The 72,089-nt window shown below is 28.6% G+C and overlaps 3 protein-coding genes and 1 long non-coding RNA gene across 5 annotated transcripts; 3 read left to right on the top strand and 1 right to left on the bottom strand.

Moving 5' to 3' along the window:
- Nucleotides 1–18,905: 18,905 nt before the first annotated feature.
- LOC107445722 (post-GPI attachment to proteins factor 2-like) lies at nt 18,906–43,304 on the bottom strand. Of its 2 annotated transcripts, none has more exons than XM_016060191.5 (7): nt 43,091–43,267; nt 40,553–40,610; nt 33,308–33,494; nt 29,462–29,726; nt 24,487–24,593; nt 23,676–23,784; nt 18,906–22,395 (listed from the first exon to the last, which is right to left on the bottom strand). In XM_016060191.5, exons 3-7 carry the CDS (start codon nt 33,467–33,469, stop codon nt 22,235–22,237), a joined length of 804 nt encoding a protein of 267 aa, XP_015915677.1. In that variant the 5' UTR covers nt 33,470–33,494; nt 40,553–40,610; nt 43,091–43,267; the 3' UTR covers nt 18,906–22,234. The 2 variants fall into 2 exon arrangements, with proteins under 2 accessions (XP_015915677.1, XP_015915678.1); XM_016060192.5 differs by having other exon boundaries at nt 19,449–22,395; nt 43,167–43,304.
- Nucleotides 35,793–36,362, top strand: LOC147801796 (uncharacterized). The gene has a single exon (XM_087154487.1). It carries the CDS (start codon nt 35,793–35,795, stop codon nt 36,360–36,362), a length of 570 nt encoding a protein of 189 aa, XP_087010613.1.
- Nucleotides 43,305–43,596: 292 nt separating the features above from the next.
- LOC147801794 (uncharacterized) lies at nt 43,597–57,153 on the top strand. The gene is made up of 3 exons (XR_015430504.1): nt 43,597–43,756; nt 52,275–52,441; nt 56,912–57,153. It is a non-coding gene; the product is annotated as an uncharacterized LOC147801794 (long non-coding RNA).
- On the top strand, nt 45,655–46,858 carry LOC147801795 (uncharacterized). The gene has a single exon (XM_087155000.1). It carries the CDS (start codon nt 45,842–45,844, stop codon nt 46,790–46,792), a length of 951 nt encoding a protein of 316 aa, XP_087011126.1. The 5' UTR covers nt 45,655–45,841; the 3' UTR covers nt 46,793–46,858.
- Nucleotides 57,154–72,089: the final 14,936 nt, after the last annotated feature.

Below are 72,089 nucleotides of genomic sequence, written 5' to 3'. Positions count from 1 at the left end.
GTAATTTTTTTTTATTGCCTAGCACAGATAGTCATAACCCAAAAGATGTTTTTAAAGATATCAAACAAGTATATTTTTATTTTTTCGATCTGACAGTCATTTCTCAAGATACCTCTATTGTAATCTCTTAATGGTAGCATAGTTTTAAAGAAAACGGTCAAAAAAGTGTATATATTTTTATTCAAGAAAACTGTATAAAACTAAATGCATATGGAGTAGATGTATTCTTTTTTAATTCTTGGTAAATCTCAAATATACAAGGTTGATGAGTGCTGACATCTAGTTTAAAAAAAAAAAACTATCTCTCAGCACATTACAAATAATTTTGTACTGACATCTGGTGCATAAATTGAGAAATAAACTTGATTCTGGGCATAAGAAAAGGATTATTATAATATTTTTGAGTCATTTCTTTTGAACACTTCAGCCCGGAAATATCACGGACACGGGAAATAGAGGGTGAAACTTCACGCCGTCATTTTGTCGAGAGCAAAGAAGGATATTTATTCACTAAGCGATCTTCACGATTTTTAACTAAGCGAGTTTTACGTCAATTACATTTTGTAATTACAACGTCACCTATAAACCAAATAACAACAATTTGCAAGTTAAATCAGATTACTTTTTTCTGAAAAATCTAAGTCTGAAAAATAAATAAATAAGATTTTAAATTTAAAATTTAGGAGTTGCTCTCATACTACAATCTGCGATTAAATTTGCTGATCGGGATCGAGTTCGATATCCTTGATTGCATATTCTGAAATTTTTCGCATGTATATTTTTAATTTCAAATTTCCGATCCGATGTGTGGAAGCATGTAACAGAAAGAGAAGCATTGTTTCGCAGTCTAATTGAACCAAATATTTTGATATTAAAAAAAAAATTTTATTGAAAATGAGCTTATCTTTCAAACTCAATTTCATAGAAACCAATTAGAAAACATTGAGTTAAATAAGAAAAAGTCATAATAAAAGAAATTTGCGAAATACTACGCGAGCAAAAAGTATATTTCTTGAATGAAAAGAAAAGACCAGTGTTAAATTCAATTCGCTTAAGAAACAGAATCCTACAATAGATCTCTTTTTTCGGCAACACAGCAATCGATGCTATCTATAAGGCTTTTCTCGGCGTTTAGGGATTTAAGAAAAACAGTTTCTTTTTGCATTTGCTTTTATCTACAGTGTGATAAGCCCTCATTACTTCCAAAAAAGTAAATTGTATAGCACAAAGAAAGAAATAGTGCAAAATTTCTTCATATTATTTCTGTTAAAACCTGAGGAAATACTAACCAACTCAAGAACGTTACAAAAGGATCTGAAATTTACTCATTTTAAAATTTTCTATTTTTGGACTAAAACTTAAAAACCTTAAAAGTTTTTCCCTAGACAACTTAGATTTTAATTTCCTATAGTAAAAAAGGACTCAAATTCTGGATATAAGTGCAAGATGTTGATTAATTTACTTTATTCCTGTTGTTCTCTGGTCACCTCCATTAATAACCGTGGATATATTGTCAAAAGTAAAAGGAAAGCATTCCCGCAACAGCCCGTTGTAGGCCAGGAATCCATGGAAGGAGGTTAAAGCTCCACATTTCGTGACCAACGACATGATTATGACAATGTGGAACAAATTTATAGGGGAGGTAGGGGACATCACAAGGATTCAGATTTGCAAAGTTACCCATGGTCGGAAACGTCTTCGTTCTCGTCTAGGTGTTGTTGTTCACAAGAACATTGAAAGAAACAGGCCTGCATTACCGCAGTCATTTGAGCTGTCATAGTCCACAGAAGAGTATGCAATGTTTCATGAGCGCCGAACTGGCAGGTATACACCATATGGCAAACCATACATCATACGTATGGTTTGCCATGACAAATGCACGAGAAGCAAAAAGATTGTATTGCGATAGGTAAACACAGAGAAATGCAATGGGCCATCGAATGTTAATTAATTGTCATCTCAATATGATCACTACAGGGTTATAGACGCAGCGAGAGTGCGCTACGAGTGAGTCGAACTCCCAGCATGGAACAAAATATGTTGGATACCGTCCAAAGGAATCCGAGTACCAAGGTATGAACCGTCGCAGGCGGATCTCATGGTGTTTAGTAGTGCTTCATGGTGTGCATAGTAGTGCTCATGGTGTTTTGCAACGTGAAGGCACACACCCATACCATCTTCAAAGAGCACCGTTACTACTCCCCAGAGATCATCCGATCGGCCGAAGGGGCGGGCAATCACCCGAAGTGCTAAGGGTACGGAGACACCGAACGGGACCCAGATTTAAAGTTTTTTAAATTATTGATTCCCTCCTTTTTTCAAAAATTGTTTGTTTGGAATATATTTTTATAATTTTTTATTTTTAAATTCTTAAATTAATTTACTTTTAGGTCAAAAGTTCTCTGTGCAAAAGTTTTATTTAAGCTGCACGCCAATACTACCAAGCAGTTAATGCAAGACAAAATTAAAGACGGAGTGACTTTAGGGAATAACCATGTAGACTTAAGTCTCTTTCCCTTTAATCCTAGATTCATTCGTTTCAGTTAAGTGTGTTATTTCATGTTAGTTTGTTGAAAATAGGTCGTATTTTTTTAATGAAACATTACTGTGGAATATAGGTAAGCAATCAAAACATTTTTTTTTTCACTTTAATTTATTTTTTAAAAAAAATTGTAAACGAATGATTTGTAAGAGCTTAGTTTCGATATGTCATTCATTATTTTACAAGATTCGGCCATTTCTCTTTTCTTTTTTACCTATAATTCTGGAAAGATTTTCTCAGAAATCGAATTTTAAAAAAGTATTCTAAAACTTGATTTCGAAAAAAACTATTCAACTAATTTCATTCCGATTTCGTTTTTTGGAATACATTCCTTAAAATTTTATAAACGTGTATGCCTCACAGTTCAAAATTGTTTTGACTATTATTAAATAAACCAAAGAAAAAATAGGTATTAATTTTTTTTTCCTTGCACTGTACGTGTGAACCTGTATCAATTTGTCTCTTAATATAATGTCGATTTGTTGATATAAACCTTAATATTTTATGTAGAAAATACTCCTATTTTGTCTCAAATTGTGATTTTAATTTAAATTTTACATCCAAATTTCAGTGGGTTTTTTGAAGAAGCTATTTAAAAACAAGACGGAAAGGTTAATTTTAAAGATAATTAGTAAAGATTAGACAATTACCAAAGTCATAATAAATTTGATGTTAACAACGAGAAACATCGATTCATTCTTAAAATATTTCATATATGTTTTTTTTTTATATATATTTGAAATGTCAAACCCCGCTGTAGTGAACACGGTTTGTAGTGAACTCCCGGATATAGTGAACGAAATGTTCAGTCCCGTGCCTTGGTATACACGGATAATGTCATTTTTTGTGGATATAGTGAACCAAAAAAGCGAGGAAGTTGGATATAATGAACTTTTTTCAGTCTTCAACTGATTTTTTTTTTTTTAGTAATTTTGAAATTTCTACTTCAAAAAAAAAATACATAGACCGATTTTCAAAACCATCTAAAGAGGAGAATGTAGCGATAAGCTTTTTTTCTTGTTTGCTTCTTTCTTCCTTCCCCATCCCTAAACAAAGCAGATGTTTCCAACCCAGGCAGATGATGCCCTGTAAAGTGTCAGTCGGATCAATATGCATTTTCTGTCAGAGGGAATGAGCAATTATTCATTATTGTTCAAAGGGTTGGACACTAATATGTGTTGATAAGGCCCTCATTTCAACTCCCTTTTGCTCTCAGTTCAGTTTTAAAAATCCTGCAAAGAAGTGTCTCAAATTTAACTATGGCGAGCAGTAAACGTAAAACGTTCTCCATTGTTGATAAAATAGGCATAATCAGAAAAATTGAAAATGGATGCAATCAAGCTAATATTTGCAGGGAATATAAACTATGCAAATCTGCAGTTTGTAACATATGGAAAAAATAAGCACTTAATAATTTCTGCTCATGAAAAATATTTAGATAGCAGAAAAAAGTTGAGAAAAGCAGATCACAAGGATGTTGAAGAAGCATTACTAAAGTGGTTCGCCAATCGAAGTATCTGGACAAATGTCGATGAATTTGCTAAGCGATTTTATGAGACTTTTATTTATTTCAAATGGCAGAGGTAATTGACATGAAAAAGCAAAAACATAGGAACAAAACAAGAAAGTAAAAAGTCATTTCCTTAGGAGCGCTCTTGCTTCCCAATATCGCTCGGTAGACGACGACCCGCGGAGGGCCCTGCAGCACAGGATGTGGCTGCCATCCAAAACAGCTTGGCTCATGCATAGAGAACAATAGGGATCAGGTGCCAGCCCTAAACGAAACAGGTGCGCGGCAAGGCAGTCATGTCCGGTATGTAGTCGAAACAGAGCCACCGCTTCACGGCGCGGCCAGTCTGGAATGGTGTTCTGTCGAAGATCTCTCCACACTTTGGTTTTTACCCTTTCTGACAATTGTTGGTGGAAATCCCCATGGATTTTTGATCTAATAATCCTTTTTAAAGCTGAAAAGGGGACTGGGCTACTAAGAGCCTGGAGAATTCTTATGCCTCTCTTTGCCAAAACATCAGCCCTCTCATTTCCTGCAATATCACAATACCCGGGAATCCATTGTAGGGCTACAGTTTTGCCAAAATGGTGGAGTTTGCGTATCGCATCCTGACATTTTAGAACGTCGCAATTGGAAGGGCAATGCATAGATTCAATCGAGCAAAGCGCCGCCTTCGAGTCTGAAAGGATAACCACATTTGAAAAAGACTCAATAAAATAAAAAAGCTGTTCAAGAGCAATACGGATTGCAACAACTTCCCCGTCAAAAGCAGATCTATTGGCACCCACTGGAGCACCAAAGGAGAAGAGATTACAAGAGATACCAGCTCCAGCATTTAGTTGATCCGGATGGAAAGAGCCATCCGTGAAAACTCTCAGCCAGAGCGGTTCCGGGTAACGGATTCCCATTGTCTCCAGCGCAAGAAGGTGGAGAGCAGCGGTAGATGTTTCACTTTTAACAATGTCCTGTTCAAGAGAGAGCCTGACATTAATTTTTTGGTAGTCAAGAGGGCTCACAAGTATTTTATGAGACTACTTTTATGCTCTCGAATGGCAGGTTAGACAGGTTTAAAAAGCGGAATAGCAGAAATTCAGGAAAAATTATCTAAGAGTCGGGAAGTTTTGACATGTCTGATGTTAAGGATTGCTCATCAGCTAAAGATTACTAATTTTTTTTTTGTACGCAAGACAAAGAGTAATGAAAAGTAACACATTTTTTGCTGCTACATAATATTTTTCAGTCATTTATTTGAATAATGTGTAATAAAAGGGAGGAGTTTGGGAACCATTCGTTAAATTGCCTGCGTAACGGATATAGTGAACTCCCGGCTATAGTGAACAGAAATTTCGGTCCCTTGAAGGTTCACTATAGCGGGGTTTGACTGTAGTTATTAAAAGATTTTGTGGAAAACTGAAGTAAGACTTCTTTTTCTAACAAGTATTTGCGGGGCCGATAACTTCTTAATTCATTTAAATTGTCTAAACGCTTATTATTGTTGTAATTTACGTTGCACTTAGGTTTTTATTTATGTCTAACCTCTCTCAAACCACCTAAACCAGCTGTCACTATGAACCATTCATAACTGCAGAGACATCTCTTAAAAACGGACTGAACTAATTTGTACTCCTAATATTTGAGCAAGTCCGTCAATCCATGGTTGATGGACTGTGTAACAAATCTATCGTTAACAATGGTGGAAACTTTAATAATCTTTTGTGACATTTTCACTTATTTACCACACCATATGTAACCAATAAATATTTCAAATGATACGTGTTGTGTCTTTTTGTTTCTCGTACCTCGTCATACTACTTTCTCTCATGTCATTTACAATCACAGGCAATGCAATTATGAATACTTGTCCCAATAATCCTGGGACACCCTGTATATATATATATATATATATATATATATATATATATATATATATATATATATATATAGGGGAAGAGCGGGCAAGATGGACCGCTTAAGGAAACTTGGTTTAAAAAATAATAAACTAGAGCAATTTTATCTATTTTGTATTGTAAACATATAGTGGGAACATTGCTCTTACATATCTCATACACAAAATAAATAATTAAGTTTAGTAATAATAACCTAACATAAACAAAAATAGAACATTGGCCCATCTTGGCAGGGCTACCCGGGCAAGATGGGACACATAATTATATTTCAAAAATCACAGAAATTAATGTCAAAATAAAGGAATAATCGACAAAAAAAACGTTCTTAAACATCACAGTTACTGCATAAGATGCGGATAAAACCGGAATAAGCACTGCACACTTCATGAACCCATTCTAAGCAATCTGAATATAGTCTGTCAATTAATTAATTATAATTTTTTTTAAATAATTTGTTAAGTTATATTTGCTAGTTCATATTTTTTTGTTAATATTACCTTATTTTTTATGCTTTTTGCCAAATCCGGAGAGTTTAATTTTTACATTACACTTTTATTCTACTTTGGCTGTCCCATCTTGCCCGGATAGTACATTTTTTTTAAAAAATATCTGCAAATTTGTTTAAACAAATAAATTTTAATTTACACTACTCATTATGTTTCTACAATAATAGCACTACGGGGCAACACAAATCTGAAACATTTATTGCAATGTATTAAACAAATAATATCAGCATACAAACCTGGAAAAATATTTTAACATGATGTAAGAAAAACAAAACAATGCTTGCATTTCGGTAACACCTTGTGAACTGATGAAAAAACTTGTGCGTATTGAGAACAATAATTTCTTCTTTCCGGTAACGCACTTTAGATGTCGCTACCGTGAATGTGCATAGAAAAAAAGCGATGTCCCGTCTCGCCCGGTGGTCCCATCTTGCCCGACCTTCCCCTATTATATATATATATATATATATATATATATATACACTATTGGCATCCCAAACGTCAAAGGAATCACAATCGCATGAATCTTTCAGCAGATACTACTTCGCTAATTACCCAAAAATGCTGGTGAGCTGAAAATAACAATTTAACAAAAAGAAAAAAATTCTCAAATGATGTTCAAAAAGTGGTGTATCAAACAGTAAATTCAGCAATGCCTGAAATAACGGAGTTACTTTTATCTCCTTGCACCCGGGTAAACTGGCAAAACTTTTCTCATAAGTCTTTTACTGGCAATGAAAGTGAGACAAGCTAGACAAATTATTGCTTCGTCTGGCATAGCAGTCACTTGTTTGGAGGAAGAAAACTGCTAATTCCGCCTTTAAATCTTACAACATTGAGACATCCTTTTGTAATATCTCAAAACAAAGTAATATGGCTCCAGTTCTGCGAGATTACAAGTTCAAAGTTTGGGAGGAAATTAATTGCGTCCAACAAAGGAGCAGTTGAGGCTCTAGACAGAAAATTACGAGATCTCAGAAGTAACGACATGCTATTGGGTGGGGCAACTGTTTTCCTCGAAGGAAACTTGAAATAGACTTTACCAGTGGCATCTCGGCCTGAAATCAAGGCTTGTTTGAAATCCTCTTAAAAGTGAATGAGCACTTGAAAGGGGATATCAAGACAGAATCGATTTCGCTGAATTTTACCAAATATTGGTAATGGGGACATGATTAAGAAACATTCAAAATTAATCATTCCAAATAATTTATCGTTAGCAGTATCAGATTTAAGAAACGTTTTGGAATTACTTTATATTAATCCTATGAATATCTGGGGAAAAGATATATCGATTCTAAGACCGGAAAACGACAGAGCAGTTGAAATTAACAACTTACTTTTGAAACAGTTACCCAACCAAATTGAATCACACATAAATCGACTCTAAAATTGAATTAGATAATGCTGTAAATTACCCTTTCGAATTTCTCAGAACTCTTAATCCACCTGGTTTGCCATCACATCTGACTCAGAAAATTTATGCTCTCATCATTATGTTACGAAATTCACATCCTCAATAACTTTGCAATGGCATTAGACTTCAAATTAAGTTTCTCAAAGAAAAAAAAACATAATTGAAGGTGTGATAATAACCGGTTGTGGAAGAGGAGAAACAGTTTCTGTTCCTAGAATTAATTTTCTTATGACAAACTTCCCATTTCAGTTTGAAAAACTAGTTTTCAGTAAGGTTATGCTCGCTACAATTAACAATGCTCAAGAACAGTCTCTTCAGAGTGCAACTGAGAGATTCTCCAATGAAGAGTTATTTTTAGCTTATTTCAGGGTGAGATCAGCGGACAATTTAATAATTTTGCAAACGGATGGTCGTACGACAAATGTAGTTAATCAGAAAGTGAAGAGAAAATATCCCTCAATTCACTGAAATGCTAATTAATAAAATAGAAATCTCAATATCAAGACTAGGTACGGAAGTTTTTACTAAGACAAAAATCTCAAATTTGGACCATGCGTTTTTAATTAATTGAATAAAAATGCTAAAGAAGTTTTACTCCGATATTTGCAATTATCAGAGTAATTAGCCTAATTGACAGTAATGTTAAATAACACGTTTTTACCAAGATACAAGTATCAAATTTTATCCATACGCTTCTTATCAGAAAAAAAAGAGATAAATTAAAATAAGTTTATTTCAATATTTTGCAATTTTCGGGGTTGCTAAATACCCCATTCCCACCAAGTGTTTGTCACATTATACCTCATTCCGGCTATTGTGCTAATAAGCGCAAAGAGGTGAGTATGTATAAATAGGCTATTACGTGGAACCGCGAAGCGGCCAGTTTGTGTATGTGGAAGAATTGAAAAGTTCCATTTCGACATTTGTAAATATCGGGTCAATTAGCCTGATTATCAGCAATGCTAAATATGAAATTTTTACGAAGATTGTAGTATGATATTTAAATCATGTGTTACATTTCGATATTTTGTAATGATCAGGATACTTTGTAATCTGAGTAATTAGGGATAATTAGCCTAATCGACAGCAATGCTTAAATAACGTTTTTATCAAGATATAAGTCTGAAATTTAGACCATGTGTTCTTTTTGAGATAATAAAAAAAAACTATAAAAAGAGATCCATTAAGGTATTTTGTAATTATCGGGGTAATAAGCCTAATTAACAGTAATGCTAAATAACATCCCATGAATTACCACCATGTATGTATTACCACTGAATGAAGAATAATGCGGAGCAGCAAGAATTAGAAACCTTCAACATTAGATTAATATTTTTTGGATCTTCTTTATCATGGATAATGACCAGTTTTCAAAAGAGCACCTATTCTACAAATTTCTGGAGTAAATTTGTGTTCAGAGAATACCATGCATCGGCTGCACTGATTTAAAGATCCTATAAATTAGATGGAACTATAGATAGCTGTTGAATGTGTCTTTCCAATATGTCCGGGATAAGATAGGTTAAGATCTGGATTTTTGCAGTGGCCAAGCGAAGTGTTGGCTGTCAGACTGATGTTCTTTGAAGCAATTTCGTGCCCTTCTGGCACGATATACAGGTGCATTATTGTCCATGAAGTATCCGTCACCTTCGGAGTAAAAATTTTACATTCCAGGATGAATTTGATTTGCCAATGTGCCCAGGTGTTGCATGACTTTTTGTTTACCTTTGAAAAACACGAAGGCACCACTACCACTCCATCAGATTATGTCTCACATCATGATACTCCTACCAGACCCTGTTGCATAGTGCGAACAAGGCAAAAGAATTCATTTCGAATTCATAGGCCAGAGTGTGTAGAAAAAGCTATCTAAAACGGGATAAAATTTAACCCTACTTGGATAAATTACTTTTACAAACTCACTAATTCAATAAAAGAAACAGCGCACTATTCGTTGTAAAACATTATTTAATTATAGGTGTGTGATATGACATCGTTCAGACACAATTTAAGACTGAAAATTTTATCACCTTTTATAAGCCAATAAGTCAGATAAAAAATGCGATCAGATGAAAGAAGTATTGCATAACATTTACTATTCAAGCATAAAAGTGATTATTCTCCCTTCAAATTTAAAATTGCTACAAAAACGGTGTAAGCTTAATGGTACTAACAATCAGATTAAATAGTGAAAGCTAACTTGATAGGGGAAGCTAAAGTATTCTGTTAATATATCTAATGATTTGCCACCCTTTTATTTCGATGAGAGTAAATAAACAATTTATTGTGGGAGACGTATGAACTTAATCTTCAATGGACGAAGGGCAAAAAACTCCAGTCACAATTCTAATTACGACAAATCGCACGATCACTCGTCGATTTTTATTTTTCACGAATATGTATTTTTCTATTAAAGGAATATATCGACGTCATATTATAAATCTTGTCTGGGAGTACAGTTCATCTCATTAGATACGTCGTGGCGTCACCGCTGATTGTATCTCCCTTTAATAGAAGAGACATCTAGAATTGGTACATAAATTATAAAAGCCTTATCTAGCTAAGAAAGAACAAGTAATTGAACAATTCTCTCGCATCTTGTTTATTCCGAATTACCTAAGCAGCCTTAGAGACATGCCTTTGGTAGCAGTAGCACATAGCTTAGGCAAATTTTAAAAAATGCTAAAATTTTAGATAGAAAAACCTTGATGAATATTGAAATAGTGAATTGAGAGATATTAAGGAATCTGCGTTTCTTATTTCATTAAAAAGTGCAAAGTAATAGCAACACGACGATTGGGTTTATCGCGAGAAACCTTTCAGAGTTAGGGATGAGTGACTGAATGGTAAAAATTGATACCTATTCAACAGTTACATGCAAATGATATCAGCAAGTGTTACTTTTAAAATTAATGGCGCTAAACATAAAATCGTCACAAAGCATATGTAAAAGACAATGATTCTAAATTCCAGATTTATGGGAGATCCACATCACAGAGCTTTTATTGGAACCTGTTTTAAAATCGAACAATAAATTCTGCCTAATCAATAGAAGTTCATCTACTGGTCACGTTGATTCCAAGGCGCAGTTGTCATCCTATCATTGATCTGTTCCATTTGAAATTTATTTCTTTGAATGAAAACGGCAGAACAATCAATCATAAAATTATTTAATTAATAAGTTTAGAATAGAAACATTAGCATAAAAAATAGAGTGAAATTATGACGTCTTTTTTCTCAGAGGTTCTTTGTGATTTCTATTAGAATATCAGAAAAGAAAAGCGTTGCCACTAGATTTTCACTCAGTTCTCATGCTTTTAAGCACTACTTTTAAATAAACATATTATAAATTTCAATGAGCCTAAAGAGACAGTCACATAACTCTCAGATAACCCATAACTCCCTGAATGAGAATAATTTACATTCTAAGATCAAAGGCACCAAGAGAGCATGATAAACAGGCATAAGTTCATAAGTTGATAAAAAGCATTTTTTATTGAAACAAGTTGAGAAACAGACTACAGAGCATTTAGTTTGCATAGTTAAACATTACAAGGAAATAAAAATTATCACTGTCTGAAAATGCCTTAATACATTTGCAAATTCAAAATTCTCCAATTCACAATAATATAACAACTTTCAAAATAGTGATATACATTTTATAGCAATATTGTAAAATAAGTAATAAGCCTACAAAATATCATTACAAACATAGGCATAAAAAAGTTTGTAAAAGAAAAACACAAAACGGTAGAGATGTTAGCAAAGAACAGAAAAATGCAAATAACTAGCAAGGACAACAGCTCTACCTCAATTTGGACAACAGCTTGTTTTGCTAATAGACGGAATACTACACATAAATACTGATAAACATTAACCCTAGATAAACTAAATCTAAAAGCAATGTTTTTTTGTGACTGATTCATACCAAAAAAGAAATAAGCTAAATTTATATGTAAGTTAACTAAGTATGTTTCACATACGCATATTATTTATATATATATTTAATACTTGTAAGTTGAGAAACAACTCGATTTACATATTTTACAACCTTGTTTTTAACATTTGTTTAAAAAGAATTTAACTTGAATAAGCAGAGAATTAGTGTGTAATTAATTAGAAAAAGTTTTTAATTTGCAATTTCAATCTTGATAAAATGTATATGAGTAAAGATTTCTGTTCTATAGACAAAAAATATTTTTTTAAAAATCACAATTATACATCACTCATTATAATTTTTTTTTTGTCTTTTTATAATAATTAGTAGTCCAATAAGACATAGTCAGCCTAAGGTGAACAATGCAACAATAAGATTATAACCAGTTTCCCAAGATAATCAGCAACGTTCAAAAAAATATGTGGCGTAAACGTTTGGAAACGAACACATATGAAGTAGCTGAATCTGTTTTTGAAAATTAATCCACAAAATGGGAATTATAAAACTTGTTCAAACTTTGTGTAATAAAACTTTATCAATAAACAAATTATTGAACAATTATTTTAGCTGTTATTTTTAAAACATGAGGTGTATAAATGCAAGATGTTTCTCTACAGTTACAAACAAAACCTTTAAATTGAAAATAATAAGCTTCTTTGAATTAATTTTCAAAATTTTTTACATATTTAGTTAAAATTTTGTGACTAAAAATAACATGAAGCGAAAAATTTTATTACTTATAGTTACATGTTTTACCATTAAAGAATTAAATAATAATAAATAACTTTTTATATTTGAAATTAAACTAGAGCAAACTAGATTTAAAATTGCACACAAAAAATTTTCAAGTTGAACAATTAGTTCTGGATATATGAATAAAAACAAAACTGCTAAAAGGGTCCCATTTTTCAAAATTTTTCTATCATTAAAGGTCAAAAATCTGAGTCAATTAGAAAAAGATAGTTATTTTCATTTTGAGAAAGCAACTTTGTGCTTGGTTTTGCAGGTGGCATTACCTAGTTAGCGTACTTTAGGTTTGCAGCTTAGATGGTAAATTAGTATTGAAAATATTGATCTGTATTAACATATACCTTATATTTTTCAAACAGATGTGCACACCAAAACCAGGCCTTGCTGTTAGCGCTTTCCAATCGATTAAATACCTAGAATGTTTAAAATGAAGGTAAGAAGTAAAAAAACAGTAATGAATAAAAAGTTACAGGAATATTGAAACTTGTTTATCTAAATTGATGTGTACTGGTAATAAAATTTAGATATGAAAAATCCAGTCTATTAAACTTTGGTGGTACTGTGGATACAGTGCAATTTGCTGCAGTATATGAAAAACAGGTAGTTAGTTAAAACAAATATTTAGTTATCTAGGGTTAAACAGAAAATATAATCACATTCATAAGAGAAATAAAAATAAGTACATATGGCACATATTAAAATTTTATAAGTTCCCATAATAAAAAAAAAAATGCTTCTATGTTATAAGCACTTTTTTAGAACTGTTTTTAGCATTTTGAAACTAAATAATTATTTGAGAAGAATAAATTACTTTAAAATACCAATACACAGAACTTTAATGAAAATTCATATTCCTAAGCGCAACTTCATAACAAGAGACTTAAATAAAATTAAAATAAAAAGACTCAAAAAATTTCTGTTGTCTTATTTTTAAAAATCAAAAAAAACCTATTTTCAATTATAATAGCAAAGTTATAAGATGAAAAAAATAAATTTTTTGCAAGTATAGAAGAAAAAAATTTTCTGGCATTAATAGAGAATAAGAGCAAAAACTAAGTTTGTTTTTTCTTTTGTATTTGTATTTCTTTTGTTTTCTTTTTCTATTGTTTAAGCTTCCCAAAAAATGTCATAATATTAGTATTTCACACACATCTCAAAGATTACAACACATATTGGCAACAAACATTTTCTTTTAAGAAAGAGATACTAAAATAGTCAGCCACTTATAAAAAGTGTTTAACAAAACAATAAATCTGACTAGATAAAATTGAATTAAAAGGAATAATCTTTGTAAAAAAAAAGACTAACAAGCCGGTAATTTATGCACTTAATTAGCTTTTATAAGTAATTGCACCAAATTCTTCTAGTTTGTTTATTATTATTTTCTGCAAATTTGAACAAAAATAAAGCTTCACTTCTTTTAATGACAGCTTTAAAATTATTCTGCGTGATTTTAAAAGCAAGCTATTTTTAAAATTGCATGAATGTCAATAAATAAAAATATTACATGTATTCAATTTTAAGAGAAATTAAAAAATGACATGATCTAAAAGAAACTTATACAGCTTTGCGTGGCACAATGAGTTCTTATTTTAAGTTGGCATCGTACCACGAAATATTATTAAATGTCTGATTACAATAAAAATTAATTCCTAAAATATGAAATTCAAAGGAAAAACTAACGCACAAAATGTAAATTAAAGGAGTTCCTTATTTTTGTTGATAAGATAATACAAATATTAGCCCAGTAAACACGCATTAGAAAAATTATGTATGTAAAAAACTGAGGAAATAACACATAGGAGCAAATATCACAGATTAGAATATATTGTGCACAAAAATGAAACAATGTTTGAGTAATGAAAAACTTATATGACACGCACTAACTTTGCAATTTTTAAAGCATGGAAATAAGCCACATTTAATACTCATATTTCATGACTAAGGAAAATATTTATATCTTCCTGAAACTATATAATAAACCAGTTACAAATATATAATTACTATCAGGAAACTCTAAAGTAAAAATGACAGGTTACCAAAGCAGTTTCATTTAACAAATTATACTCATGCAATTAATTGCTTAGTAAAAGAACAAAAATACTTTGAGAAGAACCGGCCTCAGTTTTATTTGCATTCCTCTACTTTTTACGAACAATAACTAAACATTAATCTGTGATGCATTCACAAAAATATATATAAGAAAATTATTATAATTAATACTTTTTTTCAAACAAGTTTTAATATTTATTTTAAGTGTCTCATTGCTATTTATAATACTTTTATTTAGCTAATACTTTGTTCTTATTTAACTTGTAAAGTTACAAAAAGAAATTGCTTTCAATTATAAGAATTAGGCAATGAAACACAGTTTAGTAGTTGGTTTATTTGCACTAGATTTAAACACCTGCTTTTAAGAAAAAAACTTGTTACCCATGCCTCCAAGAGTTGCAAAATAATGAATTTCATGTCTAAAAATATTTTTTAAATTGTTCTCATGAACTGAATATTTTTTAACCTTGAATTCATGTTATAAGAGAAATTGCTTCATCAAGTTTACTACGCATAACTTGCATCTTGTCTATAACATCTCTCCAGGTTAAACCAAAATTAAGAGAGAATAGAAAAGATCTGAAACATGCCAAATGATAAACAATAACCAGTATAAATTTTAAGAGTGTTTGAACAACAATAACTCAATAATCTGTGTATTGGCTAATTGCAACAAAGAGAAGAATTATTTTTATTTTGACTGGACCTGTTACATTTTAATTCATTGGAAACAAATTGTAATTTTTTTTAAAACAAAAAATTAATTTTTGATACTAATTTTTCATTGAAATTCATTTTTGATATTTTTTGTTTCAGATAGTTTGTCTAAAACTTAAGTCAATTATTAATTTATCTAAAATTTGAAGGATTAAATTGTACAATTCCAAATACCAAACATGAAATGCAAACACAATATACTCATATTTTTTAGAAAAAAATTATGTACTATACTTTTAAGGTACTTAAAAACATCTAGCTAATATATGATTTTACAAGTCCTTATTTTTAATCATCACACTGACTGTAAACATCCATAAACACATTTTTTATTTTCACACACAGTAGAAAACAAAGGACCAATTGTATACAAGTCATGCTTCACAGATATTTCCTTCATCCCTAATTTTCAGGTTAATTTTTACAATAATGCATTTTAGAAAGCAAAACTTCTAAAATTCAGAGAACAATGAAAATATAACTTGCATGCAATGCTGATTTGTAGAGCTAAAATTTTTTGTTACATTGCTTACGACAAACTACTTTACTTTCATGAAAGCTTAACATGGTTATTCTTAAACAAATATTTTAATTCAAAGCACAAATTAGATTTAAAACTGGTTAAATTCTTATCCTTAATAAAATAACTAATTCTTCAATATCACCAACCACACAGAAGAAAATCCTTTTAATCAAAACTGAACAAGCAGAATTCCATAAATCTGATTTGATAGTCAAGTTTTTCAAATATTCATAAAATAAAATGTTAAAACAAAAAAAAATATTCTTAAATAAGTTGGAACAACATATTAAATTGTTTGAATGTAGGGCTGAACAAAACTAAATTCAAATGGAGAACACGGCATCAAAAAAGAACATAAGAAAAAACAAGTGAGCCACTTATTAATACAATTATGTCAAGATGATGTGGTTTCGTATAATATATTGAAAATTATAAAACAAATCTAATAAATACTAATTATAAAATAAATCTTATAATAAATGAATGTGATATATTATAAATTTTCATTAAACATAATTCCATATCTATCTTTAAATATGGAATAACCTTTATATTTAGCAAATTCTGCATCATATTTAGATTTAAATTTAATACAATCAAATGCAACTAGTTACAATAATTTTGCAGAAAAGGTTTGTAATCTATGGCCTGAATATCATAAAAGAAAATTTTATTTCAATTTCAACAAAAAAAATTTAAACATATTTTTATAAAACAAATTACTTACAAGATTAAATGTAAAAAGTTAGCCACATAAATACTAAACTCAATCATATATTTAAAAAGAAAATCAGATCTAAATGTAATCAAATGTCTGATAATAATTATTGAGATTATAGTCTTTCAAAATGTCTTGTTTAGATATGACTATGACTGCAATTTGCTTTTTATTAACTTTATAAGGTCAACTAGAACAATAAACGTCATTGATTGGAGAAAAAAAATCTAATGTAAGTAAATCAGGTTTCATAAATGAAGTTAAATAAGGCAGTTTCATTAAATTTCTCATGCGTTTATGAGCAAAAGCAGCAGTATAGAAACAAAGTATAATATCACAAAATGCTCATTTCTAAAATTCATTTTAAAAAACCAATACTAAATTATTAGTATGAAAAAAATAACTAGAGTTTGCACCAAAAATAAGGCAAAAGTGAAAGCTAGTCAGTTCCAAATGGATTTAATGATATCACCAACAGAAACCATGCACTACAATCTTACAAGTATTTAAAAAAAATAATTTGCTCCCATATTTCCATAATTACTCAAATAATTTATTTAATTGTTGGTATCTACAACACATAAGCTCTTTATAATTTATACTAAACAATTTTAAATAATCATAAAATAAAATAGCTTAATAGTGACTAATAAGTACTGTCACTTTGAAGTTTTTCAAATTTCATTGGCAAAAATATAGCACTTACAGCATCAAATCAAGCCTCAAACTGAAAACTAGTTTGAACCAGCATAAGGAACTTTGAAATACTCGCCAATAAAGTATATACTAAGCAAGAGGAAAATATTTTTGTTTAAAGTTGAATAACAAATAAAAGTTATGGAAAAATAAATGAATTCGTTTTCTTACTCCTTACTTTTAATTATTCCATAATTATAAAATGCAAAACTCTTATAATTTTCATCAATTAAGGAAGTAACTGGCTTAAAAATATTTTTTGTGAAATGGAAACACACTACAACAGAAGTCAATAAAGAAATTGTAAGTACACTACGTGTCCATGCAAAATTTAAGGTGGCCCATAGTGTATGCACAGTTATAGGTAGTTCATATGTTTGGCACAACACTGAATTCACCTATACTGAAAAGCCAGCCATTAGTGTCAATAAAAAAAAAATTTGTAAGCACCCCAAGTTTTAAAAGGCTAATATACATAAATTTGAGAAAAAAAATTACATTCCATATTAAAAAAAAATATTTTTTTGCAAATTAATGATATTTATTGTACTTATTGAATAACCAAGAAAAGTTCAACATTTTAATATGCTAATCAATAAAAAAATAAGTAAATAAATCCTATTGTATTAAGTATGATCTTAACTATAACATAGTAAATTATATTTAAATATTGTACAAACACAACTAAATATATAGAAATACATATACATAAATATTTATATATGCATATATAAATATATACTTTTATGTCTACAGACACATGCACATATCAATTTATAAATTAAAAACGAAATTCAACTCTTTCTCTTTAAGTTTAAGGATTACAACTCGCATAATTAAGTACCCAGCAAGATGGATGGTTTTGTTCTTTTTATTCACTCACTCATCTTATAGAGTGTCATTTCATCTAAATTTATGCTTAATATGAATACATAATATGAATTTATGCTTAGATGAATACATACACGCACAAATATGCTGCGGTCTTATTGCAGACTTTAGAAAGAGGTAAGCTTAATAGAGTATAAATGTCGCACATTTTACCTCTTTTTGGATGGAGACATAACTTTTTTGTTTCACATTAGGTTATGTCTTCATACATGTAAAATTAACTTCTAATCAAGTAATACAAAGCTTGTTTATTTATACATATTTATTTTGAGTCAATCCCAAATAGCAGTGTCAGGTTGATTTTAATGTCTACAACAACCTTTATCATGAAGTCCAACAAGGTTTAAAAATGATTAGTAAATAAACCAGGAAAGATTAAAACAATGTTCAATTTAACTATGTGCTATAAACTGCCCTTTTATAACCGCATTAAATCTACCATTAAAATCAGGGTTAGAAAAACCTAAAATCAAGGATGGATCATCATTTTCAAATCAAGGGTTGAAAGCGTTTTCTAACGTAGGATCAATTCACCTTCTTAAAGTTTGAGATTTTATGACCTCACAGAAACAAAGTTAGTTTACACATGCTTTTATATACTTTCTTCAACACTTTAAATGTGACTGATGGTGTGATCATTAAGTATTCAATGCAAACTAAATGTTGCATTTGAGAATCTGGACAAAGATAGAATGAAAAAAAGGCAAAAACAATGTTTACATTAAAGCTAAAAAATGATATATTTTTTGTTGAAGTTTTTTTCATGCCTTTATTCAATCTTCAAGAAAACAAGCTCGGTATACTAATATTTCTACTAAGTTTAAAAGAGGAATAATTAGTCAACCTTTCTATGCCAACCAAATAAAAATAAAACATTTGCCGCAAGGTTGCCTGCTATTTGAGAACATACTTTAACTTACATTGCTGTATCAAACCAGTATATTCATACCTCATAAATATTCAAAACCATCTATATTGTTGAATAAGGCTCTTTACATATAATGAATTTAAATGGCTGAGCTTTCCAAAAAATTCTTCAAATAAGAACCTTTTCTTTACCTATTTAAAAACTTTTTAAAGGTCATCCATAATAAATAAAAACCATTTGATAAGGTTTGCTTATAATATTTTATGGAGGTAAAATATGGTCTAGACATTGAATAAAGAAGAAAACAATTCCTTATTGCATTCAAATATTTTGAGATATCATGAGAATTGTTCACACTATCTAATTAATATACTCCATTAAGCATTTTTCTCAACATTCATAATTGTCAGAAATTGGTGGGAAATTCAACGCAAATATGCCTACATTAATTTGAGATCTGCTTAGAAAAAACAACATAATGAAAGTTTTCAAGGAAAAAATACAAACTTCTAGAACCAAACTACAAAAGGACATAAATCAGAATAGTTTCAAAAAGAAAACAAATTAGATTTATTGTTTACATTTGCCAAAATACAAAGAAAATAGTTGAGATTATGCACCTTAAATCAGTTATAAATTTCTTTTTTATGTTGATTCTAAGATTTTTAAAAAATCTGTTAAGATGCTTTTTCAGCTGGATAGCTTGCTTCCAAATGGTTTCATCTTATCCATTTTTAATAAATCTAGGAATTTCATTTTTAGAGACTATTTTCAAGTGCAAAAAGTAAACTTATTTGATCTAAACAACAAAAAATCTTATTAATACAAAAATATGTTAAGTTTTGCTTACATCAGAAATTACTCACATTATATTGTTAACACAAATTGGCCAGGGTTTGAAAACGAACAAACAGGGTAAAAATGTGGCAGACCTTTCTTGATAACATTTGACCTAAGAGCATATAGTTTAATCCGTAATGTAACAAAGATTTCTACCTTTTATGAATAAAAAGTATTTGGAAAATTATTTCCTTCTTAAAAGGAAAAACTTGTAAATGAGAAATATCAGTTTTTTTTCTATCTTTGATATCATAAATGAAAAAAGATTAATTATACCAAAAAATAAGATATTGCATAGTTTTGGTATTATTAAAAGTCAAATTTTAAAATGACAATTAAGTAATTATACTCTTAAGGAAGACTTTTACCATAAATAGAAATTTATAATTCAAATATACTGCAAGCGACTTAGATAAATGCACAGACAAATGAATTAAGATTCTAATATAAACTAAATCACTTATAATATGAAGCAATATTTCTTTTAAGTTTTAAAGTATTTATAAAGTTTTTCTATAAGATTTAAAGCGCAAATAGTATAAATTGAAATATACTTCTACTGTGACAAAAAAGGTGCACCTACATTTTAAGAGAGAGATGCCAGAGAGAGAAATTTTAAACTCTACTCAATGACTAAAACATGGCCTAAAATGTGATAATAGTTTTCATGAAAAATTATTTTAAAAGCATTAAAATTCGATTAAAAAAATAAAATCAATAAAATGCACACATTAAAAGTTCACTATCTCATTCAAGACATACACAAACACATTACATTTAAAATACATACTTCCAATCTTTTTACTCAATTATATAATTACACACATCTCAAATTTAAATAAAAATAGAATAAGCAATGAACTTTTAAATTAGCAACGGAATAAAAACTAGCAATTTACAGATATTGTGACGTGTTTCGCAAATAAAAACATTAAAAATACAATAGAGCAAGAAACAAAAATTTTACTACTGACAGTGACCCTTAGATGATAAATCTTAATAAAATCAAATTAGTAGTGTGGCTCTTAGTAAAATCAATTCCAATTCCTAAAAATTATAGCAGAAAACGTAACTTATATATTAGTAAACAGGTATGTACAAGAAAACAATGAAATAAAAAATATAAGATAATAAAGAAAACAAAAAAATAAAATAAAATTGATAAAAAAGCAATGTAAAAAATATGGCAACACTTGTAAAGGAACTCAATTATCAGTATACTGAAATTATTACATACTTAATGTTGATTTTATTGCTATAAGTATGCAATAGCACACTAAGTGCATGAAAAAACCCTTTAAAACAAGGCATCAAAAAAAAACATTTTAGAGAAAATGTCACATAACATATGAAGATAATGCATTATGAATGATTTCTAAAATTAATTCTACACAAGATATTTCTTTTAGATAGATTTTTAATATGAAGCCAATAAAATAGCTAATGAAAATTGAGATTCTTTTGTATATGTATGGCAGGATTACTTTTTTAAGAATAGTTTTAAAAAAATCTTTCATAAGCTTAAAACTTAAAAAGCAAAAATAGCCACCAATGATTAAAACATTTTTCTCAACCAAAACACAAAATCAGAACTAAATAAAAAAAATATTTTGAGCAAGGTAAATTAATTTAATAACAATTAATGACTTCAGTTTTCAAGAAATAATTTAATAATTTATTTATGAAGTCAATTTATTTGAAAGGTTGTATCAGATAGCGTATGTGATACAAAACCCTGATAAAAATGCAACAGGGTAATTATAATAAAATGGTGGGATTTTCACTGGTACCATACTAACAAATATAACAATAAAAATACAAATAACAAAATAAGTAAAATGCCTAAATCATGCTTCCTGTTATATAAATATTTTTTGGATATATAATTATGCATGAACACAAAGGATGTAGATACATGATTGTAATTAAGGAAAATTCTAAGGCAAATACTTATAATTATCCAAAACTAAAGTGTATTTCAAAACTTTTTACATATTTGATATGACATGCACATTATTAAACTAGGTTTTTAGTTTCCAGGCAAAGGAAAACTAGAAAAATCATACCTTTTAAATGATGAAAAAACAATAGAATGTTCTAAAATTAATCTAAAACTGTAAACTAGCATATTAAAAAAATCTTTTTATGATTAATAGCTTAATTTTAACACATTTATGTGAAAAACTAAGATTGCAGAATAGACTTAAAAAAGAGAAAATCATTATTGAAAATTGCATAGTCTAGCTTTCAAAAAATACGCTTGCATCTACAATGATTGCAGTCTTCAAATTAAAAGTGTTCAGGTGAAAAAGTTCTATTTACAATTTTACAGAATTAAGTATAGGACACTCTACAAGACAATATTAATCATTCTTTTTTGTCAAATCATGGCAATTTGGTGAATTGTGGGAGTGTGGAAGGCAAATCACCATCTCTTCATCTGGCATGTCCCATATTATTGTTGCATGAAAGGCCATGTTGGCAAAACATATGACATATTCACATAAGGCAAACCAACTGAATGCTGAAAAATTTCAAAAATTTTATAATTTACAAGCAATTTACATAATTTACATAAATGTAAAACATTTAAAGTTACCCCAAATTGTTATTTTTAATGTAAATGCACATAAGGATACATACAATGGCCATTGCAGTCTTGTCACAGATTTTCATGAAAATTTTTGTTAAAAGTTCTTTATGAAAATTTGCTAAAAAATTTTTTTTCAGAATTTAGATCAAAATTAGGGTTAAGGTGCACTTTGAAATCTGACTCATTTTAACAAAGTAGCATTACCAGGGAAAGTAATTAATATGTTTGCAAACTCGATAACTTTTTTATTTATTAATCAATTTTTTTTCTAGTATCGTTAGAAAGTTAAAAATACTAGTTTGTTAAAACTATCAAAACAATAAATCTATAGTAACTAATGTTTTAAAATTTACATTTAAAAATTTTTTGGGGAAGTTTTTGGCAAATTTCAAGATTTTCCTTACAGAGAAAAAACTTTTACAAATTTAAATTTTTTTTCATGATGATTAATAACACTTTTTATCATAAAAAAATCGAGGGTTTCTCATTTTTAGTCTTACAAAAATTAACAGTGAAAAATCTAAACTATGAATTTTGCAATAGATTTGCAAAGAAAATTAAAATTAATAATCAAATGACAGTGTTTTATTGATAGAAGCATAATACTATGGTTTTGATATTGATAACACTTAATTTTCAGTGCTTGGCTGAAAATTTTCAAATTGAAAAGCAACCAAAGAATGAAACATTTTTAATTATCATTTAAATAAAATACCTAAGATAACTAGGAGTAAAAAAACCAACAGGACAGTATTATTTAATCAATGCAAGAAATAAATCATTTAAATACCATCAAGAGATAGCTAAAAAGAGTTAAAATTTAAAAAACATGCATTTATACATTTGTTACAAATATTTCAGAAAATTTGGATGAATAATTCCATCTCTATTATGAAATGTTTTAATCTGATTATTATGAACATCTCATTTCAACTCTGATGATATAACTAAATAATGCTTCTTTTCACTGTATGCCTTTTAAATTTCAAAATTAAATGTAAGGGAAAGATGAAAATCAAAAAAGGCGATTGGAGAAATGTGAATTTTTCTTGCTAGCTTATTTTCAAGTTTCATGCTTATGCTACTTAGGTGGGGAAAGAAAAAGGAAGTTGATGTAAAATAACTCTTAAAATGTTTGATTAAAAGAAATTAGTTTAAACCATTAAGAAAAATGCAAATTCACTAAAAAATTACTTTATCAGGAAACTTACCAAGTTCTACACAATACACTCGATGTTTATAAAAGAAATACACCATTCCTAATGATGTAAGAGCAATGATTATGCACAGGAAAAGTTTTGTTCTGTAAGACAGCTTTTCCTAAAACCAATAAAATTAACTAAAATACTAATAATCTAAACGAAACTTATAAAGATTAATATAAAATAGTGTAAAGAACATTTTTTAAATAAGTCTATTAAGAATAAATAACCTTAATGATAGCAGTAAAGTAATAATAATATAGAAATGCATAAAGTAACTTTATACAGTAGATACTAACAATCTCTAATGTATCCATGATAATATTTATTTCCAAAAAAGTAATACAATAAAAAGTTTTTGGAATGAAGATTTTTGTTTCTATATTTTTCAAACTAACAGATTCAATAGTTTTTTTAAATATAGTAAACATTCAAAAGAGTATTTTTATTTTTTTAAAAAAATATTTATAGATTATATGCATATACAGTCAATAAAAAAGACATAAAACAACGAAAACTCAAAAATTTATCAAAGTAAACTGATAACAACTTTTAGAAGAACTAAATGAGGTAAAATTATCTTAACATTGGATATTAATTTTTAAATCTTCTACTTTTCCCCGCAATTAATTCTCAATTATAAAGGTGGCTAAGAAACTTCCAACAATTAAAAGATAGTACTTATAACTACACCAATTTTAATGGATTATAGAGCTATAAAATTCTGTGATTTATGCTAAAGTTAAGTAGTAAAACAAATGTAAAATGGAAGAATAATTTTACTACAAAATATTTAAACAAACTTTTAATTAAAACTTACCAAATATGTTGGATTTGAAGACTGGCTCATATGACTCAAAGCACAAGAGCTTAACATATAAGAAATGGAAGCAGCCATAAAGGTGATAAATATTTTTTCGTGGACAGCTGAAAAATGAAAATTATTCTTTTAAATCTTAAAATCAAATTAACATAGATTGAATGGCAGAAAAAGGTAGTTCAGTAGTCATCGCTTAATGTAATCACTTTGGGACACAATAATTTTGATAATATTAGCCAATTGATAAAAATAAGCAAATCACAAAATTAGATAGATGTAAAAATTTACCAACATTTTCTTATTTCTTCCAATGCTGCAACCAGCCATTTGTTACAACAAAATCTTTTGATCCATTTGAGCAGCTAAATTTTCTTTCTGTAGCATAAGCGGTCTATTGACTGGAACATCATGGTATTGGACAGTTTCAAACCAGTCTTAGAATTTTTGCAACTTGCTTATATTTACCTACTCTATTTCTTTTGTACTTTGTGTTTTTTCTCTTTTAATAAGATATTTATTTTTCTCCAATAAGATATTTGTTTGTAACATTTCTCTGCTGAGAGATGTTCAACTCTATTGCAGCATTATGTTAACTCACTTTTGGTAAGCTGTCATAACAATTTAAAGTAGTGATCTATTGTTTTAATGTTAAACCTATTGGCTTTCTGCAATTCATGTCATCAAAGCGAATAGGGCATAGTATGTTGACATTCTCATTCTTAGTTCAGATAAGATCTTGCTCTTTTGAGACATGAAGAAAATTAACACATGGCATTAGCAGCCAATCACTATACTTTTGTTCATCTATAGTTGAATTCTAGAAAATTTAATAGAGCAAGAAAAAAACAGAACAGGTTCCTTCTGAATAAAAATATTAAATAATATAATGATCAGAAAGCAATAATTTTAATATACAAACAAATAGAAAAACTCCAGACCATGTGATTTTTATGACAATAAGCAATTAATAACATTAATAGTGATCACATTAATCAAAGGCTACTGAATTTGTAATTGACTTGTAACCATATCTTGTCTTGATGACTAACAAGAATATAACCACAAAAGTTTTGTCCTTAAAACAAAAATTAAGCAATCATGTATAAATACATTGAAAAATTGTACACAACAGACAAGAAAAACATCCTTTAAATTAGAGACTTGTATAGTTTGTGATAATCAAATTTCTTGAAGTCTGGAAATGTGAAAATATTTTACTACTTTTTATTATTGATCCCACATGGTAATGCAATATTACATGCATATCTATTGCATTACCATCTGTGATAATGCAATAGACAAATTACTAAGGTGTATTATTGGTGCAATAAAGAAACAATAATTCAGTATTACATATTGCATAAATACATGTGCTCTAGTGATAATAAATACTATAAAGCTTACCTAATTTTGAATATCCAAGTGCAAATACTATTCAATACTATTAGTATGGAAAGTAAGGCACCAAATTTCAGTATTATAATTTGATGGGTGCAAAACTTTGACATTAAAGTGGAACAGATGTGATAATTTTGAGAACCTCTGAATTTTTCATCGAAAAAAAAATTACATTCTTTCTGACAGGGTCAGACTGGCCATAGACCTTTCCAATTACCTTCTGGGCCCCTGCTACTATAATGTGCCCTCCTTAAAGATGAGGCTCCGGTATGCAACATTCAATTAAATTGAAAAGCATAAAGAAGAAATTTAACATAGCATTATAACATATTTTATTGTGCTTTCTTTCCACCTTATCACTATGAATAAATCATTTTTATGCACTTTTTTTAATACCTCTGGGGGTACTGGATTGGAGATTGATAGTTCTCTGATTCAGGTCAAAATTACGATCTGTGGATGAATGGGATGGGTTCGCCCTATAAACGGGTGGGACGAATGGTGTGGCAGAAGTCGAATTCTTGGCCATAGGTGGCACCACTGGAAAACAAGAACAATCGCACCCCTTCTGCCTAAACAGGCATACAACAACAATGCACTTTTTTATAATGAATCTGACTAACAACATGAAAATAAGTCACAATCCAAATAATTATACAAAATAACATCACAGCCCATTGCAAATGTAATAGTAAAGATTAAATTCTGACTCCTATCCATGAATATTTAAGTCCAGTCTTTAAAAAATGAAGGAAAGAAAAAGAGAAAAATATTTTAACCCTTTGTACTCTGAGAACTTTGATATGGTGTTTAAACTAATTTAAACATTAAATTACTTAAACTACAGAGTACAATATTTTTAAATAATTTCTAAAACTCATAAAGTAATGAGGTTACTTATTATTAAGTTAAAAAAATATCAGTTTTAGAAAGGTCACTTTTGATGTCTACTTAGAGGTAATATTGAAGTGGAAAAGGTTAATACAAAGTGACACTTGATCTTAATATGTACAAATTATAAACACATAACTTGCTTCCTGCTATGCATTTTATAAATAATGCTGCTTATGGACTAACGAAAGTAATTCTATAATTTGTTACACCTAATTTAATTTTCTAGGATAGGATATTTACAAGGTCAATAAAAAAGTTTAGTTTTATAAACTAAACATAAAATATTTACCTTGCTAAAGAAATAGTAGAATTAATTCTAATCAAATTTCTTAATCAGGTTGGTGAATAACGAAAACAGTCACAGTTTTTTACATTTTAGTGGAACTAAAGACAGTTCACTTTCTAGAGGCTTTTTATTCAAGTCAAAATTATTCAAGTGCTCACACTATTTCATCTACAAAATGTTAGGTTTGAATTAATGTATACTGGTGGCATTATACATTCAAAAAAATATTTTTGAAAGAAATCGAACTCTGATAATGAAACAAGACTTTTTTGCTTTATAACATGGAATTGCATAAAAATTTAAATAACCTTTTTTAAATTATTGATTCATTTTTTTAAACCAATAAATCTAGCTAAAACCAGATTTAATGCTTTTTTCGATAAGAGCCAAGCAAGTTTCAAAGAATATTGGGATAAAATTCAATTTTTTGTGGAAAAAGATAAAAATATATATTAAAATGTTTCACTATTTTTTTGCAAAAAAAAAATTTATTTAAAAAACAAAATGTGGAGTTAAAGTAATTTTTAAAAAAAATTTTGATCATAAATCACTAAGTGAGCAAAAATTTTTAAAAGGAATGTCATTACTTTCACCATAGAAATAAAAAGTCAAGAGCAAGTTATTTCATAAGATTACTTCAGAAGAAGACACCCTCAACTTCCTTTGTCCCCCTTCCCTTTAAGGCACCCGGCATGGACCTGACACTAGCAATATCTCTTTTCCATTCTGATTGAGAATCTTGTATTTTCCAACTTTCTAAAGTAACTAGTAAGAAAAAAAACTATTAGAAGGCGAAAAATTCAATTGTCTGTTTAGTTGCAGAAATTTAATATAGATGTTTAAGAGCGTATTTAAAATTTTTCCCTTTATCTACACCGCTCTGATAGTTGAATGTGGTACTGACTAAAGCTACTGAATATCACATACTTCAAAGACAAATGCCCCAAACATAAATAAGAAATTTAATTAAAGCTGAACAATGCAACACTTTTCCTTATTTCTCTATTTCCCCTTTCTTGATGGTCTGTTTCTTGGTTTGAATATTATAATTTTCTTGACATTTCCTTTCAAAAACCAGGATATTTTTGTTAATTCTATGTACACATCACATAGGACAGTAATATGAAAACACAAAAATTTGTCTTTAGTAGAAAAGTCAAGCAAAAGAGTCAAAAGTTTACACTTGCTCCATAAAACCACTCCTTTGGACCAAGCAAAAATTAATGCTATAATATTAGGTTGCTATATATTAAAATAATGTAAGTATTTTATCATAATTAATAAATGCTAGACTAATGTTGAGAAAATCATGTTATGCATTAAAAAAAAATAGGTAACTGGCAAAATATTTGATAATGCAAAATGCTAAGTATCACATGCTGTAAGAAATAATTTTCACTTAACAATATAAGTTCAGAGAACTCTAAAGACTAAACAAAATGAGAGTTTGTTTGCTTAGAAATTAAACTACCTAAGAAGAAAACATTTTGCAAAAATAGTGAATTAAGTTTTCATAGAAAACTATAATTCATAAATTTACAGTAACCATTTAAAAATATATTTACAAAGATAGGGAAAGCATCATTTAAAACTTAATGAATGGGCACTTGCCAACAACCTGAATTTCATATGAAGGTGCAATATTCACATTTGATTATAAATGATGCAAAGTAAGACGTGCTTCACTAGCTCTAGATCATAAATCTCAACCACTAAGAATACAAATCATGGGGATTGTGTTACTAGCTTGATCTGAATTTGCAATATTTCCTCTGCAACAACATTTAAAGAATAGAGATTTCTATTATTTATTTGAAATTTTTGAAATAAGTGACTAATGGTCAATGTATTTAGAAATTTACGAAATTTTGGCTTCTATACTGGAAAAAATAGCTCAGTTAGGACATTCCAGTTGAATCGATGCAACAGCAAAGGGGACTTACTGTATTGGTTGTTATAAAAGAAGGGAAGCTGTAATGGCACTCTAAAGAGTGTGAGTAGATAATATAATTCAGAATCATATTTCCTTAATTACATTAGTATTTCATAGAGATGAGGTAAAAACATAAAAGTGAAAAAAGTAAAATTTTTAAGAAAAAATTAAACACAATATGTTAGGTAAAAAAAAAAGTTGTCTACTGTTAAATATCAGTAGAATTAAGTTCCAAAAGGACTTTCCAAGAAAATATGCACACAAAAAAAATTCTAAATATTCTTTTGACCTTTTGCAAGTAACTTGTACCACAGGACTTACAAGTTTTTACTTATCTCCACTGTTCTAATATAAGCAGAAATTAAAATTGAAAGAGAAGTTGAATTTTCTTCAAAAACAATATTTGCATCAATGTTACGCACACACAAATCATAATTAAAAAAGTTAATAGACTAATTACTTACGATAATTTTCCTTGTTTGAAATATATGTAACACCAACAAGTGCCATAATTTCAGTAGCATGAAACCAATAATTCAATGTCACAATGTGTTCATATAAGGATTTTGATTCATTTTTAACATTTTTAGTTTTCCTGATATAGTGACTGTAGTACACAGAAGCCAACAAAAGACGAGGAGTAGAATGTAGTGCCACGCCTATTCGCCAGATGTATCTTTGAGGCGAAATTCCAGTTATTGCACTTACAGAGGGACAAAAATTGAATACCTTTAAAAAAATATTTCAAATGAGTATGTAAAAAAAAACTAAATATAGACTACACATGGCATGATACATTTGAGCATTACTTTAAGAAATGCATGCTTTAAATTTATAAAAAAGGCTGACAAAATCTGTTGTTTTAATTATTTTGAGAGACAAGCCTTAAATATGCTAATTAATTATTTGAGATAATATTTTAAGTAAAAAAGTGAGCTAGGAAACTCCCGTTTATTGAATAAACACAACTTTTTCAACAGATTTGGAATTTTGATCCTTAAAACATGGGAAAAGCTGCAATCTGAAAAATATCCCAATTATTTAGTTAGAACAGTAAGTCAAAAGTTTATGCTTCAAAATTTAACGTTTACTTTTTGTCTTGAACTATTACCATGAATAAAAAGGTTTATGAACATTAACATAAAATTAACTTATCCAAAGAAAACTATAAAAAAACAATGTTAAGTAATCAATAAATTTAATGATCCTCGAAACAATATTAACCGTACAGACATCAATAAATCTCTTTATAGCATGTGTCTTCTTAGCCAATAAAAAGTGTTTTTCTCTTTATTGATACTTTAAAATAAAAACGTCATTTCATTAGTTCTTTAGCCTATTTGATTTTAAAATGGGCATTCTTGATAACATGAAACATTTGTAAAATTGACCACAGATTTTTGATCACCAATCATAAAGCTTCATCGCCTCTGTGAGATAGAATTCTTGGATGATCTATAAATTATGGGAATCACTGATTGAATTTATTTTTCAACACTTTATATGGTAAATAAATAATTCAATATATATATATATATACAGTGGGAAGTCCCACATCCGGAATTGTCGGGACTTGAGCAAGTCCGGATAATAAGCCCTTAAGGTAGACAAACAAAACATCCTTATTCAATTAAAAAATAACAATTAAATGAATTTATGTTCATTTCAATCAACAACGAATAAATCCATGTGGTATGCGGTGTTGCGTTATTTTCGCAGATTTCCACATGGTTTTCAAAATCTCGACATTTTAATATGCCATTAAAACATATCACAAAATTCTAAATCACACATTTCAGTTAGTAATTATTTCTCAACCCAATCGACTAGCAACGATGCCACTGTGAAACCATGTGGTTTTGCCGATCATTTTTTCGGTAGTTATAAAAACAGAATTTCAAAAGAAGAATTTTATAAAATCTCAATATTTTAATATGATGTTATTTCCTTTGGAAAACATTGAATTACGCTTTTCGCCCTCAATTATCGATGGTTCATCCGCAGTCCCACATGAATTTACGATCGCATTTTTGTCAATAATTGCTACCAATTTTCCTAGTATTTTAATGCTACGTTATCATACACGGGAAATTTCAAGTCGCGTATTTATGCACTCGATTTGTGACAATTTTATAGTCATCGTGGTTTTGTCAATCACATTTTCAACAGTTTGGGATTTCCGCATAGCTTTGAAAATTTTGATTTCATTTTTAATTTAATATTATTACGATAACGGAATTTCGACTCAAGCTTTTGAACAATCACTTATTGCCCCTGCTTTAGTCGTGAGGATTTCATCTGAAATCCGTAATTTTTGCACTCTGAAATTGAGTGCGTGATTTTTGGCGGTAATGATCCTTTTATGCAAGACGTGGAAAAAAAAAAGATACGCTATTTTTTCGCGCAGTAGTGAAATACCACGTTTCCTTTCCATGATATTCAATTTTCTTTCATATTGTAGAGGAAACTGGATTAAAACTGAACAAAAATCAGAAGTCGTGTAAAAATCATAAAGAAGCAGAAAATGGAAGGATTCTCATTCCTGCATTTTCTTTAAACAAATCACAAGTGTAAAAAAAAAAAAATTTTTATGAAAAGAGATTAGATTGTTAAAAGTGTCCGAAAAATAGACCCTTCCGGTAAAGAGACGTCCGGATATAGGACTTTGCACTGTATACATATATTGAACAGGTTTTAAATTTTATGCAATCAATTTATTGAAAAAATTTTATCTTACATTTTACCATGTCAAGAATATTTTCTAAACGATATGAATCAATCAAAATAAAACTGTTAATACAAATTCAAAAGAACCCATTTTATTTTAAAGCTTTCTGTCTTCTTGGGAAAACAATTTATTATAATTTTGGAGCAGTATTATTAACAAAATGCTTATAAATCAGGATTTATTTATCAATTAAAAAAAAGATGATTAAATAAAATAAAAAAATTTCCTTTTTTGGTGAGGGATGAGATATTTTTGATGAAAGAGGGAGTAAAAAATAATTTTTATATACTCTCAGAGATGCCAACTGCTCCGGACAGGCCAAAAAAATTAAAGAAACGGTAAATAACTACAGAGTAAATTTTGCAAACATTTGACTTCTTTTGCTTGCTTTTTAAAAGGTATTGCATGACATAAGAACTATCAAGTGGCGAATTACATAAGCCTACGAAATATTGAGAAATAGTGGTGGATAAAAATCTACTAAATTGAATTTATTAAACCAAGAATCACAATTGATAAACTATCACTTTAAAATATATCTTTGCTGTCCAGAGCAAGTTGGCATCTCTGCACTCTGCAGAATTTTAATACATAACTACTGGGAGAAAGTTGTTACATTAGATAGTGTTGTCATTAAAGTTAACTGTACATTCTGTTTTCTAACAATTTTAGACACAATGTTAAAATAAGTCTTTTACTTTGGCAAATAATATTGTCTTTAACTGCAGATTACTATTGAGACCTTTTTACATTAAAAACCAACCATATTAACAATCGTACTGTAGGAAACTTATATTAAAAAACTATTTAAAACATTCAATAAAATTTTTAAAATTAATACTAATGAAAAATCTCAGTTTTATTAAATGAGCATATCTATAAACTTTGCCAAAAACAGTAAATATTACAATTTCAATAAATAAAATCTTTACTAATTAATTTTAAGCAAAATTTAAGTACTGATTTTGTTTAGTTCAAATTGGTTTGGATAAATCTAATAGTTAAATACTTACTCTAAATGTATTAAGCAGGTAATAAATTTTTTATTGCAATGATACGAAAGGAGTATATATATGATAATTAATATGTTAATCACTTCATACATGTATCATTGACATACCCAAGGTGACGGATTTAGTTCAGAGCATAAAATGAACAATTTTGTTCTCAGAAAAAAGTATATATATATATATACTTTTATATATATATACGAGTATATATATATATATATATATATATATACGAGTATATATATATATATATATATATACGAGTATATATATATATATATTCACGATATATTCACGATAACATTAGCAATAAATGCATTAACATTATTTATAATAAATAAGAAAAAATTCAGTGCCATCACCACACAAAGCTCCTACACATGCGCTTCTGTTGATATCAACATTTTTAATGAAAAATCTCACATTTCAAACCTCATACTACCTAACAATTTAAGGCACAATTTATTAAAGCAATAGTTATTATTATTATTTTAACAATAAATAGATAAAATATTTATGGTGACATTGATAGCATAACACAAAAACTAAAGAAAAACTTTAAAAATATTTACATCACAAATAGTTGTGTTGACCAGTTGAAAATTGAATATCATTGAAGTTATGAAACAAAACACCATGGATGCTAAAGGTAAAGTAACTGTCACTAAAGACAGTTTTCGCAGGGATAAAGTAAACAAGGGAAATGAGCTTATGTCCACTGTATTCCTGGTCATATTTCATGCAAAATATCTTCAAACTCTAAAAAAAAGAAAGAACAAAGACCAACATTAAAATATGGCTAAACCTTACATGATTTTCATGCATTTAAATTATCCCTTCCAGACCAATGTTTATATGTGGTTCAATATAACAAAAGCTTATTAAAGATTAAATTTTCATGTCAGACATAAAGAAAGATAGTTAACAAAAATATAAATTACTGAAAAGAGGTTTTAGAATTTTTTTTTTTCTTTTTAAGAAATTAACAATGTGAAAAGCATTTAGAAACAATAATTTGACTTCAGCTTTTTAAAATGAAAGGGCATGCAAAGTTATTAGAAGTGGTTAAATTTTGTTACTAAAGGAAAAACATGAACTGTATAATACAAATTTCCACAAAACAGAATTGCTTGAGAAACTAATCTAACAAATCTCAAAGTATTGGTATGCAATATATTTCCTACCACAACTAGTGATTGTGGTTGAAATATTTTACTCTTCGAAACATTTTATCTGGCTTTCAATAAAGATTAAAGGGAAGGAAAGAAAACTTAAAAAATTTCTTCATTTGCAAAACACAAATTTTACAAGATAATGCATTTTATCCTTCAAAATCTGTGAAAAAATTTTAGACAGTTGAAATATGCAATTCAAATGGGGTAGAGTATCTTAACTAAGGTAATCACCGAAGCAAGGAAAGAAGTTCAACAGGTTCTATTATGTAACAAGCTCTGCTTTGTGCATGTTTCAGAGAGAGAAAACTTCCTTGCATGTTTCAGGACTGGTTTTTGTTTATATTCAAAGCAAAGGTGATGCTTTTATGTGGACAATATTTACATTTTGAAACTAAGTTCGGTTACAATTAACTTCCACAAAGTGAAAATTTGACCAGTTGTCCATTAAAAAGGTTTTCTTCTCTACGATAAACTACATTCAATACTATGGCAACAATAGAAATCAAAATTCGTCTAGTCCTTACTGAGAAGTTTTTAGATTATCAAGAATTTTTTCTTATTAAAGAGATAAAGGTTAAAAGTCTAATTTGCAAATAAGTCAAACTAGTTATTTAAATAGGAGAAAGAGTAATCAGTGGCTAACCTAATAACTTGAGCTCTCCGAGTTAGCTGTTTCACTGAGAGTAAATAATTATGACAGTGACATATTAGTAACAAACGTGTAGAGTATAATAAAGGCAAATTTTATCCCAAAATAATAAAATATACTAATAATAACTTCAGAGTTGCATTGTACTGAACAGAGAGATTTAACAGCTTATAGTTCAGTTTTATCAATATTTCCTCATGCCAATATTTAATTTAAATTATTAATTGAATTAAAAATTTTCTTAATCATATAATTATAAAATAGGGTCTCCATAATCTTGTAATGAAAATACAGTGAATATACTACTTAATAGTTTCGTACAAAAAGTAATTAAGTGGATGATCCCTCAATTGACAATTTAACTATTCAATGATTATTGTGTTGTTGTTTGGGATCATTCATTTTTAAAATCAGATGAAAGATACCAATCAATAATTGTGAAATGACAAAACTCCACCTAACAAGATAAGTACTACATTTACCAAAAAGAGAAATAAGAACATGAACCTTGAATTTATCACCATAACAATTTGATAGTGTAGAATTGTTAGTTTCTAATTAGTTACAAATTAGTAGTATGTAATTAGTTAATTGTCCTTTAGTTCAATTTTGTGATTTTCTGGGCGTTTAAAGCAACAATATATTCTTCATAGCTATATAACTATGGAGCGGAATCACTTGAATTTCATACATGGCCATCAAAACCAACTTTGCAGAGAAAACATGAATGTTCTAATAGATCATTTTTAAAATAATTCTGCTAATACTTCAGATCCTATTAGACTTGGAAGTGTAGTGATTCTTCCTTCTTCGTTTTCAAGAAGTCCAAGATAGATGCAGCAGCACTTCCAAGATGCAATGGCATTATCAAAAGAAGTAGGGAGACCTGACTTATTTATTAGCTTTATTGCAAATCCCCAATGGCCAGAAATTCATGATTTTTTACGTAGTCAAGGGACGGATTTCAATGCAAGTGACATTCCTCACGTAGTTGTTAGGGCATTTTAACGCTTATTTGACACATTTGTAAAGGAAATTGCAGCAGGGAAAGTGTTTGGAAAAATACTTGGTTACACATTTAATATTGAGTTTCAAAAAAAAGGTTTGCCCCATGCACATTGCCTTTTCGTTTTAAATCCAAGGGACAAACTTTTAACACCAGAAGCATTAGACAGATTTATTTCCGCTGAAATCTCAGACAGAGATAATTTTCCAAAACTTCACAATAAAGTTATGAAGCATATGCTTCATGGACCACACAGTGATGCAACTCCCTGTTATAAAACCTTAACAGGTAATTGTCAAAAAATATTTCATTTTGCTTTTTGTGATGTGACTGATATGCCTGGAAATGGTTTTCCAAAATGCATGCGTCGCGATAATCGTAATGTTAAGTATTTTTACAGCAGACGTGGTGTGAATAATTGGTTGGTTCCAGTTGACAATTCCATAGTCCTGCCCTATATTTCATATCTGCTATTGAAATATGATTTGCACATCAATGTCGAGTACAGGGGTAGCGTTATGGAATACAAGTACATACTTAAGTATGTGAATAAAGGTCATGATCATATAAAAGTTAGTATTGGGAATGGTTTGACAGATGATACATCGCACTTGAATCAAGTTGATAATTATATCGACACCCGGTATGCAAGTTCTATGGAAGCAGCTTGGTGTTTGTTAGAGTTGCCAATGCATGAACATAGCCACAATACTATTTGTTTTCCTGTACATTTACCTGGCCATCAGCCCATAACTTTCGAAGAAGGAAGAGAAGTATATGCTCTTAAAAACTCATGACCAAAGTGACTCAAAATCTAATGCCTTATCAACTTTAAGTTTTCTTTGCTCACTTACTTTTCAACTACAGTCAGATTAAAGCTAAAGATTTGTGGGAGAAATTTAAATCCCAAATGCTTGAAGTATCTCATGAAAATAGTTGTTTAAGTCATATAGAGCAACGTCCTTGCAGTAAGGATAAAACTTTATCTCACTTTGGACTATCACAGTTATCAAGTTTTTTCCCATTATCTGCTGATGGTTTTTCATCAAATGAACATTTTCTTATAGCAGAAAATATTAATTCAAAACTCAACAGTAAACAAAGGAACGTTTTTTAAGTTATCAATCAATCAATTGATGATGATGCTCATATGGGTAAAAAAAAATTCGTAGATGGGACCTTAGTTACCTATCAGTATACCATCTTCAGAGAAAGAGATTGTACCTCTTTATTTAGATAGAAATTCTCAAAAGATTTTAACCAATGCTGATCTAAAAATCTGGGATGAAGCATCAATGATACCTGAAGTCACTTTAAAGCTTATAGATTGCATTCCAAAAGATCTAATGAATTGTGATCATGCATTCGGAGGGAAATGTATTCTGTTTGGTGGGAACTTCCCTCAAGTGTTGCCAGTTTTAAACCAAGGTGGAAGACATCCGTAGGTGCATGGTATAATTAAATGTACCTCACTCTGGCGTCATGTGTGTGTGAGAAGTTTCTCTCTATCAAGAAATATGCGTGCTGATTCTGTAGATTTTGGACGGTGGTTAATTTCAATAGGCATATAGGTGAAAGGGATTTATTAGAAATTCTGTCATAAAACATAATTGAAGATGCATTTGGGGCATGCATTTCAGATATATCATTATCAAGTTGTGTTGTTTTGGCTCCATTAAATGAGCAAGTAAATGCTTTGAACAATTTAATTCTTCAAAAAATCCAAGGAGAAATGATTATTTGCACAAGCTATGATAAAGCAACTGCTTGTGATGGAGATGAGAGTGAGAATGAAAAGCATAATGCTGCATTTTCAGCCTGAGTATTTGGCAAAAATTAACGTTACAGGTTTACCTATACATAAACTCAAGCTTAATATCAGAGCTGTTATAATGCTTGTTAGGAGCTTTTGTGTTGCTGATGGGTTATGCAATGGAACTTGGTTAATTGTGCAAAAAGTGACGAAAAATGCTCCTTTTTTTTGTACAGTTATGATAGGTGATAAAAAGGGAAATTCTGTAGTTATTCCAAGAGTAACTCTAAATACAAGAGACAGTAAAGACTTGCCTTTTGTTTTATACTGCACACATTTTCCTGTAAGTATTGCTTGTGCCATGACCATTACTAAGTTACAGGGTTAAACTTTCGATAAAATTGGTCTTTAGATTGTTCAAAATAAACCCATCTTTGGACATAGTCAGTTATATGTTGCACTTTCAAGGTGTTGCACTAAAGAAGGCATTAAAGTACAAATTGTTGCAAGCGAAATGATATGGGAAAAAAATTGATAAAAAATTTTGTATATAAGGTTTCGTAAATAATTTTTAATTTTATCATTGTTTTTTACTAACTTTTCAAAAATTATTCAGCCAGAAATATTTATTGACAGTTCATATTTGTTTGAGACATTTGTTTTAACTAATACATAAAAGTGCAAATCTTTGGTACACAAAACGATGTGAAAAGAAAAATCAATAAAAAATATTGTACATAGCTAGGATTTGTTAACATTCAGACCTCTATTGGAAATAATTTTTAATTTTATTGTTTTCACCATATCTTTTTACAACTATTCAGACAAAAACGTTTATTGATTATTCATTATTTCATTTTATATTTGGTTGACAATTTCAGTTTATTCTGCTTTATATGTTTTCACTACATAATTTGTTTTTTGTCCGATTGAAACTAAAATATTTTGTCAGTTGACAGTATTGAAGTTAATTGGGTAATTACTTGCAGTCATATTTGCTTTTGAAATATTACTCAGCAACAGCCAATTAATAGTACATGTTTTAATTTGTTTGCCATATTTTAAAGTTTTTCTCATTAGGTTTTAATTGTTTTCTGTTTAAAATTTAAAATAATGGGGGGGGGGGAGATGAAGCATCATATAGGGAGCATCCAGCATCCTATAAGATCAATGATTTGAGTCAGGCTCTGTCACACCTGCTTTGGATACAAAGATTAATCTCTGGCTAATGCCCTATAGTAATGTGATAAATAATATTGCTTCCACACTTTATATAAGTTTATAATATTGTTTGCATAAAGGTTGATAATAAGCACCTCTGACATTTTACAATCTTATTATATTCTCTCTGTGCGATTTTGATGCAGTAAAATTGCCAACTAATCTCCAACATGAAAATTACTTTAATTTTGTTTGCAAAGAAAAATTTTTTTATAGCATAGCAATTATTGTAGGTTGAGGAGCAGGGGGCGGAGCCGTCTAGTATATATATATATATAATATAATATATATTATACATTTTTCAAACACTATAATTATTAAGTTATGGAATTAGCAAAAACTTGCTTTCTCTGAATAATCATATAAATTTTTTTTCTATTATATTAATTATTTTATTTAATTTGAGTGAAATGACGATTTTAACTAAATGATTGATTTAAATTAGATTGATTGACATTAATTGATTGAGTTTGTTAACGTTAATTATTTTATTTTTAATGGCAACACAGGATCAGGATTGCTACTTTTAATTAGTTTATCAACTTTACACCTTAAAATACATAGCAAAAATGAAAATTATAGAAATAAATTGTTGGATTTGCTGTCGAATTTTTTTTTTAAATTTCTTTTAAAAAAAAGTGAAAAAAACTGAGACATTTGAGAATGTACGGGTAAAAGGGAGATACACATAAAATATGGGAGTCTTCATTAAAAAACAGGAGACTTGACGGGCATGTATCACTGTTTTTGACAACACTAATCATGCATGTAATAAAAAAAGACACAATAACAAGCACATAAAATACTAACACATTAAAGTTACTAATATATAAAATGTGTAGGTCTATTTCTTTCCATCAAAAACCTTAAAATTATATCAGTCTTAAATCCACATTTTAGCAGATGAACAGTAATAATAAATGCATTTTACTTTTAAAATTGTTTCCACGGGTATATTAAATTTTTTCACAAACAACAAATATTACTTTCTTCACAAAGCAGAGAAGTCATAATTCCCAGACACTATTCAAAACAAAAGGCCCCTAACTAAAAATTATAGTCTTACACCCATGCACTAAGATTTTGTGCATCATGTTAAAATTAGTTTAAGCATATTTATCCAAGATTTATTTATTTGAAGATAAATTAAAAAAATTCTTTCATCTTCACAAAAATAGCAGTATAAAGGATTCCTCCCTAATAAATATATGTGCAATCATATTTAAACTTAAAATAAACATGGTTCAAGATTTTGGGCATGCATATTGCTACAAAGTTAACATGATAATCAAATACTAATCAAAACAATTGGGCAATTCCGCACATTTTAAAAAAATCAGTGTAATGAAATTATTGATTTCATTACATTATTAAAACTTAAAAGAAAAAAAAAGAAATGAAAGTATTAACTCAAAACCTTAGCTTGTTTCACCCTCACTCCAAATCATCACAACACATTTATCCCTTCAAACAAGAGTGCAATCCAAACATCACATCGGCATTCATTATCGCCTATGATGGAGAGGAAAAAAAATTTCCAAAAATGGGTGCAGACGCATAACAAATCAGTTTTTCTTTTTTCAGGCAATAAAACATATGTTGGCACCTTAAACCTGTGTCCACATTGGCACTCTTGCAAGGATTATAACCAAAATATGCAGAAAATTATATGTGTGACTATTTAAGATTTATAGTAAGCTCTTTAAGTAATAAAAATTAAAATCAAACTTCTTACTTAAATCTTACTTATCACAAACTATATTAAACACGATATAAATAAATTTTAATAAAATAACAAAAAACATGCATTTTTAATAACATTTATTGGTGAGAATTATGTAAAATTTATTAAGATTTGAAATGAAATATTGTATAGACCACGAACTAAACTATATATATAGCCTTATTCTTTGTAAAAAATAAAATTCACAAAATAAAAATACTTTCAATTTAAAAATGCAAACAAGATACATAAATGCATTTTTTTATTCAGTACAATAATTAAAAAAGTACCTGAAAAGATGTGTATTTCACACTATGTGTAATGTTTCATCATATGAATCATGATCATCTAGAAGAAAAAATTACTAAGTTATAAGAGGGAACCTGTGTGAATTACAGTATAAACTGCAGCGACAATTTTAGATAGTCACTACAGAAATGAAATGAAAATTTTTCACAAATAAAGTTATAAGTTATGCATCTTTTTTTGTAGAGTATTAAGTATTTTTTCTGATACTTATGTGCAATTAATTCCAAGATAAAAACTTATTGTGAAGTTTCTACTTTTAGTTAAAATAAGAAACTACTGATTTACTAGCAACAATGTTACAAACATTCATACAGTTTTTCTTAAAATAAAAATTTGCTACAATACTTTAATTCATTTAAAAAATCACAATAATCTTTATTGTGATTTCTAAAAAAATTATAATTTTTATTACTTTTATTTTGAAAAAAAAAATTTATTGCTCTAAGTAAAAGTAGGATAAATGTAACTACTCAAGTAAATGGACAGTCAAAGAAAAAAAAAATTTGGTCTATTATTTCATTGTTAAGTACTTATGTATTATCCAATAGACCATTTCTGCCAAAAATGAAAATAAATTTGGAAAAAGTGGTTCAAATTTAAATATTTTCTTATTTTTTACATGCAATAATTTATATTTTGTCTTTTTCTTTATAATCAATTACTATATAAAAGTAAATTTGGGAAATAGAAAAATGATTTCGGCACAGTGTTGTCAAAAATGGTCGGCATAATAATAATATGTATATACCTAATATTACACAGCAAAAAACCTGATTAAAAAAACATATAGGTTTCCACATTGATATTAACTAATAAAAATTTACAATTGATCAATAACTTTTTGTTCAATTTAGATTTTAATAAGTAATTTGTTAAAACATTTATAATCTAATTACAGTTTCGAAAGAGTGGCAAAACAACTGAGCATTTTATATGATTTTAATATACCTTTTGAAAAAAACTCCTATTTTATTTACCAAATTCAGTTGCAAGAAAAAAAAGGATCCGAAATTGGAATTCACAGCAAAACAGCTATTTTTTGTTAAGTAAAAAAGAGCTTCATAAATGAAGATCATTTTAACCTTAATACAGAGTATTGCTTAACAAAGAACAACATATTTTTTTTCACCAAAATTTTTCTTGTTACTTAACACATTTCACCAAATAATGATTTACAAATTTTCGAAGCTTACTTGTGCCTATGCATTAATAAGGTATTTCTAAAAACAATAGAAAAGATGCAACACATATTTTTTTTACAGATTTCTTATAAATGTGTATTTCAACAAATAATGATAGATTAGGAAAGTGGCCAAGCAATAAAAATCAAACTTGACTTATGTTACGTTTTAATGTACATTTTGAATTTATTAAATAGCTTCCACTTAAAGCCCCAAATTCAGTACAAATAAGATTTTGAATATGACCAGAAAAAAGAGGAAGGAAGAACGGAAGGCAAGGAGAAAGAAAGAACACATTTTAAAAGATAAGATTTGAAGTGAGAAAATGCAACAAAGTTATTTCTGTGTTGTTCTTAAATAAAACACCAAATATGGACCTTAAAAAAAATAATCCCCATCCTCAAAAAATATTTTGCAAAGAACAATATACACACATCAACAAATTTTTCTGAGTTATGAATACATAAGTATAATCAACTGAATCCAACTAAGGTTTTTCTAGCTACTTAATTTATCAGATAAAATACATAATTTCCTTTTTAGTCATGCAAATCTTCCTTACAAGACTAAAGACAATAACAAAGAAACACTGTAATTTTTAGGAAAACTATCTAGTCTAAATACAGAAGATCTAACACCCTTAAATCAACTAGTTATTTTTAAAAATTCAGCTAAAATAGTTTGCGATTCTAATCAAACGATTGCATATTAAACTGGTGTGTTCACATAAGCTTAGAGAATGCATAATTTAATCTATAGTACCTAATGTGATAGATGAATATTTTGAATAGTAAAGAGAGAATTTTTCAAATATACATAATATTCACACAAATATAACAAGTACAGTAAATTTAAATTTTGTTTTTAATCTCCAGCAACTAAATTATTTCATAATTTTAATCTATGCTTTGCGTAATTTGAAAAAGTTAATGTGTACTAAGATACTATGTTGATTTATAGCATGCGATTTTTCATAAAGCTAGTAATATCGATTAATTAAATAAAATTTTAAAAAAATATGCGAAAAAGGAAAGAATCATAACACAATGAGTAAATATGTAAGAAAAATAAAACAAACATATTAAAAATAGAAAACTTTCATAGCAAATGGTAATCAGAGAACAAATGACGAGATCTATGGAATTATTAGTACTTTCTAGAACATTACCTATTAAGTAACATATAAGAACATCTCATAACGTTATTACTAAATAGATTTATGATAGTCATTTCATTCGATTAACACAACATTTTTACATACAAATATAAAGTTATATGAAGACAGAAAATTCAACTTATAATATACCGATTCGCGAAAACATTAATTCAAAAACTTACAGGCTTTATAATGCTATCGGCGAATGGTTGTTTTTAGGAACATGATTTCCATATGCACAAAAGTAAATTTACCTACCCAAATGAAGTTTGTTTTGACATGAAAAACATTTGTCACTAATGCGAATAACAACGCTCACTGAACGCTTTGAAACTGAAACTCGTAAAGAAAAGCAGAAGGTCTGCTGCATGGGAGGCTGCCCTTTTTTACTACTACTTCGAAAAATTGAAGTTAAAAATTTACTTTCAACATGTAAATCAAAATGAAATGGTCTTAAATAATATCGTATTTTAATATAATTATTTATCAAGAATAAATCACAGGTTTTTAGTTAATTTTGGAAGAAATAGGAATTGCAAAATAATTTTTTTTATCAATAGTTTCAGAATTCATATTTTAAGGTATATATGTGTTTTGAAAAATTTATAAAAGCATATTCTTTAAAGAAAAGAAAATAATACGCTTATAAAATTTAATTTAAATTTATATGTTTTTTAATTGCCGGCAACAACTTGCTTCTTACAACTCAACTCCATATAAAAAAATTTCTCTGTGCTTACCAACATTGAGTTATTTATATTTACAGTTTTAATTAATTGTTTAAAAAAAACTAATATAAGATATGTTGACGAAAATTTTGTTCAACACAAAAGCGATTAAATTGCTCAGTAAGTATACGTTATTTTTTTTTACTTCGACCTTTCTTACAAAAATTAAACAATCTTTTAATATAACATATAACGTCATGGGTATTTCGTATATGTAAAAATAATGTATAAAAAATTGGTTCTACCCTAAAGTTTCATATCTCTGTTTATTATTTTTTTTACTAGATGATCAACAAGATTGCAAGCTTATATTTTACTTGTTAATTAAGTTTTTAATGATTCAAGTTAGATACAAACTGTGCTTCAAAGAGTACGGTATTACTTCATATGGATCTATAGTCAAAATAAAATTGTCATTTTGTTCAAAAATGAAGTCGATTTTGAGTGTAATTTTGTAAAATGTCTACATCATTTTCCTCATGGAAGCTTGGTGGGATGCTGATTTCCTTGCTCCAGTATCTTCAAGATTAGTAGGGGGATTTGACTTAGAATTTTTTTTTTCATGATTCAGTATAGAATTTTTAAGAGGACGCAATACCTACCCTCTCAATGCCAGCTGCTAATGCTTTTTCTATGGGAGCTTCATTTGCTAATAACTTTTTTGCATTTTGATATTTTGGAAAAATTCTTTCAGCATTTGAAAGTTCATAGTTTACTCTAAGGTCTTATGAAATCACTTTTTGTTTTACCATAAATTTTAAATTATTAATGGAGTTTAAATATCGGTAATAGAGACATGTTCTTGAAATCCGTTTTTTATCAAAATTCATTTAGTAAATCTTTATTTTTGAGTTCACTTACTCGAACTATACATTTCAAGCTACCAGAAGAAATAACTAGTAATTATTTTCTTCAATTATGAAATGTGTTATTAGGAAAGAAAGATGAAAAAATTCTTAAAAAAATTGGGAAAAGAGCCTAAACCACGCCTCCCATCTGTCCTCCCTTCATTTACCAATACGAGTAAAAGTTCTAGTGGGGAGATCTTTTGGGGGGTTAGGAGAAAAGCCTCTTTACTTTCTTTGAATAGTTGAGGGGTTAAATAGCCTTGGGGTCTTCTGTTGTGGTTGAAAACAGTTTTTATTTCATTCTCTTTCTTTAAAATGAGTTAGGATGGAAGACTTTCTTTCGAATTTTCTTATGTTATTTATTATTATTTTTTCTTCTTAATTTTGGCAATAACAACTTATCAAAACATTGTAGGATAAATATATTTAATTAGTTAATTATATATATCAATTAAGCTAACAATAATTATGCAATCTTCTGTAAAAAATTTTATGTAGCACTTTTAAAAAATAGTAAAAATTTTAAACTTCGTAATTTAAATTATAATATTGTCATAAAAATTTTTTTAGCTTTATATAAGAGGTTAAAAATTGAAACTAGCAATATGAAATTTCTTTACTTAAATATCAGTCCTAAATTTCACAAAATTACAATAAATTTCAGAACAGTCACATGTGGGTCTAATACTTTCCTAATTAAACTTGGCACCTTTTTCTTTAACTACTTAAATAAAATTATCAACAATATTATTAAAGAGGATTTTTCTTGGATTATCACTAATAATCCACCGATTTTAGAATTTATTAAACATAATAAAATTAATTCTATTGCCACTTATGATTTCCAAGATCTTTTCAATAGCATTCCCCTTTCTAAACTAAAAGATGTTCTTTTGAATTATTACTATGTTTTGAAAAAATCTTTAATTGCGATTTTGATTATTGGGAAATTCCAATTAATTTTTGTCTTTTCAATAATTATCTTTAAAATGGAAAAGATATTTTTTTTTCCTAGTTGATGGAATACCGGAAGGACCTAACGTTTCATCTCTCTTAGCTAATTTTTTGTTTGCACTAAAAAAAAGAAATTGTACTCTTAATATTAAATTTGTTTTACCTTAATTAAATTGTTAAATTTGTTAAAAAATTGTTAAATTTGTTTCACCTGGCTGACAACTCTAGAAGCTTACTGTTCAAATCCAACAACAATAGCGTTGAGCAGTTCAACAGCATAATTGCTAAATTTGTTGGAGGAAAGAGGGTCAATTATAGTCAGCGTGGCTCCTATCAAACACGGTGTAACGCTGCAGTTGTCTCTCACAACAGTAAAACTCCATTACGGGCTCTCTATAAACAAATGTTTCAGAGAAGCCCAGGAGTTCATTCAAAAAGATCGGAAGAACGCAGAGTGCGTAAGAGACAGCAGACAGAAGCTCGCCGAAAATTACTAGGTCGAAAGCGCCTATTTCATAAAACAACGGGTGATGCGGCATACGGCGTCTATGCAGAGAGACCGGATTTGAATGAGGAAGATTACTCATATAAAAAAGACAAATTCTTGGCTGAAATAAACATCGACGAACTCGGTATACTAGAAATCGAGAAAGACACTCGTGGTCAACAAAATTCGGCGAGATGGATGCTTGAGAGAAAGAAGCGCCTCACAGCTTCCAATTTTGGTGTCGTTTGTAATAAACTCCCCACAACGAAATGCGACACCATCATAAAGAAGCTTCTTTATTTCGATCTCAGCACTGAAGCAATGAGGTATGGGAAGAGACATGAAGTTGATGCAATAAATGCTTTGCAAAATCTAAACCACAATGTCTCCCCATGCGGTCTCTTCATTGATAAGGACTTACCATTTTTAGCTGCTTCGCCGGATGGTTTAGTAGGTAATGATGGTATAATCGAAGTAAAATGCCCGGCCAAATGTTACGATATCACTCCTGACGAAGGAATTTTATCACGAAAAGTAACATTTTGGAAGGTAGATAAAACTAAAACAAATATCCTTGGAATCAATACAAACCACATTTTTTATTATCAAGTCCAAGGACAATTACACATTACTAGAAAAAGTTTTTGCCTTTTTGTTTTATGGACACCCAAAGGGATCAAAATAGAAAACATAAAACGAGATGACGAGTTTTGGGAAAATAAAATGGAACAAAAATTAAAGAATTTCTATTTCGACTGCCTGCTGCCAGAAATAATTGATCCTCGTTTTACAAGATCACTTCCTATAAGAAACCCACAGTACATAATTGCAGCTATTAATGAAAAGAATTCAAAAATCGCAGTATAATTTTCGTAATTTTAAATTTATAATTAATAATGCCACCAAATATATATATATATATATATATATATATATATATATATATATATATATATAAATAAATAAATACAAGAAAACACTAAGAAAGTTAAGAAAAACAATAAGTATCATTTATTGCGCTTAAGCTGCAAGTAAACAGCACTCATTATATATATATATATATATATATATATATATATATATATATATATATATATATATATATATATACATATATATATATATGCATATACATACATATACATGCATATACATACATACATATACATGCATATACATACATTTTAATTTTCCCTTCCCTTTAGCAAGTGCTTCTTATGTCTCAGCATCCAGATTTTTATTTTGTATAGTATTTCCAGATTTTATTAATAATGTTATATTTTCTTCACATTGCTGACAGTGCTAAATGTACATATATATATTATTATTATTATTATTTTCAAATTTAATGTTTGCAACTGTACATCATAGTGTATATTCTTGAAAAGAATTTTTTTTTCACTATTATTTGTTTTAGTTACTCATATTTTATCTTCAAAATTTCCACATTTATTTAGGACCATGAGTTTGCCCGAAAAAATACTTGTGCTAGTTTACAGAATTGCCTAGTATCATGAGTTTTCTCAGTAAAATTTTGCTTTCACAGTGTCAACGATTGTATATTATAATTTTCCTTCTCGCAAATGCTCTATATTTCTCAGCAACACATGTTGTTGCTCAGATTTTTATTTATTTTGTTTTATATACTAATGCTAGATTTAAACATGAATATTATATTTTAACATTTCTTAAAATTTTTATTGCCTGCTCATCATAATGCCTATTTGCTTTATTTATTCTTGCCTGACTTTATTTTTTAATTCTATATTTTAGTATTCTTTTCTTTTCTTTTGTTTTTTTGTCAGCATTATTTGCAATTATTGAATCAGAATTATTATTCTCTAAAATAAGTAGTTATAGCAATTTGACAGACTTGCTATTAAAAGTCGTTACTTTATATGTATTCAAATAATCATCGCTAAAACTACATTTTGGATAAATCAATTTTTAATTTATATCACAATTAATTTATTTTAATCCATTAAGACATACCATAAATTTAATAACATACAATGTATTCAGATTAATTTAATCATGAGACAATGGGGATAGGGGAGTATGTAGGTGATATTAGCGAGTTGCATTAAAATTTTTAGAAAAAAAAAATATAACACCAATTTTTAGTATTTTATTGCAAAATAGCTTTTATCTTTAAAAACTTTTTTAAAGAAAATTATATTAAAAATCTTTTGTTGAGAAACACGTTTTTATATCTTGCAGGATATTTCGATGGCTATTTAAAATTAACAGAAAAATGTTCACTTTAAGAAAATAAATGTTTACTTCGACTTTTAACTACTATAAAATGCCCATAATTAGCATTGTATTATTTACTTTGCCAATTTTACCTTTAATTAACTTTTTGATATTACATTCCTTTTTTCCATCTGTGATAAAGTAAGAGTTGTGTTCTTGTTTTTAGCCTTCATTTTGTCACCATATGTAAACATAATAAATCTATTGCAATTATACATTTCTTGTGACTCAAGTTATACTGTTTGTAATGCACACATGTAAACTATTTATATTTGCTCTATTTTGTAATTTAAATTTTTTATTTTTTCCTTTTTATGTTTTTATCTTGATTATACGGAAGTAAAAGATCAGGATGGTTATAAATAAAGATTTTTTATGCTTTTAATTAGAGAGTTTTTTTAATTGCATGCTTCGCCCACAAAATTAGAGTTTTTTGTAATATTACAGTCATTTTCTCTATTTTTGATTTATTATTTATTTTTGTGTTTGCGAAGTTCTGACATATGTCTGCAAACTTATCTGCGTTATAAATAAGTTTATATTTCATTACGTAAATAACAACAAAAAAGTAACATATGTTTCAAACATATGTTACAAAACATATGTTTCATACATCAAAAAAGTAGTTCGAGAAAATTTTCTTCACTGAATTTAAACACCCAAAATAACAAAATGACCATTTTTTTTTAAATATAGTGTCTCTTAGATTTTATATGTATCTGTATGAACAGGTGTGTGCTCATAGATACACAATTAAAATGAAAGTAAAGAATTCAAGATGTGATCAAAACAAAATTTTAAAACTTTAGAGAACAAAGTAGAATAACAGAAAAATAAAAATCGAGGGGAAATTTTTTTTTAATTCGTTGATTATCAAACTATACGCTAACAGATGTTTCATCTGAATTCCATCTTTCTGAGGCTGAAGTAATATGGAACATGTGGTGAGAATTCGCTTTAAAAAAGGAGAGTAAATAAATAATACTAAAATACAAAAATAATATGAATAATACTCAAACAGAATTGAATAGTACTCAATTATTGAAGAATAATTGAATAATACTCAAACAGAAATTTTAATAATTCAAATGGAGATTGAAATGTATGAAACAGAAAAGAATATAAAATTATTGAAACGGAAAAAAATAAAAAATTATTTTTGTGTAGAAATATTTATTTTTAAATTTTCTTTTTCCTTTGCACAAACACACACCCATATTCTAATATACGTATGTGTCTTAAACTATTGAAAATGAAAGGAGAAAAATTCTCAGACAAATACAAAACAATGTAATTTGTAATTCAGCAAAATTACAAAGCAATATAAATAAATTAAAAAATTTATTGAGAAATTATTATACTTATTTACAGAAAATAAAATTTTCCCGGATGGTGAATGTAAGTTTGAAAAAGATACATCAAAACAAAAATTTTCTTTGATGCAATTTAAAAAGCGTTTGATTTTTCTTTTATCATATTTTATAATTAATTCTTATTTTTTTATTTTTATAACTTTTTATTATATTAGTATAAGTTTTAATAATTTTTTCAATTCTGTATTATGACTTAATAAATTGCCTACGTTTCAATAAATTATGTATTTTTCAGAATTTTTATAATTATATTTCTTCATATATTTACAGCTCAATATAATTAGCAGTTCTAGCTCCGATTATTAAAACTAAGTTACTTTAATTAATTCCACACACATTAATAAAAATTTATATTCTTCTTGGTGTTTTAATTTGAAACGAATTAATTGTAAGATATAAGTAATCCCCATTATCTTGTAAACACCTATTTACATACAAATAAATAGTTAGAATGTCTATTCTGGATATTTCACAACGAAACTAAGAATGGGTTTAAAAATAAAAGACCGCGTACCCAGAATCACTTTTCGAAACTAATGCTTATATTGTTCAGTTTTGCTAAGGGAAGGATGGGATAGTTTAACTGACCCTCTATCATATATCACTGTCACTGTACCAATTCACTCCTCCCTCAAAGCGACGCCCCCAAAGGGTGACTATTACAACTCTGATTTTGCCAATTCCGGTTTTTTATCTGGGTATCGCGTCCTCTTAAGCTATTTAGTTTTGACAGAAATAAACATTTAAAACTATGTTTTGGTTTTTATGTCATTTTGACTAAGAGTGACAAAAGTTATTTTCTGGTGCTCAGGGATGAAAGATTTCCGCGAAAAAGCGGAAATCCGCTTTTTTCTCCCAATTTTATAAATTTCTGACCATGTTCCAAAAACTTAAATTTTAGCGGAGTCCAATACGAGAAATCCAAGCAGCCTAAACAATAGTCAAACTGGAGACGAACTCCCCCCTCCCCGGCAGTAGCCTCCTGACAACTGCGACTTCCGCTATAGATTGGAAAAAGAGTTCTAAGCAGTTTCGTTTCGGCCGTTGATATTTGATTTCTTTTGTTTGGCTGATTTTCAGAATTTTAAATATTAGGAACTGCGCCGAGCTCCGGAAACTGCTAAAATTGCAATTCTTATTCAGACTATTTTCATGCAAATCATCGATTTTCGTATTTAACTGATTTAAAAGTACTTGTTGCGATTTGTTTTTATGTGATTTAAAAATCGTACTCGCAATTCCCATTCCATTCACGCAATTTAAAAATCCAGTGTCGCAATTCGTATTCAATATTGCAACTCGTTATCACACGATTGTAATATCAAACATCGATTTTCGTATTTATATGAGATTTAAAAATTATTCGTTGCGATAAGTATTGAAAGTATAAATATCTAAAAATTAGGCATCGTGATTCTTATTTACGCGATTTAAAAATTCAATATCGCAATGCGTATTTTCGTGCTTTTAAAATCCAATATCGTGATTCTTATTCACCCGATTTTAAAATCTAACATTGCGATTCTTATTCTCACGATTCTTAAAATCCAACATCCCGATTCTTATTCACGTGATTTTAAAAACCAATATCGCGATTCGTATTGTGCGATTTTAAAAACAAGCTTGCAGCTATGAGTAACATGAATCTATTATAACGATGGTAGTCAATTTAAAAGGCGAACCCAAAGTGCGTACAGTTGATGCTACCCGCTACCGAAAAAAATAAATTCAAGTTTGATTGGTCAAAGTGACTGCAATTGTCAGTAATAATCTATCAGAAGATATTAAAGTGAAAGTTGGCGACTGTTTTAATTTAAAATGATTGACCCGTAATTAATTTAAAATGATAATTATGCTGCATTTTCCTATAATTGCTTAATTTTCTTTAATATAGTAGTGATCAAAATTTAAAATTATATTTAAAAAAATTTTATTTCACTGTCTAAATGCTTCTGTCACTTAAATACTAAATTTAAAAAAGTTGCTTTTATGTATATCTCCTCGACTTCACAGTATTATATGGAACACTCCCCCCCCCCCTTCCTGCTTTGTAAAAGTTGAGCTTTTTTTTTAATTTCAACCACTTTCATGCCTGGGTGATGTCAGGTTTTGTAACTAAACTATACAACCCTTTTTCTGGCACCAGCTGTTAAATGAAATTTGCTGTTTTTCAAGTTTGCAAATTACTCTTAAACTCACTAATATGACTGATAGTGCTTGTCTCAGTATATTTGCCCTATATTTATTACCAGCACTGATTTCTATAGGACTCCATATTTATAAAATTTTCATCCTAGATTTAAAATTATTCATTACAAAATATTATCTAAACATTCAATAAATTTGAAACTGAAAATATTTGAAGCACATGATTTAATTTTTTGACTTCTTAACATTTTAAGAAATTAAAATCAAACAGAAATTTTTTTTTTCATGAGTCTATGGTACAGTGAAAATTGAATTTTACATCAATGCAGAGCTTAAAACAGTTAATGTTAATAGGTGCTAAAGCATTAAGAGTAATTCCGCAATACCTGTGGCTTTTTTACCTCTAATATTTTATGATTTATTTTTCACTCTTGATGTTACCATATTTTATATAACACTTGCTATATTTCTTTTCTTTGAAATTAATTTTTATAAAAAGTTAGATTTTTTTTTTTTTGAATGTGAAACTTTTGTGGGCTGAATTTTCAGTAGTTTATTATTTTTTCTTGTAGGACCTACCAAGCGTTGCATGTCTGAGCATAGTCCTTCCATACGTAAACCAACACTAAATGATGTTATACCTACAGAATCTTTTCAAAGTGGGTATAGCCGACGTCAAGTTGGAAATAACTTTGTTTTGGTAGCAGGCACTTTATTCTTTTCACTTACTGCTTTTTATGTAAGTATCCTATTATGTGTTTTTCACTATTGATTTTTTTTCTGCCAGATACTATTTTGTTACATTGTAGGTAGCCAAGAAAAACTTCTAATAGGTGGCAAAGGATGTCTTACTCGAAAACACTACGCTTATTAAAAATTTATTTCTTTAAAAATTCAATTCTGCCTGGGTTTTTATTTTTAAGTTGTTGAAACTCAAATTATTTTATTAAAAAAATTATTTAAGAATTATCTTCTTTGATTAAAGAAGAATGATTAAATCAATAACTGATGTAAACTGTTTTTTTTTTTCCAATGTTTGCAAGATTAAAAAATATTTTTGTAGCGAAAACTATCTAAAAAAAAGTCAGCGAGATGCTTTTAGTTTCCTGTTAGAATTTCTAAAAATTGATTCAGTTATTCAAGACCAAAAGCCTTCTTTTAAAGAACCAGCAAATTAATTGCTTTTAGTTTGAACTATTTTTAATGTTATCAAAATAAACATAAGTATTTGGAATTGAGCTTAAAAGTGTTAAATCAATAAAGCTTGCTTGAGATACTCAAGTTTTTAAATAGTTAGGGTGACCTGGGGCAATTCCTGATCAAAAAAACGCAAACATCTATTTTATGAAAAAGCTATTCAAAATAGAATTTTAATATTTACTGGAAGTTTGAGGCTATATGAGATGAGTCCTATTCCAACTTCTTTTGTTTGAAAATCTAATTAGTATTTAAAAGATTTTAAATTTTTAGTGATCAGGAATTACCCCTGGTCTTGATCATTTCTGGAGTAATTCCTGATCACTTCTGGGGTAATTACTGATCACCACTTTTATTGTAAAGGGGCTGTTTGAAAATAATTATATAATGGTAACTAACAAATAAGACATCAAGATAAAAAAATAAACCAAAAAGATGTGTTTAAGCAGCTAATAAAACGATTTATTTGAAAGCAAGAAGAACGATTAACGCTTTAGATTTTCAAAAATCTTTACATCGTGCCATACATTTTAGGCAATCAGCCAACTCATTCTCATGTTCTTCTGAAATATAAGAGAGTTCCCACATGGGTTACTTTTGCTGGATTTTTTTAACTTCATTAAGGGAAAGTGTAAAGTTAAGTAAGGTATGCCAACAGCTCTGGCAGCAGCTCTCTACACTGAAATTTTAATTTTCAATCATTAAAAGAAATTCACTCATTTTGTTTTCTAGAAGCTTAGTATCCTTTTTAGGCTTATAATTTCTCACCATATTTATACTAGGCTAATTTATAAAGTTAAAAATTATTCTAACAATTATACGAGGCTTATTTATAAACTTAAAAAATTATTCTAACAATGTACACACATAAAATTAAGATAGAAGCAAGGTAAGACAAACCAGAAATGGTGCAAATCAGAATACAGTCTTGTATACAGTTAAAAACAAATTTTGTTCAAAACAAAAATTCCACTTAATAAATATGAACTGTTATTTAAGAAAAGACAATTAGCTATTTAAAGCTATTTTATATACTATTTATAAGAAGAAATTAGAATGATCAGGAATTACCCCAGTGATCAATAATTACCCCATCTGTAGGGGGCAACATTTGATATAGTTTCCTGTAATCAATTATAAAGTTTACCGTTGATTTGAAACAATTAAACAAAAGCTTACACTACTTTTATATCAAAGAAAAAGAAAATAACTCAAAATATTTATTATTAAGAGAATGAGGGGGATCTTTGCAGAAATGTGCAAATTTTGAAACCCATCTTTGAAATGGAAAATACAGAAAGCAGTTTAAAAGATACTTATTTTGTTAGATTAAACAAAAAAAATTTCTTAAGTAAATGTAGTTATACTTTAGTAAAGTGTACAAGCATTCTTGTCCATGTCTCAAATTTAAAAAAAAAATAATTTTTTTATAATAAAACTTATGTGATCATTATTTACCCCAGAAACAGAGTGATCGTGAATTACCCCGGGTTACCCTATCTCATGATTCTATTGTTCTTCAAAATATTGATATGATGTGTAAAAAATTTACTGAAAGTGTCAGCTCATGGTCCCTTCCTGTAGCATTAAAGCCTCAAGCACAAGACTGTAGATTATCGCAACGTCTGCATGTAATTTTTCTTTTGTGATCTTCAAAAAAATAAATAATAATGGAGATCAAATGTATCAGCAAAGATTTTTTCCTATCATTATTGAAGAGGTATCTTTTCTCTATCTTTCAAAATCTGATACCCAAACAATCTATCAGACAGCTGAAGATTGTATAAAGTAGATTGATTGATAACGTAGTTATTGTAACACAAGTTTTTTAGAAAGATTTGAATATTTCACCAAAACATCTGCAGTAATGCCACAATTTGTCTGCAAAAGAGCTATGCAGTGATAAAGCAGAAATTCTTGCATAATCTTTTCAGGAAAAAAAAGTGAATACTCGACTGTATACTTTAACAGACTGCTATGCATAGTTTAGCTGTGTGGTGTAAACTTTTTTTTTTTTTTACTTCTAACCAGGGTTCGTTGATTTAAATCAGCTTGATTTAAATCACGATTTAAATCATGATTAAAATCAAATGATTTTTTTAAAAAAATCATTGATTTAAATCAATTGATTTTTATATATATATTATATTGATTTTAAAAGTTAAAAAACAGTGCTTTAAATTATTGATACTTTTATTATTTTCTTTTCTTAGTTTTAAAATTTACTTTAAATAAATTGCTGCATTAACGAAATTACTTTCTTTCTTGGTGTGTGTTAAACACATTTGAAATTACATGTTTAAAAATCTTTTGATTCTTAACATTGAAAGTACAGATTAAAGTAAATATTTAATGCTGTCTTAATATAGACTTGCATAGCTATAGAAAGTAAATAAACATGATTTTTTTTCAAAAAGAAAAAAAGCAAATGTTAATTAAAATTCTACCTTTTGATTAAAAAAGCATGGAATTCTAATCTACATTATAGTTTATTGATGGAAATTTCTATATTTCTAAAGCTTGAGGCTATATTAAAAAGAAATTACCTTAATATGCCAAAAATAGAAAGAAAAAAAAAAAAGCTGAGTTCAGATATTTTTTTCCTGATATAGTGTCATTCTTCCCTTTCAAAGTCTATTTGAAGCAGAAGGGTTATTCACTGGTATTTTTTTTCTCAAAATATGTTCACAGCATCTTTGAAATTATCAGATTTTCTTTTGTGAAAAAAATTTCCAATGAGTACATAGATTTTTTAAAAATTTTATTTACCCTAACTTATGTATTTTGATATAGGATTAAAAATGAATATTTTAACATAAAAATATATAGAGTGAATATTTATTTTTTGATGAATGACAACATTTATAAACACAATCTGTTGCATTTATTTTGCCATTTTATAAATCAAGAGAAAAAAAAAGAGATCACAATTTTAAGTTAAAATTATGGTGTGCTAATTGAAACTTTGTGTTACTAGTTAAAGTAGTATTCTTTAAATTATCTTTTTTATCTTGTCTTTTAATTTCAATCATGCCTTTGTATTAAAATGGTCGCTATGCATTATAATGAAAAATTATTTTAATAAGTTAGAGCTTCTAAAATATTGTTATAATATAGTTTTGATATTAATTTAATTTTGATTAAACATTTATAAAGTTTTTTTAATCATAAATTAAAACTCTTATAGTGTGTTTGAATAAAAATCAAAAAAATCTGATTTAAATAAAAAAAATCTGATTTAAATCAAAATAATCCGATTTTTTTTAAAAAAATCAGAAAAATCACGAACCCTGCTTCTAACAATGCAACTAGAAACAACTGTACACGGTGGAGATTGCCCATTGTTTATACTTTACCCCCGTTTCTTCACAACTACAGTTCACACCAGTAGGATGACAAATGTTACTAAAATCAATCTATGAAATTTACAAAATGGTAACGAAAAATATTTTTTCACATAGAATTCCCATGCATTTTAAAAATATTTGTTGTGCTAATTTTATATTGCACCAGCAGAAATTCTTTTACCAGAAGGTGAAACAACCTCTCCAAATACTGCCCCCTCTCATTGAGAACTTGAAACACGGTCCGAAATATGGTGAATAATGGAAGTGCTTGTAGGAAATATTTTTAAATTTAAATGTGTTTATTGCTGTTGTGAACCCTATTCACAACACACGGTGGCATATAGTTTATTTCATCTTCCTTTTTTAGTACAATTTCAAGTTTCAAACTAAATTTAAACTTAAATTTCTAGTGTTAATTTTTATTGACCTTAAATTTGCAAATTTAAATTTTACTATTAAGTTTGGATAAGCCTTATTTTTGCAATAATATTCTCTACCTGTTTTCTTTTGGATTGCAGATATATTTTGATTTATGAAGGTGGTGGGGGCAGATTAACTCAGTAAATTCTATCTGCGTGACCCCTTTAATTTGATGTGATCTTGATATTTTTATTGCTTAATTGTATATATTTTTGCATTAAACCAAATTGATTGTTTTATTTCAGGTTTTGAATTCGGGAGTATTATTCTTCAATCTCACTCCTCCCAAAAAGAATCTTGGAGAATTTTAAGTAAAGTTATTATTATTAGAAAATAAATATCCATTGGAAGACTTTCGAATGGCTTCAAACTTTTTTGTGGAATGCAGTTCGTCAGATTTTTTATGAATATTGAATGATGTATACATATAGCTTAAACAAATTTTATGTTTTTCAGTTAAAGTTCAAAATAAATATTTAAGTTGAAAGTGTGTACACTTATTTGTAAGTATTAACTCATTATTAATATCCAACTGTTAAGGGATTTTAAAAGCTTTTTGAAATATGGAGAGTGTTCTTAAATAAAATGTGGCATTTGCAAGCATTATGTTTAAAAACTATATGGCAGGATTTAATCAAAACTTGCCTAGTGATATAATGAAATAGTGGAAGTTTTATTTCGGAGATAAGGGTTCCAAAAGCTTCCACTGGAGTGATCCAGCTGTCAATTCCCTACAGCTTGGCCTCCCAGATATGTCTATTATGTGTCAGATCCTATCACACCTGTCTCTGAACAGTGATGTAGGGCACTATGTTCTCTATTACGTTGTCTGTCAACTAGTTTTAGTTTTTATTTATTTTTTGCTATGTAAAATTTCTATTATTTCACTATCCTATTTTCATAAAGTTTTCTTGCATAGATTTTGTTATAGACTCTTCTCAACTTTAATTATGAGCACTTTCTTTTTAAACATCTATGTATATGTGGACATTTTTTACAAATTTGTCAACAACAAAAAAAAAACCATGTATAATTTTTCACTTATGAAATATTTTTTTAACAATAATTTGGACCTTTTACTGTATTCTGGTTTATATCTGGAAAATGTTATTTAGTTTTTCCATATTAATTTTTTTTTTTAAAAAAAAGCAGGTTGTCCACACTAACCTTACTACATGGGGCTAGTGTGAACAAACTTATTTAGTAGTCATTTATTACAACTCAGAAAGGTATATCTAAAGCCATAATAAAGCCAAAATATATCTAAAGCCATATGAATAAATATTGACATGAGTATTTCACTATACTAAGAAAGACATTTTGATCTCAAGCATCATTGTTTTTAAATCTATAAACAGCAGAGTAGAGAGAAAACTTGAGAAAGTTACTTTAGCACCTTAAAATTTCTACTAAATTATTCACAGTGTGGCTAAGCAACTGCTCATGGTGGAAGTGTACACTATTGTTTCCAATTTACGATGTCGCACAGTAGAGACTTGACCAATGGATGTCTACTTTTGTCCCATGTCCACACTAGTCCACCTCTTCCCTACATATACATTAAAATGCATGTTATATTCCTAATAATAACAATAGTTAAATAGAAATTCGCAATTATTTTACTCAAAATAGAAATATTTTTTACAGGATATCCTCGAACATGGAAAGTCATGATTTTTGGTATTGAACAAAATTTGTCATGATTTTAACTATTTTTTTTTAAAAAAAGAGTCATGAATTTAGGTCGCCAGAAAATCTAATTATTAAACTGGAATTTACCCCTCCCCCAATTTCTTGGTGTTCCGAATATCTGAATTTGTAACTCCCCACTCACAGTCATATTTTATTAAAATATATAAAAAAAATTTCATGTTCTTTAAAAATTGTGTTATTTCAAAAAATGAAAGGGAAAAAAATGTCATTTCTGGAGCAAATTATATTTTAAGTTTCTGTGATTTCAGAATTTTTATTATTTATTTTTTTATTTTATAAATTTAAAATTGTAGCTGAAGCAAGCCAGTGATTGGCAAATTATTTTTAGTCCGAAATAAGAACAGAAAAATCAGAAGTATTTCTTTCCTTTCCTTTGAACAAGAAAAGTATCTTTAGAATATAATTCTACAGAAAAAAGAAAAATATTACTTTTGAGTTATTTTATTGCTTCAAATCTTTATTTTCTCTGTTTTTTAAATTAAAAATCTATAAATATGAAGATGCAGAGTATAACAGTTTTGGTTACACTATAATTTCTATTAATGTTATTATGATGCTTTTTTAAATTTACTATTGTGTATTTGTCAGAGAAAATAGTAACTTCGTAAAGTCATGAAAAATTCTTGGAATTAGTCATGAATTTGAAAATCTAAAATGTAGTAGATACCATGTTTTTAAAAATTATCCATCATATATTGTAATCATTAGGATTGCATGCAAATAATTTGACCAGAGAAGGAAAAACATAAGTAATCATTATAGTAGCTTTATCTACCATTTAAAATGTGTATTGTTTGGTCATATATTTTATTTTTTTTTAACATCTGAAATATTAAGGTTCAAATTTCTTTTTGTTGAAACTGGGCATTTAATTATAAGCCTCCCTATCCTTTAATTTCTGACTGATAAGGGTTTAACAGTGAACCCTTATTTTCCCTTTCAACTAAAAATGTTCACTTAATCTTGTCAAATGTAACATGCTGCAATGTCTTAACCGTATCAGAACTGCCTGAATGAGAAAGAAGCGTTTCCCTAGTCTCCTTTAATCTGAGAGTATACTGTATTGAGATTATGTTCGTTTGATCTGATCCGCTAACAGTCAGTAAAGCTCATTTTATATCTTATCAGGGTTCGTGATTTTTTTTTAAAAAAATTTTAGAAAACCAGTTTTTTTTTTATTTAAATCAGATTTTTTTTTTAATTCAAATACACTGTAAGAACTTTCATTTATGATTAAAAAAAACTATGTAAATGTTTAATCAAAATTAAATTAATATTAAAACTATATTATAACAATATTTTAGATGCTCTAACTTACTAAAATAATTTTTCATTATAATACATAGTTCTGAATGCCTAGCAACCATTCTGAAATAAATGCATAATTGAAATTAGATGAAATAGAAAATTTAAAGAATACTTCAGGGGTCTGTCTAGGTTTTTCTGGGAGGTATACCTATTTTGTGAAAATTTAGACATAATTTGTGAAAATTAAAGATCATATCAAAAATTCAACACAAATATGGATTTATCGCTTCTTACGAGACGCAAAAATAAAATTTTAAGAAAAAAGTATTTTGTGAAATTATTCTACCGTTTTTCCTAAAGTTGAATTTGTGAAGGTACCGCTAACTATTAAAACAAAGTTTCAATTAGTAAACCATTATTTTAATTTAAAATTGTGATTTCTTCTCTTTTTTTTCTTGATTTTTAAAATGACAAAATAAATGTAACATATTGTGTTTATAAATATAGACATTCATCAAAAAATAAATAAATATTTAATCTATATATTTTTATATTAAAATAATTATTTTTAATTCTATATCAAAATAGATAAGTTAAGGTAAAAAAAAAATTTTAAAAATTCTATATACTCATTGGAATTTTTTTCGCAAAATTTCTTTATAGAAAATCAGATAATGTCAAAGATACTGTAAACATATTATAACCCTACTGCTTCAAATAGACTTTGAAGAGAAGAATGACACTATATCAGGAGAAAAATATCTGAATTCATCAGCCTTTTTTTTCTTTTTCTACTTTTGGCATATTAGGGTAATTTCTTTTTAATATAACCTCAAGCTTCAGAAATATACATTTTCCACCAATAAAATATAATGTAGATTTTAATTCCACGCTTTTTCATTCAAAAGGTGGAATTTTAATTAACATTATTTGCATTATTTTTTGTAAAAAAATCATGCTTATTAATTACTTTCAGCAGCTATGCAAGTCTATATTAAGACAGCATTAAATGTTTACTTTAATCTGTACTTTCAATCTCAAGAATCAAAACATTTTTAAAAATGTAATATCAAATGTGTTGGGATTTAACAAACACCAAGAACGAAAGTAATTTCGTTAACTAAAATTAATTAATGCAGCAATTTGTTTAAAATAAATTTTGAATCTAAGAAAACAAAATAATAGAAGTATCAATAATTTAAAACACTGATTTTTAACTTTTAAAATCAATATATATATATTTAAAAAGAAATAATTGATTTAAATCAACAAACCCTGTATCTTATACTGTGGATCGTGAAGGGAAAATTGCACAATCATCTATATGTGATCACAGTTCTCAAGAGGTTGAAATAAGTTATAATCATTTGTACTTTTAATTATACAATTAGTAGACACACATCATTGAGATTATAATAGTTTTTATTTATGTAATAGTTAAATTTATGGATGTAAATTCTAAAATTGTGCCCTAGTTGTTGTAAAAACAGACAGTTGTGAAGTTTGCAGACTGGTATTTTAACTAAATGTTTTAATTATCTTTCACTTTATATTTTATACCGATTACTTATGTTACTATATCATAAATTAAAAAGATGTAAATACAAATAAATCTTTTTTTTTTAAATTTTTTACATCTGATCCTATTTTAAATATGGTTATGCTAATAAATTTATCATTCAAGAATTAAGTTTTTTGTAATTATTCTATTTTCAAAATCTTTGAAACTTTCAGAAATTGAACTTTTAAATTATTTTTAAAGGGTTTTAATATTTTGCTTCTAATGCTACGATTTTGTTCTCAGTTTGAAATTTACAACAATTGTCTTGCTTTATCTGTTGCATTTTCGAGAATAAAATTTTTAAACGAGTGCTTTTTCTAAATTAACTAGAATTTTTTTTTCATCATGAAAATTCACATAATATTGAAATATTTGTCTAAAAATCAGACACTATTACTCCTTCACAAAAACTTTCATCATTCGGTGTGTATATATATAAAAGGCAAGATTTCTTTTAATTACATAAAAATGAGGAATTTTTTTTTTCTCCTGACATTTTAATGCAAATTTATCTTTTTAAACCTTTCTTTCAGGCAGCTATCTAGACAGAAAAAAAAAATTATTCCCTGTAGATTTTAAAACTTCACAATTCTATCTAGATTTTTATTTTATCCTGATTTAAATTATCTTACAAAGGCCCTACATATAAGGTAAGAGTGGAACCCTGTATAAAAAAAACTTGTAAATATAAAATGCTTTGTTCTTTCTCTTTATGAAATAACTTTTAAAAAATCAGTATTTAACTCCGATAAATAAAATTTATCCAGAATAACAGTTTGGTTGTGTAAAATATAGCAATATGATCTTAAAGAAAATGCATGTCAGCTTTTTTTTTTCTGAATATTGTAGAATTTAGTTTAATTTTATATTTAAGTTAGATATTTTAATTTTTTTTTTCCTTTCAATTTTAGTTTAATTCTTAGAAAGTATACTTGAATGTTTTTGATGCCATATTGATTTCCTGGAATTTTATAATTTTTTAACGGTTTTAAAATTTAAAACATAATTTAAAAAAATAAATTGGGAAAATAATAAAATAACAATCTTTCTACTATTCTTTAGATCAGGGGTTTCCAACTGGCGGCCCGGGGGCCGCATCCGGCCCGCAAAGCCTTTTTTTGTGGCCCGCGAACTAAAATATATTAGTTGTCATTTTTTTGCGGACAATTTTCGTAAAAAATCTACATGGGTTTAAAATACTTTTCTCGTTAATAAAAGCCTAATTTCTTCGTTTCTGTGAAATTTAACATACCAACGGTGCAAAGAAATTAATTTTTCAGGTTTTGCATCCAAGAAAATATTTATTCAATTACAAAAATAATCGTGTATGTTTGCTCTTTTTTATTTATTTTTATTTTTTTGTATTTTGCGATTATAATTAGCATGTGTGCATCAGAAAATTTCTCGAAGAAATTCTCCGATTTAACTTTTTGAAACCACTCACTCACTTTTGACGAAAATATTTACACGCAAATTTGTAAATTTTAAATTTGAAATGTAAATATCTATTCTCCGGTGGTTGCAGCAGACAAACCTCAATTTTCTCATGGAATATTTTGTGTGCTACCATGTAAGTTTTAATACCTTAACAATTAGACAATTAGTAGCACATTAAAGTTATTGTAGCCCGAATTTTTATTATTTATTTAATATTTTTAAAAATGTTATTATTAACAATTAAATATTTTTAAAAATCTACTTCTTATTTTAATTTGTAATTCAATACTTTTGTTTTGTACAACTTGGTAAAACTGTGACAGTAATATTTAATACTCTTTCAAACATAAAAGAGTCCTACATAAAATTTTGATAAAGTTGAGGCCCGCCATTTGATTTGTGTTTTTAATTGTGGCCCCCGGCCTCATGTAAGTTGGAAACCCCTGCTTTAGATCGAATGCTCTAACAAGTTTTTTATATCCTGTAAAATAGTACCTGATGATAATTTATGTTACAATTGTTTCCTAAATGTTAAACAAAATTTAGCTCCATTTCATTGCCGAAGAAAATTTTCTAACACGAACTAAAAAAGAAAAAATCATCCTTTAAGAAACTAAATTTTACAACTTGGCTAAAAAGGAGAACGTAATTCTGTTTTGATCATGCTAAAACAAATGTGCTCATCAGTTACGTAGTAAACTTTTCTTGACACTGAAAATTCCCCCGTCTGTCCAAAGTGATGCGTCCTACGTTTTTCATTTCATAGGTGTGACAAAAGAAATATTTTTTAGGCCTACCCATCTTTCGCTTTCCATTCCTATTTGAAAACTATTGGGACTGACAAGCAGTATACCAGCAACCTTTAGAGAACAATAACAGTATGCGATTCGCATATGCGACCACACATAAATACTATTCTGATACGCAAGCAGTTAACTTTCTAAACATTTGCACTCACGTCTAGTGCAATCGAATGCCGTGTAAATTTCCTCTACTTTATCGTCGTTTTGATATGCAAAAAATTGGCTAAACAGTTGCATGGAACAACTTATGTCGTCTAGAATTTTTTTTTGTGGCAGCAACATTTATGTTTTAATGTATAAATCTTTCTTTTTTTTTACTTGAAATTAAAGTTACGGTGCTGTTGAACAAAATCTGCGTTCGAATCGGATTGTCCTGATAAAAATATACACTGGTGGGCAAAATTAAGAGATGGAAAGCATTTTCGCACATTTCTATGACGCTATTTCTGGAAGGTTGATATGGAGGGAACCTGGAACCCGATACCATCCCAGCAACATTATCGAAGGGGACCATTATGCTGGTGGAGGACTCCTGGTTTGGGCAGGGTTCATGCAAGATACCCGCACACCGCTCCATGTGTTTGACAGTGGTTCCGTGAATGCCCAGAGCTACAGGCAGGAGGAGCGCTGTTGGCCCTGAGTTCATTTTTATGGAAGACAATGCGAGACCACATAGGGCTCTCATGGTTGATGAGTATCTGGAAAGCGAGGATATTCAACGAATGGAATGGCCAGCCAAATCCCCTGACCTGAATCCTATTGAACATGCTTGGGAGAGCTATTGAGATGCGCCAACCTTCCCCCAGAACCATTCTGAAGTTAAAAATTGCTCTGGTGGAAGAATGGGAGGGTCTTCCACAAGTCCTCCTTAACTCCCTTATTAACAGCATGCATACTCGTTGTGCATGCTGTCTGTCTGTCAGGAGTGACCATACACCATACTAGAGGCAACACACACTGTACAAGCCTCACATTTATTGTCATCTTTTATCCTTACGTTCAGACTACATTGGATTTATTGGCAATTGGTCTTGCCAGGGAATGACACTTTCATTTTTGTTTTGCATACTTTATTATTATGGAATAAGCTATACCCATACCAAATTTCATTTATTTATATTCAGTATTTTTTTAGATATTTGGGAAAATGTCTTCCATCTCTTAATTTTGTCGACCAGTGTAATTGACGAATACTTTCTTTATATAGCGTATACAAATTAAGTCATTTATTTTTTATTTAATATCAGACAGCTTACATAATTTAAACACATTTTGCTTGGAATCTACCTTTTCCATATCATCATCAACTGATCTTTCTTAATAAGAAAACTAACCTTATTTATTTATTCTCCAATGTCTGACAATAAAAAACAATGATTTTAAAAAGTAATAATAATAATTGTGGAGTTTCGTTCTCCTGAAGCAAAATTCTGGGACTTTATCGTAATTCGTTTTTAGTGGTACTATATTAATTAAAAGGTATTTTCAAAATGTTCAACGTTATTTTAATTTTTCCTTAATACATTCACATCGTTTAATTTTACGTTTTTTATTAGTATAATGAGCATTGTTTTTGTATAGTTTTTATTTTTAAAATGAGTTGAAAAATCATTAAAATGCGTTCAGAAGTAACCATTTCGAATTTTTTTAAACCGTCCCTTCGGGATTAAGCGTTCTGAATATTAAGTCGACTTTTGTGGCCATGGAAACAAGATTTCATGCGATGAATACTTTATTTAAAATCAATTCCTTCCACCATTAAGACTTACAAAAAAAAAAAAAAAAAAAAACGGGCTACTAGTGAAGCGTGTGAATTCTGACACGTATCTCTAAATAAAATGAACAAATTTGATAATTTTATTTGTCTTAATTTTATTATCTGTTTTACTCATGCATTTTGGTTACGGAGAGACAAGCCTTGCTTCAAATTTATTTATTTTTTTTTTTAAAGTAGGATTTAAATTTTACGATCGATTTACATGCACATTCGAAAACATTTTCTAACAGTATACTGTTATGAATAAACACGCTTATACTCTGCAAAAGATTTATCGCTTTTTATAGTGACGCTTATGTAGATCGAATAAATTTTTAATTTTTTTTCTTTTTTTTTATTAGTATCAGATTTTATATTTTCAACTCGTTAACATGAAACCTACTTAGTGTTCCGCCTTTGGGCAATTAGTATCGAAATTTCTCCTCATTTCTCAACTTTTTTTTTAAGCATACAACTGATTAAAAGACGTTTTTAGTAGTCACAAATACTCAGTAGTTAAAAAGTTAACACTGCGTACATATCTAATTTGTTTTCGTTATAGATAAAAATTTTCTTTTTTATTGTATTATATTGTAGCTTTTGATGAATGAAGTTTTTAACTAATTTTTTGCAAAAGCTTTTAATTTTGTTTAGTAAGTCGAATAAAGATTGTATTTAGATGCTACATGAAAGAAATTTTGCATCAAACGTGTCGTAGTTTCATGTAATTAATTTTATAGTTGAAAATGTGGAGAATATTGTAAAAGACATTTTGATTTAACATGCAACCATTTTCAGGAAAATTGCAGATTTGCTTCCTACGCGCGCACAAAAATGAAAATTAAATGCTGTGTTGTTGGAAAAAAAATTATATGTTGAAAAAAAAATTATACTACATGTTTCAAAAGATTTAGATTTTGTCTCATAAAATTATGTTTAAGAAGATGCGGCTGGAACTTTCGAGCAGCTTTATGAATAATGTAAATCACTGCTACCCGGGAAATCAGCGACAAACCAAGACATATAATTAGAACTTAATGATTATTTAAGAAATTTTAACGAAGAAAAAGTTAATTAGGAGAGAAAAGAATATGTTATAAATTCGAGAAGACATGAGTATTTTTAAGTTATAACGTTCTCACGTTTGCTCGAAAAATTGGTAAATTAATATTTTTAATAATGTATCTTTTTTTCCCACAGTGTTTGGAGGTCAATCACATAAGGCAACGTATGCCAGAAGTTCTATTTGAATTATCGATCTCAAATTTATTTACGGCTAACGATCTTTCAGAATTTATAAACTACAGAAAACTCATATGAATGATAAAATTACTCATGAATTAGGAAGCTTGTTATTGTTTACATTCAGTCAACCATCCATTACTTTATGAAAAACTGCTAAAATAATTTTTTTCAGAATTTTTTGATCAAAATTAGAAATCTGCCTCATTTTAACACAATAGTGCCATTTGCTGCCAATGTGGTTCATATGTTTGTAACCTCTATAACTGTTTTATTTATGAACCAGTTTTGGTTTTCTTGGTGTCGTCAGAAAGATAAGGGTACCAGTTATGTGGTAAAACTATTAGAATACTAAAGATATATTTAAAAACTTAAGATAGCAGAAATAGAGATTTTCAGCTTCACTTTTTTCTTCGTAAACAGAATAGGAGTCTGAAGGTAGAAATGGAGATTTTCAGCCTCACTGTACTCTTTGGAAAAGGCATATCAAGGTTGAGTGATTTTCTCACTCCCTAAACTTTTATTCTCTCCATTACTATGGTTTCGTCAAATCTTACTTTTTCACCACACAGTGCATTTCAGCAAGATGATGTAACATTCTGGCGTGGATGAAGAATTGCCAAAACCATAGTAACAGGGAAGGAAAATTATGGAGAATGGGGAAATCCCATAACCTTGAGACGCCTATTTCATTTACAAAGAATATAATATATTAACGAAAGGACTTAAACTTTGTGCAATTAATTCATTCTGGCTTATATTTAATAATGAGTACGGAGGTGGCCTCAATGGCTAAGCATTCGAACACTAAATTTAGTTTTCCAAGTTACAAAGGGAGAGAAAAGTGAATCTAATTGGATTAACGTCATCGAACCAACCAATCTAGATGCAATGAAAATGGCTCTTCAATTCTTTTACTCTCTACTTTTCTTTCATGTTATTTTACTGTCTTATAACGAAAGGCATGTTCTACGCGAAACTCGTACCTTTGCGTGATTTAGTTAGTGTATCTATGAAATTGATAATAAATATCTATATTATAACAGGATAATGAATGTAGAAAATGTGAAGTATCTATGAACTGTCATCGGCTTTGTTCTTTTCATTTCTAGTGGCACAAGTCATCCAAAAACAAATAGTTGGCTACGCAGCAAAAAAGAAGAAAAAAAAATTGAAAAAATACATGAATCTTCTAGAAATAATTTATCAGGAGTTTTATGTAGAATTTGAGAATAACAATCGGTAAAGATACTCAAAAGAGACTAGGTAATTTATTAGAAATTAAGTAAATAGAACTAATACTATATCTCGGCTCCTAAACAGCCAGGGAATAGAGTGGAATACTAACCACTAAAACTTGGTCTGCGAGAGTGCTATCTGATCATTCTTCCGGCAGTCGTAAGAGAAGGCTCTACCCACCCCATCAAATTGGCGGATATACAGGGTGTTTATAAAGTCCCGTACCCATTTTGATGTTTAATAACTCATAAAAGAACAAAGATAGATTAAAATTAATAACATAAATGGTTAGATAGACTCAAAAAGTTTCATGACCCTTGTCAATAAACTTCCACGTGTGCCCCCTTCGTCGCAGGGAGAATATCAAGTCGATAGTCAATTTCACGCCAGGTAGCGGCAAGCATATCGGCATCTACAGAGGCTATTGTGGCTGTAAGTCTGGCTTTTAGGTCATTAATGTTCGACACGATCCTCCTGTAAACATTGTCCTTTATAAATCCCCAAAGAAAAAGTCCAGCGGCGTTATAGCAGGTGATCTGGATGGCCAAGGAATTGGACCTCCTCCCCCAATCCATCTTCCTGGAAAATGGTCATTCAGAGAACTACGAACGATGATACCCCTATGAGGTGGTGCACCATCTTGTTGCAAAAAGACATGTGGTTGAAGTTCTTCTAGTTGTGGAAATACGAAGTTTTCCAACATGTCGAAGTATACGACTGATGAGACCGTCTTTTCTGTAAAAAAGAAAGGCCCAATGACTCGGTCGTGCATTAGTCCACACCACACATTAACCTTTGAGGAATCCCTTTGTGTCTCACGGTATTCATGGGGATTTTCAGATCCCCATATGCGCACATTATGGCGATTAACAATGCCAGAAACATGAAAGGAAGCTTCGTCGGAGAACATTATGCGCTTCAGAAAATCAGCAGCATCTTCTATCCTTCCTACCATATCTGTTGCAAACGCCATCCTCCTAGGCCTATCGTCCGGCTCCAAACCATGAACAATTTGAACTTTGTATGCATGCAGTCTTAATTGTTTCTTAATCTTGTACGCCGTCGAAATTGGCATATCCAATTCTCTTGCCGCTGATTTCACAGATCTTCTAGGATTGTCTAAAAATGTCTGTCTGACAAGCTCAACGTCAAAATCACTTGTGCAGGGACGTCCGGAACGTTTCCTATCTGCGACAATTCCAGTTTCTAGAAAATTCTTTTTCCACCGCAAGATGCTGCTTTTGGATGGAGGATCTTTTTTGGTAAATTCTTCTGCAATTTCTCTGTGCTTGCACTATCGATTTCATTTCTATGAACCACCATAAAATCTGTGCTTTCTCTTGTGGTGTATGCATTCTCCTTAATATCCGCTCGAATAAAACATCACATAGAAAAGTACTACATAGAAGAAACACATCAAAAGTAAACATAACATTGCAATAGTTGCCAAAAACGAAAGAGAGAAAAATGCAATTAATAAGCAGACGATATTTAGAAAAGTACAGATACTTAGACTGGAAAATGAAACTATCTGAAATTAACCACACGCGCAGACGATATTTGCAAAAGTAGAGATATTCAAACCTGAAAAGGAAAATATATGAGTTATTCCATCAATAAATGCTATAAGTTTGCTTATATCTTCATTATTTTATGAGTTATTAAACATCAAAATGGGTCCGGAAATTTATAAACACCCTGTATATATATGAAATAAATAACTATGCAGTAAAATACATGAAAGAAAGTATCTTTATTAGAAAAATGAACAGGAAAAAAATCTGTATTTTAGTAACTCTGTTAACGTGAAACTCGTTAAGATGCATTTGAACAAGAACTTAGGTATTCAAATTGAGATTCTTGTATTTCTTTTTGCATAATTTTTTTACAGTGCAGTTACCATTTGAAAATTTTCTTCAGTTAGACTAAAGTAAATTTTTTAAAACTGCATTATTAATATCAGTTTCTGTTAAGTTGATTTTCTATCTAAAGAAGAATTTTTTTCGGATATTTTTATGTTAATAATAAAATTTGATTTCCAAAAATTCTTTTCTTTGTATGTATATTCGATTCTCGGACACAGGATGTCATCAAATATTGCGTTCTTTTTTTGGAACAAAGTCACGTACATCTCACGCGAATACCTTGTGATAAATGGAATTTCTGGTCTATCTCCCACGGACGGGGTTATATAAGGCACGCCTTCTTTATTCTTCAACAAATCATCTATCTCACTTTAAATGTCATCCGTCAATATTATATCACTACTTTCACCTTTTATCACCACTATCTAACATTTGGATACATTAAGAGAAATGGCCTTTTTTTTTTATTTCTATATTTTATAAAATATCATTTTAAGGAGAAAAAAAAAATTTCCTTCTAAATTCAGAAGTATGAATTAATTTGCATTGAGTGTAAAGTATACAAGTTAAATTTGCGAGATTATACTATATCAAGTGCGAAAAAATGTCTAAAGGGGTTAAATAAGAATAAAAAAATTTGTTTCTGAATCGTTGGTCACTTTGATAGCTTTCATACACTGTGTGCTAAAGTCTAGTGACGGTTTAAAAAAAATTATGACTGTAAAACAGTTAAGATTCTGAAATAATAATTAAGTAAATTCATTTGATAGGATATAAAATTTCCCTCCCAGAGTTCTTGGTTTTAGTTTAAAAATTTATATATATTTATATATATATTTATATATATATTTAAAAATTTTTCGCTTTTGTTGGAGTGCCATTCTGATTGCAGCTCGTTCAGGGTTAAAATGGAAAAGTTTTAAAATATATTTATAGATTGCATACCAAGTGAAAATGATTCAATATTATTAAAATTATCTAATTTCATTGTGTTTAAAAATTAATTTAAAATATTATATTCTTGTCTTTCACATCACCTGTTCTAAGCCAATATAATGTATTTTTCCAATATAAAGCATTCCAAAAATGGCTGCAGATTTAAAATAATCTGTCGGGAAGGGGAGATAGCAAATTTTCACCCTCAACGCACCGAGGTCAGTTAATTAATTTTTTAAATTGTGAGAAAAGGTAAAGCGAGATTTCGTATTTTAAAGGATTATACAGATCCATAATACTTTTTCACACTATTTCAGTTTTATAAATAAAAATTTTGGCATCCGATTTCTTATTTTAAGCAGCAAACTATTTAGAGAAGCATTAAAAGAAGAAGTGAATTAGAATTTCATCTATTAGTTTTTATTGATCATAATCTATCTAAAAATATGACTGTCCTATTATTATAGAGAGTAGATGCAGTAAAAGAAATCGATAGGTTAAGCAAAAACAAATATTTTAAGTCTCACCCAAGAGATGGCGCCAGCAAATTTTAATAATTTTTTTCCCCCATGAAAATGAAAAAAAAGAAGGCAATAAAAATTAAAGAACAGAATATATTTAACTTTCTTCTGTCTGTTTTATTTGTTTGTTATTGTTTAGCTTGTTTCTTTTGTTTTTTATCTTTCTTTTGTTATTTGATTCTGGAGAGTTTTTTTCTGAAATTTAACTTAGATGAGAAGAAAAGAATTCGTTATTCAGTGGTTGCCCAGATCTCAAATTAACTTTTCTTCCCTTTCTTTTATTACCTCCTTTTTTCTTTTTTTCAGATTTGTTACGTTCAGCTTGAGAAAAAATCCTTTTTTTTCCCTTCATTAAAACGCTCATTTTGGAAATAAATAAAAATAAGAATACTTGAAAATGGAGAATTTATAAAAAAAATTTTTTTGCTTTTTTTAATGCCTGAAAAGTTTTTTACGAAGTTTAAACGTTGTTCGTAATATTGATACAATCAATACGGAGATATATACAGAATAAATATATCCAACAAATTATAATTTGATCCTCACTTCAGTCAAATTTAAATATTTATAACTATTCGGTGAATGGCCATCCAATTGACAAATAAGGACAGTGAAACTTTTTACATAAATATACTGCTAATATTATCTTTATTATTAAATTTTTATTAAGTAAGTATATGTCTTAGCACATTATTTTGTAAATATTTCATCAACAAATTTAATAATGAAGTTTTAAGTCATTGAAACTTAAATACGAGTATTTTATTTCATCAAAAAAAGAAATTAGTAATATTTCGTTAGAAACGATAATTTTTTTTATAGAATAATTTTCGCATGCATTTACATAAAAATGAATTTAAAATATGGATTTAGATTTTTATGTAAATGCATTGTTCTGTCTTTTTTACATATTTATTAAATTGCTTTTTTCTTCTTTTTTATTATTCTCTCTTCAGGATCATGTTCGACGCTACCTAACACCTATGCACGGCATAATGCAAATTCCAAAACTATTGTAAATTGAATTTTATGCGAATTGTTCATAGTCTCGTATAATTCACCAAATTATTATGTTACGTTTCATATTCTTTGAAAAATTCAG

This window comes from Parasteatoda tepidariorum, chromosome 11, assembly GCF_982258835.1.
Source record: "Parasteatoda tepidariorum strain Cologne lab strain chromosome 11, Ptep-v5.0, whole genome shotgun sequence".
NCBI classification, from domain to species: domain Eukaryota; kingdom Metazoa; phylum Arthropoda; class Arachnida; order Araneae; family Theridiidae; genus Parasteatoda; species Parasteatoda tepidariorum.
This window is presented reverse-complemented; position numbering and strand designations above follow the sequence as displayed.

Coding starts and splice junctions, on each gene's coding strand:
- LOC107445722 (XM_016060192.5), bottom strand. CDS start 33,469: ATGACCAGGAATACAGTGGACATAAGCTCATTTCCCTTGTTTACTTTA. Junction 24,594..29,461: donor TTCAAACAAGGAAAATTATC/GTAAGTAATTAG, acceptor TTCATTTTTCAG/CTGTCCACGAAAAAATATTT. Junction 22,396..23,675: donor AGTGTATTGTGTAGAACTTG/GTAAGTTTCCTG, acceptor GAAATTTTTCAG/CATTCAGTTGGTTTGCCTTA.
- LOC147801796 (XM_087154487.1), top strand. CDS start 35,793: ATGAAGCATATGCTTCATGGACCACACAGTGATGCAACTCCCTGTTAT.
- LOC147801795 (XM_087155000.1), top strand. CDS start 45,842: ATGTTTCAGAGAAGCCCAGGAGTTCATTCAAAAAGATCGGAAGAACGC.